Source organism: Triticum urartu, chromosome 4A (genome assembly GCF_056163025.1).
Source record: "Triticum urartu cultivar PI428250 chromosome 4A, HENAU_Tu73, whole genome shotgun sequence".
NCBI lineage: Eukaryota > Viridiplantae > Streptophyta > Magnoliopsida > Poales > Poaceae > Triticum > Triticum urartu.
Window position 1 is genome coordinate 465,346,836 of NC_141876.1, and position 72,089 is coordinate 465,418,924.

General features: G+C 43.3%; 1 protein-coding gene across 1 annotated transcript; it reads right to left on the reverse strand.

Moving 5' to 3' along the window:
- Window positions 1-25,549: 25,549 nt before the first annotated feature.
- LOC125552125 (trifunctional UDP-glucose 4,6-dehydratase/UDP-4-keto-6-deoxy-D-glucose 3,5-epimerase/UDP-4-keto-L-rhamnose-reductase RHM1) lies at window positions 25,550-28,629 on the reverse strand. Its single transcript, XM_048715604.2, has 3 exons — window positions 28,421-28,629; window positions 26,319-27,899; window positions 25,550-26,229 (listed from the first exon to the last, which is right to left on the reverse strand). Exons 2-3 carry the CDS (start codon window positions 27,891-27,893, stop codon window positions 25,777-25,779), a joined length of 2,028 nt encoding a protein of 675 aa, XP_048571561.1. The 5' UTR covers window positions 27,894-27,899; window positions 28,421-28,629; the 3' UTR covers window positions 25,550-25,776.
- Between the last annotated feature and the right edge of the window lie 43,460 nt (window positions 28,630-72,089).

Sequence of the window (72,089 nt, forward strand, 5' to 3'; positions counted from 1 at the left end):
TTGGGGATGCCCATGGCACCCCCAAGATAATATAAGGACACCTAAAATCCAAAGCTTGGGGATGCCCCGGAAGGCATCTCCTCTTTTCGTCTACTTCTATCGGTAACTTTACTTGGAGCTATATTTTTATTCACCACATGATATGTGTTTTGCTTGGAGAGTCTTGTATGATTTGAGTCTTTGCTTTTTAGTTTACCACAATCATCCTTGATGTACACACCTTTTGAGAAAGCCATACATGATTTGGAATTTGTTAGAATACTCTATGTGCTTCACTTATATCATTTGAGTTATATAGTTTTGCTCTAGTACTTCACTTATATCTTTTAGAGCACGGTGGTGGATTTCTTTTATAGAAACTATTGATCTCTCATGCTTCACTTAGATTATTTTGAGAGTCTTAAATAGCATGGTAATTTTCTTAAATAATCCTAATATGCTTGGAATTCAAGAATAGTAAAAGAACTTTCTTATGAGTGTATTGAATGCTATGAGAAGTTTGATGCTTGATAATTGTTTTGAGATATGAAGATGGTGATATTAGAGTTATGCTAGTTGAGTAGTTGTGAATTTTAGAAATACTTGTGTTAAGGTTTGTGATTCCCGTAGCATGCACGTATGGTGAACCGTTATGTGATGAAGTCGGAGCATGATTTATTTTTTGATTGTCTTCCTTATGAGTGGCGGTCGGGGACGAGCGATGGTCTTTTCCTACCAATCTATCCCCCTAGGAGCATGCGCGTAATACTTTGCTTTGATAACTTGTAGATTTTTGCAATAAGTATATGAGTTCTTTATGACTAATGTTGAGTCCATGGATTATACGCTCTTTTCTCACCCTTCCACCTTTGCTAGCCTCTCTAATACCGCGCACCTTTCGCCGGTATCATACACCCACCATATACCTTCCTCAAAACAGCCAGCATACCTACCTATTATGGCATTTCCATAGCCATTCCGAGATATATTGCCATGCAACTTTCCACCGTTCTGTTTATTATGACACACTTCATCATTATCATATTGCTTAGCATGATCATGTAATTGACATCGTATTTGTGGCAAAGCCACCATTCATAATTCTTTCATATGTGTCACTCCTGATTCATTGCATATCCCGGTACACCGCCGAAGGCATTCATATAGTCATATTTTGTTCTAAGTATCGAGTTGTAATTGTTGAGTTGTAAGAAAAATAAAAGTGTGATGATCATCATTATTAGAGCATTGTCCTAGTGAGGAAAGGATGATGGAGACTATGATTCCCCCACAAGTCGGGATGAGACTCCAGACGAAAAAAAGAGAAAGAAAAGAGGCAATAAAAAAAGAGAAAAGACCCAAATAAAAAAATGAATGAAAGAAAAAGAGAGAAGGGACAATGCTACTATCCTTTTACCACACTTGTGCTTCAAAGTATCACCATGATATTCATGATAGAGAGTCTCCTATGTTATCACTTTCATATACTAGTGGGAATTTTTCATTATAGAACTTGTCTTGTATATTCTAATGATGGGCTTCCTCAAATTGCCCTAGGTCTTCATGAGCAAGCAAGTTGGATGCACACCCACTTAGTTTCTTTTGTTGAGCTTTCATATACTTATAGCTCTAGTGCATCTGTTGCATGGCAATCCCTACTCACTCACATTGATATCTATTCATGGGCATCTCCATAGCCCGTTGATACGCCTAGTTGATGTGAGACTATCTTCTCCCTTTTTGTCTTCTCCACAACCACCATTTTATTCCACTTATAGTGCTATATCCATGGCTCACGCTCATGTATTGCGTGAAGATTGAAAAAGTTTGAGAACACCAAAAGTATGAAACAATTGCTTGGCTTGTCATCGGGGTTGTGCATGATTTAAATATTTTGTGTGGTGAAGATAGAGCATAGCCAGACTATATGATTTTGTAGGGATAACTTTCTTTGGCCATGCTATTTTAAGAAGACATGATTGCTTTGTTAGTATGCTTGAAGTATTATTATTTTTATGTCAATATTAAACTTTTATCTTGAATCTCTTGGATCTGAATATTCATACCACAATTAATAAGAATTACATTAAAATTATGCCAAGTAGCACTCTACATCAAAAATTCTGTTTTTATCATTTACCTACTCGAGGACGAGCAGGAATTAAGCTTGGGGATGCTTGATACGTCTCCAACGTATCTATAATTTTTGATTGCTCCATGCTATATTATCTACTGTTTTGGACATTATTGGGCTTTATTATCCACTTTTATATTATTTTTGGGACTAACCTATTAACCGGAGGCCCAGCCCAGAATTGCTGTTTTTTGCCTGTTTTAGGGTTTCGAAGAAAAGGAATATCAAACGGAGTCCAAACGGAATGAAACCTTCGGGAACGTGATTTTCCCAACGAACAAGACCCAGGAGACTTGGACCCTACGTCAAGAAACAAAAGAGGACGCCACGATGTAGGGGGCGCGCCTACCCCCCAGTCACGCCCTCCACCCTCGTGGGCCCCCTGTTGCTCCACTGACGTACTCCTTCCTCCTATATATACCTACGTACCCCCTAACGATCAGATACGGAGCCAAAACCCTAATTCCACCGCTGCAACTTTCTGTATCCACGAGATCCCATCTTGGGGCCTGTTCCGGAGCTCCGCCGGAGGGGGCATCGGTCACGGAGGGCTTCTACATCATCACCATAGCCCCTTCGATGAAGTGTGAGTAGTTTACCTCAGACCTACGGGTCCATAGTTATTAGCTAGATGGCTTCTTCTCTCTTTTTGGATCTCAATACAATGTTCTCCCCCTCTCTTGTGGAGATCTATTCGATGTAATCTTCTTCTTGCGGTGTGTTTGTTAAGACCAATGAATTGTGGGTTTATGATCAAGTCTATCTATGAATAATATTTGAATCTTCTCTGAATTCTTTTACGTATGATTGGTTACATTTGCAAGTCTCTTCGAATTATCAGTTTAGTTTGGCCTACTAGATTGATCTTTCTTGCAATGGGAGAAGTGCTTAGCTTTGGGTTCAATCTTGCGGTGTCCTTTCCAAGTGACAGTAGGGGCAGCAAGGCACGTATTGTATTGTTGCCATCGAGGATAACAAGATGGGGTTTTCATCATATTGCGTCAGTTTATCCCTCTACATCATGTCATCTTGCTTAAGGCGTTACTCTGTTTTCATTAACTTAATACTCTAGATGCATGCTGGACAGCGGTCGATGAGTGGAGTAATAGTAGTAGATGCAAGCAGGAGTCGGTCTACTTGTCTCGGACGTGATGCCTATATACATGATCATACCTAGATATTCTCATAACTATGCTCAATTCTGGCAATTGCTCAACAGTAATTCGTTCACCCACCGTAGAATACTTATGCTCTTGAGAGAAGCCACTAGTGAAACCTATGGCCCCCGGGTCTATCTTCATCATATTAATCTTCCAATACTTAGTAATTTCCTTTGCTTTTTACTTTGCTTTTATTTTACTTTGCATCTTTATCATAAAAATACCAAAAATATTATCTTATCATATCTACCAGATCTCACTCTTGTAAGTGGCCGTGTAGGGATTGACAACCCCTTATCGCGTTGGTTGCGAGGATTTATTGATTTATTTGTTTTGTGCAGGTACGAGGGACTCGCGTGTAGCCTCCTACTGGATTGATACCTTGGTTCTCAAAAACTAAGGGAAATACTTACGCTACTTTGCTGCATCATCGCTTCCTCTTCGGGAAAAACCAACACAGTGCTCAAGAGGTCACGGAGGGCTTCTACATCATCACCATAGCCCCTTCGATGAAGTGTGAGTAGTTTACCTCAGACCTACGGGTCCATAGTTATTAGCTAGATGGCTTCTTCTCTCTTTTTGGATCTCAATACAATGTTCTCCCCCTCTCTTGTGGAGATCTATTCGATGTAATCTTCTTCTTGCGGTGTGTTTGTTAAGACCAATGAATTGTGGGTTTATGATCAAGTCTATCTATGAATAATATTTGAATCTTCTCTGAATTCTTTTACGTATGATTGGTTACATTTGCAAGTCTCTTCGAATTATCAGTTTAGTTTGGCCTACTAGATTGATCTTTCTTGCAATGGGAGAAGTGCTTAGCTTTGGGTTCAATCTTGCGGTGTCCTTTCCAAGTGACAGTAGGGGCAGCAAGGCACGTATTGTATTGTTGCCATCGAGGATAACAAGATGGGGTTTTCATCATATTGCGTCAGTTTATCCCTCTACATCATGTCATCTTGCTTAAGGCGTTACTCTGTTTTCATTAACTTAATACTCTAGATGCATGCTGGACAGCGGTCGATGAGTGGAGTAATAGTAGTAGATGCAAGCAGGAGTCGGTCTACTTGTCTCGGACGTGATGCCTATATACATGATCATACCTAGATATTCTCATAACTATGCTCAATTCTGTCAATTGCTCAATAGTAATTCGTTCACCCACCATAGAATACTTATGCTCTTGAGAGAAGCCACTAGTGAAACCTATGGCCCCCGGGTCTATCTTCATCATATTAATCTTCCAATACTTAGTAATTTCCTTTTCTTTTTACTTTGCTTTTATTTTACTTTGCATCTTTATCATAAAAATACCAAAAATATTATCTTATCATATCTATCAAATCTCACTCTCGTAAGTGGCCATGTAGGGATTGACAACCCCTTATCGCGTTGGTTGCGAGGATTTATTTGTTTTGTGCAGGTACGAGGGACTCGTGTGGAGCCTCCTACTGGATTGATACCTTGCTTCTCAAAAACTGAGGGAAATACTTACGCTACTTTGCTGCATCATCCCTTCCTCTTCGGGGAAAACCAACGCAGTGCTCAAGAGGTAGCAGAGATCATAGTGTTTTAAACATATGCATGCATGAATATAGCGGTGATACGCGTGTTGTGGTTTTGCACATGTTATACCATAATGTGATAATGCATGGCGTTTGCAACTCACAGCTAAATGTTGAACAATCTAAACCATACTATACATCGAACAATCTCACATTTTATTTGAATTTGTGGTAATGTGTGGCGTTTGCAGCTTACAACTAAATATCGAACAATCTAAACAATACTATATATCAAACATTCTCACATTTTATTTGAATTTGTGGTAATGTGTGGTGTTTGCAACTCACATCTAAATACTTGTAGGCGTAGGGGGCGGGGCACCATACATAATGTGATAAACACATTATACATATGAGACATGGTTTAGTTTGTGAAGATCTAGCTAGAGCTTGAAATGTACTATGATTTGAAATCAACATAAAGTGGATTCAAAAAATCGAGTTCGAGTTCATATAGTACACATAGTTCATATGTAACTCGAGACTAATCATGTGGTGTGATGTGAAGATAATACACAAACGATGGTTTAACTTGACAATAATGACGATTGTAGATCTTACTAAAACAGAGAAACGAATTCAAATGCTTTGACTTCACAACAATCATTATTGTAGATGTTATTCAAATAGAGAAATGAATTCAAATTTAGTTCATATTGAAGCGGTAGTATATACGTTTGGAATGCACTAAAACGTTCATTTGAGTACTAGGTTGCATGCATTATACACATAGCGAAATATTTTAATTGAACATAACATGAATTCAAAGTTTTGAATGACATTTGTAGTGTGAATTGATTTGGTACAGTACACATTAGGCTTGTCCAGAAATTTCAACCCGCGCCTTGTTAGCCCGAAATATTTAAGATATATCTTTGTCTCGTTGTGCTCCGACAACTCTCTCCATCTCAACCCGTGCCTTGCTATTCCAAAATTACAACGCGCGCGAAAACTCCCACATCCTGTGAAATCCCGACATGCAAAATGCCCGTGATACCCCTAAACCGAAAGAACCGCCTCAAATTGGTGGGGGTACTTTCGTAACTTACCCCACATTTCGGACAAGCGCGTCCCTAAGCCATGGTTCCCCACTCCCATCCCATCCGCCCACCCATTCATACACCGAGGCCGGCAAAACCCGCGAAGCCCCACACCCTCCTCCGTCCGCCACCCAGCCAGAGCCTCTTCCCCGACGACGTCGTCCACAGCAACACCTCGATGTCCCTCATCCACCGTACCGGATGAGGATCCGTCGTCGATCTGGTTGTCCCGCCGGTTCAGCCACCCCGTCCTCCACCTCCAAGGAGCTGCCCCGATGTTCCCCTCGTCTTTCGCGCCACCTCCATTCCCACACCACCGTCTTCACCTGCACCACCGGAAGAGCATCATCATCACCATTTCCTCGGATGAAGCTGCGGCCTAATCGGAGCCACCAAAGAGGTTGTACACTAATCGCCGCATTTTCTTCTTGATTCGATCTCACGGTGCTGCCGGCGCTCGGTCCCGAGCCGACACGGCGTGGCTCCATCCACAGCGGCGTCGTCGGCCACTTCCTCCACGGTGTCGCTCCCTCGGCGGCGGCGTCCACATCAGTAGGAGTTGCTGCTGCTTTAGCTCTCGCTCGCGCTACTGCTCTGCTCTTGCTCTCGGTCCCCTGCCTGGTCTGCTCTTGCTCTTCCTCGCGCTGCTGCTCTCGCTCTTGCTCTTGCTTGCGATGCTGCTCCGATTGAGCTACACTTCAGTTGACTGAATCAACTTTTGGGTCAGTCGATTTTCAGGGGGTGGGGGGCTCGCCGGAGTTAAGGAAGAACCAGCCGCAGCGGGGAGGGGGGCTCACCGGAGAGGTACCCCACTATCTATCTTAGGGTTCAGGGTGGGGCGTTGGTCGCTAGCGGTGGCGTGGGGATCGTCGGAGAAAAAGCTCGGCACGGGGGGGCCTACAGGGATGGCCGGGGCGGTGGCAGGCCGGCGGTGGGGAGTGTTTTCGGGGCGGGCGGGGTAGTGCACCGCCGGCCGCGAGCGGCGGGGGGGCGGCTGTTTGGTCGGTGGTGGTTGGCGGCTCAGGGGGGGTGGAGGTTGAAGATGAACTGCAGGCCCTTGATTTCGTATCCAACGGCTGCAAAATCGACTGACCAGAGATGAAAAAGTCAGTCGACTGACGTGTAGCCTCACCTCTAGTGCGTTCAGTTTCGACAGTAAAATTCAGTTTCCACAGCAAAATTCAATTTCGACGGTTAAGTTCAGTTTCGACAGTTAAATTCAGTTTTGACAGTTAAATTCAGAGATGAGCGGCTGATGTATACATCTAGCACTTTGTGGTTATGTATTTTACGTCATCTATTGGAGATGCTATTAGAATTCCACTCAGGTTAACGTTGTCTCTCTTGTCCTGCTTCAGCCTCGGCGTCGTACAACTCACCGGAGCTGCTCCAACGACAAAACCCTCCAACACAACGGAGCAGTACCTCGGGCTCCATCTCCAGACGCCTAAGATCTTCTTCCCCTCCTCCGACAGCCAAGTCAGCCGGAGCATCCTCACCGGCTAACCCAATCACGCTGAGATCGACATGGCTTCGCCAAAGAGGTTGTACACTTGTTGCATATCTTTTTTACTCTACATGTTATGTATATTGTCCACTGAGCACACGGAGTAACGGGAAATACGATCATTTTATCCTACTATATGACAAGCAGTGAGGTACCAGGCAACTTAGCTATCCGTGATGGACTCTCTTGAACGCCATCATTATTTATCTCTACGTGTTTGAGTTGTGCATTTATCGATGGCCCTGGGAGTTGAGCTAGTAGGGCAGTGGCCTGGGTCCAAAGTAATAGAAGTAGCACAAAAACATTTTTTAGTGTAGGCTTTTCCTTGCTCAAGCCTGCCTACTGGAATCGCCAGTGCTTGAAAGGAAAAGTGAATGAAAAACATAGGAATTGGAAAGTTTCGTATGGTACTACTTTTCATGAATTCGGTGCAAAGGAATGGAGCAAAGGAAAACTTTAGGATTTGTTCCTTTAGTGTCTCCTTGAAAGAAAAACCGTAGGAATTTTAATTTCCACTTGTCCTCCTGTTAAAATTCCTATTCATGAAGCACAAGACTAAGAGATAGTAGCATAATAGCATTATAATGGTACATTTTCTTGTGGTTTGACTTAATCTCACCATGCTTCTTTGCATCCTGTGATCTTCCAATTCTTGTGAACCAAACACCCAGATTGGCAGAAATCCTCTGTTTTTAAATTTTCTGTTTTGCACGTGCATTCCTATCCTATTCCTGTCTATTTCCTGTCCCTGCATTGTTAGAATCCTCATATTCAAACAAGCCCTTACACAATTACTTCTATTACATATATGTGTCAAAGAAAACCTTGTGTGGTTTGTCCTGCTCCTGCGGTGCAGTGTTCCACCCCAGCTCAACTGCTCCAACGACGGAAGGGTTCACCACAGCAGGGATCCGCTCTCCAGACTGTCTTTCGCCGCCTCGGATCTTCTTCCCCACCGCCGGCAGCCATGACAACTGCATTACCATCATCAACTGAGCAGATAACCTTGAGGACTACACAGGTCCACAAGAGAGGTCGCACTCTTCCGTGTCTGCTTACGTTATGCATTGCTTAATATGATGACATGCTACTTTATCATCCTGTTCACCTATTAGACCCCGAGTCAGGTCCAAACTTATGCTGAAACTTGAGTTTTTAAATGGTTGTGGGGTACATATTGGGGCAGCAATCAGTACTATCTGTCTACTATCTGGTTAATCTTGGGTGTCTACTATGAGTTTCATGTTGGGTGCTAACAAACATTAAAGGAACCATTATCTGTATTTTTTAACTAAAGCTATTATCTGCCTGCTATCATTGGTTTTGGGTCTATCCACAGTTTGCTACCATCTCTCTGGATTTGTGCATGCACTCCTTACATAATCTCACTATGTTTTATTCCTATGCATGTCAGTTATTGTACACAATGGAACTGAACATGTAGAGCAAAAGAGACGAGCCATGCGTGGCAATAAAATTTCATGCAGACGTCGCTCCATGGTGGGCGCAAAGGCAGCCCACCCCCCTCCATCCATTTCGGATCGTAATCAAGAGGAAGATAACTGCTCTAAGGGGGATTCAGAAGCAGAAGACCACTCCTATTTACCCCATGAGGTCTTCGCTCTAACTTGGCATGCTGATGTTGGTTATATCATGCATATGGTGCCTTGCATTGCTTACTTTATACGTCAAATATGTCAACTGCTTAGTTTAGACATGCTTTGTATGAATGCCATCTGTTTAGTTTATTCATCGTTTATGTGAATTATGCAATGCCATCTTGTTTAGCCAGGCATCATATATGTGAATTTTGCAATGCCATCCTGCTTAGCTAGTCATCTTATATGTGAATTACATCAGGCCATCCTTTTTTCGTTAAGTATTACATTTGTCAACAATGTTAGTACATTCAACTACTCTTCGTGTGCATCAGCCATTTGACACGGTGATGGAAAATTCTGGAGTGAAAACAAGGTCTTTAGAGCAGACTATGCTATCTGACGAAGCGCATATTTCGCTGGCTACGGATAGCTCCTCAGAGGAGGATTCAGAGACAGATGACCAGTCCTATTCCCCCACCCCCCCCCGAGGTGTATGCTCTAATTAACTTGGCAGGGTTATGTTGCTCATATCGTGCGTATGGTGTCTTGCATTGCGATGTCATTTGATTAGTTTAGACATGCTTTGTGTGAATGCCACATGTTTAGTGTCTAATTACCATATATGTGAATTATGCATTGCCATCTTGTTGCAAGACATTATATATGTGAATTATGCAATGCTATCTTGTTGCAAAGGCATTATATATGTGAATTATGCAATGCCATGCTGTTGAGCCAATCATCATGTATGTGAATTATATCATGCTATCATTTTTTTTGTATTACGTGTTCCATTTGTCGACAACGTTTGTATATTCAACTACTCTTCCTGTGCATCAGCCATTTGAAGCAGTGATGGAAGTATCTGGAGTGAAAACAAGGTATTCAGAGAAGACGGTGCTACCTACTGAAGCAGACATCTTGCTGGATACAGAGAGCTCCTCAGAGGAGGATTCAGAGACTGATGACCAGTCCTATTTCCCCCCTGAGGTCTATGCTCAAACTTGGTAGGGTTATATTACCCATGTCATGCATGTTGTCTTGCATTGCTTAGTTTTTACATCATATATGGATTGCCATCTGCTTACTTGCTTACTATATAAATCATATATTTGAATTATATCATGCCATCATGTTTACATACACAACATCAGAACATCTATCTGAATTATGGCATGGCAACCCATTTAATAAAGACATCATATAGTTATATCATCTCATCCTGTTTAGTGTTTACAGTCATCATATTTTGAATTATGTCATTCTATCCGGGAATTATATCATGCTATCATGTTTCCATAGGCGGCATGTATGTGAATTATGGCATGCCAACCTATTTAATAAACACATTATATAGTTATATCATGTCATCCTGTTTACATAGTCATCATATTTTGAACTATGTATTTCCATGTTTTTTAGTTAGCCATCATAATGTGAAATTGTATCATGCTATCCTGTTTAGTTAGCCATCATATATGTGAAATTGTGTCATGCTATCCTGTTTGGTTAGAAAACATAAATGTGAATTATTTCATGCCCTCTTTTATTCCCCACTATCCATTGCACCTGTCTATCATACAATGTTTGTACATTCAATTACTTTTCTTGTTTATCAGCCATTTGAATTGGAGAGGGTGATGGCAGTATCTAAGGGAGTAACAACACGGTCTTCAGAAAAGATAGTGCTACCAGTTGATGCAGATAGAACCACGGTTGTACTTGCCCAAGAACCAGCCCCACCACACATAACCCAGACTCTTGCAGATTGTACCCCTACCCAGTTGGACAGAGAACTAGCTACACCCCTTCTAACCCCAACCCCAGCAGATAGTAACCCAGTTCCAGTTGACACAGCACCGTCTCCACCACAGAGCACCCAAACACGAGCAGTTAGTAAGGGAACTGCAGTGCCCAAAGCACGAGGACCACCACTCCGAATCCCAACTCAACGCTTAAAGGAGAAGAAGAATTGTTCTCAGGTCAGGTTCTGTAGTTATGGTTCATACTCCTTTGCTCTTGCATCACTGTATTTACTCTGACCAACTATTTTCAAATTTGAAGGATGCAATTGAAACTCCAATGGCGCAACAGGTATGTTTTAAACTTGTTTCTTTAACTGGTTTGCTGTTGTAACTTGCTCTATATTGATTTCAGTTTCAATTGAATAAACAGTTATGTTCTCATGTCATGCACATTACAAGTGTCTCTATAGTTTCACACTTATATTCTGTCTATTCTGCTTTGTCTTGACCAAATATTATTTGAACTGTGTCTCTATCTTGATTTGGCAACAAAAACTAGAATGATATAGACCATAAAGTGACCATGGTACATAGATATATGTTTGTTTCATGTTGTTATCCTGTGCACTTTACTACTAAACTGATTTACCAAAATGAGTTTCATATACAACATGGTAAACCTGTGACGTGTCTGCTTGTTTCTCTTTTAGAATGCGGACAAAATATTGGAGAACAATACCCCGTTATGCAATGGTGAAGGAAGTAATGCAGATAAGGTTCAAGATAGTGAGACATCCCTGTTGGTCTCCAAGAAAGCTGATAAAAACTACCTTGACGACAGTGAGAGAACCCAGAAGTCATGTCATGATGTAGTGTTCGAGTTACTGGCCACTACTACTGGCACAAGCTCTTCGAACTCGCTGCCTGAATCAGTTCGTCTTCTTGAGTCTCAGCTTCAAGTTGAAATACATCGATCAGATGTGTTACGACAGGAAGCTGAAGGACTAATGAAGTCCCTGCAGAATTCAGATGCATACTTTCTAGTGCAACAGCAAGCACTGGAGGATCTAAGCGCCAAACAAGAGAAAGTTAATAAGCTTGCTAAGCATCTTGCCAGCATTATGGGTACCCAGGATATTGTTTCTTGAGATCTTCTGAAGTGGTTTCAGTTCTGGACTTGTTTTGCTGCGGCGTTTATTTGCACTGGTCGCCAACTTTGACAACCAGTGTATATGATATGCTGCTTTGTTTCCTATATTTGCACTGGTGGCGAACTTTGATGCCTAGTGGATGTAATATGTGTAATAGCCGTGATAGCCTAGCATAAGTTGCTTGCTTATTTATTTCCTTGTTGTCTTGTTTATTTGTTTGCTTGTAGTCAGTGTTGTTCTTTTTCTGTGGTTTGCTAGTGGCCGCAATAACCTATTTTTTAAAACTAGGCCACAATAACCATGGGCTACATATTTACTGTAGTGACACTGGGCCTTCTACGGGCCGTAGAAACAATGGGCCTTCTACACGGCGTAGAAACAATAGGCCTTCTACGGGCCGTATCATCAATGGGCCTTCTACGGGCCGTATGATCGATTGCCTAAACATGGGTCAATAACATACCGCTTTATGGTCTTAAACGGGCTAGAGTTGGAATCGTTGGTTCATGGGCCGACCATAATGGGCCGTCGTTAATCGGCCGTATTTGATGACGCTATGAAAACGACCCAAAGTATTAATGGGCCACAAACTGTTGGGTTTCATAGTAATTTCAAAAAAATTCCTACGCACACGCAAGATCATGGTGATGCATAGCAACGAGAGGGGAGAGTGTTGTCTACGTACCCACGCAGACCGACTGCGGAAGCGTTGACGCAACATAGAGGAAGTAGTCGTACGTCTTCCCGATCCAACCGATCCAAGCACCGTTACTCCGGCACCTCCAAGTTCTTAGCACACGTACAGCTCGATGACGATCCCCGGGCTCCGATCCAGCAAAGCGTCGGGGAGGATTTCCGTCAGCACGACGGCGTGGTGACGATCTTGATGTTCTACCGTCGCAGGGCTTCGCCTAAGCACCGCTACGATATGATCGAGGTGGAATATGGTGGCAGGGGGCACCGCACACGGCTAAGGGACGATCTCAAGGATCAACTTGTGTGTCTAGAGGTGCCCCCCTGCCCCCGTATATAAAGGATCCAAGGGGGAGGGGGCGGCCGGCCAGGAGGAGGGCGCAGGAGGAGTCCTACTCCTACCGGGAGTAGGACTCCCCCCAATCCTAGTTGGAATAGGATTCCCCGAGGGGGAAAGAGAGAGAGGGGGGCCGGCCACCTCTCCTTGTCCTAATAGGACTAGGGGAGGGGGGAGGCGCGCGGCCCACCTTGGGCTGCCCCTTTCTCCTTTCCACTAAAGCCCACTAAGTCCCATATAGCTCCCGGGGGGTTCCGGTAACCTCCCGGTACTCCGGTAAAATCTCGATTTCACCCGGAACACTTCCGACATCCAAACATAGGCTTCCAATATATCAATCTTTATGTCTCGACCATTTCGAGACTCCTCGTCATGTCCGTGATCACATCCGGGACTCCCAACTAACTTCGGTACATCAAAATGCATAAACTCATAATAACTGTCATCGTAACGTTAAGCGTGCGGACCCTACGGTTCGAGAACAATGTAGACATGACCGAGACACGTCTCCGGTCAATAAACAATAGCGGGACCTGGATGCCCATATTGGCTCCTACATATTCTACGAAGATCTTTATCGGTCAGACCGCATAACAACATACGTTGTTCCCTTTATCATCGGTATGTTACTTGCCCGAGATTCGATCGTTGGTATCCAATACCTAGTTCAATCTCGTTACCGGCAAGTCTCTTTACTCGTTCCGTAATACATCATCTCACAACTAACTCATTAGTTGTAATGCTTGCAAGGCTTATGTGATGTGCATTACCGAGAGGGCCCAGAGATACCTCTCCGACAATCGGAGTGACAAATCCTAATCTTGAAATACGCCAACCCAACATGTACCTTTGGAGACACCTGTAATGCTCCTTTATAATCACCCAGTTACGTTGTGACGTTTGGTAGCACCCAAAGTGTTCCTCCGGCAAACGGGAGTTGCATAATCTCATAGTCATAGGAACATGTATAAGTCACGAAGAAAGCAATAGCAACATACTAAACGATCGAGTGCTAAGCTAACAGAATGGGTCAAGTCAATCACATCATTCTTCTAATGATGTGATCCCGTTAATCAAATAACAACTCTTTTGTTCATGGTTAGGAAACATAACCATCTTCGATTAACGAGCTAGTCTAGTAGAGGCATACTAGTGACACTATGTTTGTCTATGCATTCACACATGTATTATGTCTCCGGTTAATACAATTCTAGCATGAATAATAAACATTTATCATGATATAAGGAAATAAATAATAACTTTATTATTGCCTCTAGGGCATATTTCCTTCAGTCTCCCACTTGCACTAGAGTCAATAATCTAGTTCACATCGCCATGTGATTTAACAGCAATAGTTCACATCACCATGTGATTAACACCCATAGTTCACATCGATATGTGATCAACACCCAAAAGGTTTGTACTAGAGTTAGTAATCTAGTTCACATCGCTATGTGATTAACACCCAAAGAGTACTAAGGTGTGATCATGTTTTGCTTGTGAGATAATTTTAGTCAACGGGTCTTTCACATTCAGATCCGTATGTATTTTGCGAAGTTCTATGTCTACAATGCTCTGCACGGAGCTACTCTAGCTAATTGCTCCCACTTTCAATATGTATCCAGATTGAGACTTAGAATCATCTGGATCAGTGTCAAAAACTTGCATCGACGTAACCCTTTACGACGAACCCTTTTTTGTCACGTCCATAATCGAGAAACATATCCTTATTCCAGTAAGGATAATTTTGACCGTTGTCCATTGATCTACTCTTAGATCACTATTGTACTCCCTCTCTTAACATAGTGTATGGTATACAATAGATCTAGTACACAGCATGGCATACTTTATAGAACCTATGATTGAGGCATAGGTAATGACTTTCATTCTCTTTCTATCTTCTGCCGTGGTCGGGCTTTGAGTCTTACTCAACTTCACACCTTGTAACACAGGCAAGAAACTTTTCTTTGACTGTTCCATTTTGAACTACTTCAAAATCTTGTCAAGGTATGTACTCATTGAAAAACTTATCAAGCGTCTTGATCTATCTCTATAGATCTTGATACTCAATGTGTAAGTAGCTTTACCGAGGTCTTTCTTTGAAAAACTCCTTTCAAACACTCCTTTATGCTTTACAGAATAATTCTACATTATTTCCGATCAACAATATGTCATTCACATATACTTATCAGAAATGCCGTAGTGCTCCCACTCACTTTCTTGCAAATACAGGCTTCACAGCAAGTCTGTATAAAACTATATGCTTTGATCAACTCATCAAAGCATATATTCCAACTCCGAGATGCTTGCACCAGTTCATAGATGGATCGCTGGAGCTTGCACATTTTGTTAGTACCTTTCGGATTGACAAAACCTTCTAGTTGCATCGTATACAACTCTTCTTCAATAAATCCATTAAGGAATTCAGTTTTACTTATCCATTTGCCAGATTTTATAAAATGTGGCAATTGCTAACATGATTCGGACAGACTTAAGCATAGATACGAGTGAGAATCTCTCATCGTAGTCAACACCTTGAACTTGTCGAAAAACCTTTTGCGACAATTCTAGCTTTGTAGATAATAACACTACTATCAGCGTCCGTCTTCCTCTTGAAGATCCATTTATTTTTATGGCTTGCCGATCATCGGGCAAATCCATCAAAGTCCATACTTTGTTCTCATACATGGATCATATCTCAGATTTCATGGCCTCAAACCATTTCGCGGAATCTGGGCTCATCATCGCTTCCTCATAGTTCGCAAGTTCGTCATGGCCTAGTAACATGACTTCAAGAATAGGATTACCGTACCACTCTGGTGCGGATCTTACTCTGGTTTACCTACGAGATTCGGTAGTAACTTGATCTGAAGTTACATGATCATCATCATTATCTTCCTCACTAATTGGTGTAGTAGTCACAAGAACAGATTTCTGTGATGAACTACTTTCCAATAAGGGAGAAGGTACAATTACCTTATCAAGTTTTCTACTTTCCTCCCACTCACTTCTTTCGAGAGAAACTCCTTTTCTAGAAAGTTTCCGAATTTAGCAACAAAAGTCTTGCCTTCGAATCTGTGATAGAAGGTGTATCCAATAGTTTCCTTTGGATATCCTATGAAGACACATTTCTCCGATTTGGGTTTGAGCTTATCAGGTTGAAACTTTTTCACATAAGCATTGCAACCTCAAACTTTAAGAAACAACAGCTTAGGTTTCTTGCCAAACCATAGTTCATACGGTGTTGTCTCAACGGATTTAGATGGTGCCCTATTTAACGTGAATGTAGTTGTCTCTAATGCATAACCCCAAAACGATAGTGGTAGATCGGTAAGAGACATCATAGATTGCACTATATCCAATAAAGTACGGTTATGACGTTCGGACACACCATTATGCTGTGGTGTTCCATGTGGCATGAGTTTGTGAAACTATTCCACATTGTTTTAATTGAAGACCAAACTCGTAACTCAAATATTTGTCTCCGCGATCAGATCGTAGAAACTTTATTTTCTTGTCACGATGATTTTCCACTTCACTCTGAAATTCTTTGAACTTTTCAAATGTTTCAGACTTATGTTTCATCAAGTAGATATACCCATATCTGCTCAAATCATCTGTGAAGTTCAGAAAATAACGATACTTGCCGTGAGCCTTAACACTCATCGGACTGCATACATCAGTATGTATTATTTCCAATAAGTCAGTTGCTCGCTCCGGAGAACGGAGTCTTAGTCATCTTGCCCATGTGGCATGGTTCGCAAGAATCAAGTGATTCCAAAATCCCATCAGCATGGAGTTTCTTCATGCGCTTTACACCAATATGACCTAAACGGCAGTGCCACAAATAAGTTGCACTTATCATTATTAACTTTGCATCTTTTGGTTTTAATATTATGATTATGTGTATCACTATGATCGAGATCCAACGAACTATTTTCATTGGGTGTGTAACCATATAAGGTTTTATTCATGTAAACAGAACAACAATTTATTCTCTTACTTAAATGAATAACCGTATTACAATAAACATGATCAAATCATATTCATGCTCAACGCAAACACCAAATAACACTTATTCAGGTTCAACACTAATCCCGAAAGTATAGGGAGTGTGCGATGATGATCATATCAATCTTGGAACCACTTCCAACACACATCATCACTTCACCCTTAACTAGTCTCTGTTTATTCTGCAACTCCCGTTTCGAGTTACTAATCTTAGCAACTGAACTAGTATCAAATACTGAGGGGTTGCTATAAACACTAGTAAAGTACACATCAATAACATGTATATCAAATATACATGTGTTCACTTTGCCATCCTTCTTATCTGCCAATCACTTGGGGTAGTTCCGCCTCCAGTGACCAGTCCCTTTGCAGTAGAAACACTTAGTCTCAGGCTTAGGACCAGACTTGGGCTTCTTCACTTGAGAAGCAACTTGCTTGTTGTTCTTCTTGAAGTTCCCCTTCTTCCCTCTGCCCTTTTCTTGAAACTAGTGGTCTTGTCTACCATCAACACTTGATGTTTTTCTCGATTTCTACCTTCGTCAATTTCCGCATTACGAAGAGCTTGGGAATCTTTTCCGTTATCCCTTGCATATCATAGTTCATCACGAAGTTCTACTAACTTGGTAATGGTGACTAGAGAATTCTGTCAATCACTATCTTATCTGGAAGATTAACTCCCACTTGATTCAAGCGATTGTAGTACTCAGACAATCTGGGCACATGCTCACTAGTTGAGTGATTCTCCTCCATCTTTTAGCTATAGAACTTGTTGGAGACTTCATATCTCTCAACTCGGGTATTTGCTTGAAATATTAACTTCAACTCCTGGAACATCTCATATGGTCCATGACGTTCAAAACGTCTTTGAAGTCCCGTTTCTAAGCCATTAAGCATGGTGCACTAAACTATCAAGTAGTCATCATATTGAGCTAGCCAAACGTTCATAACGTCTGCATCTGCTCCTACAATAGGTCTGTCACCTAGCGGTGCATCAAGGACATAATTCTTCTGTGCAGCAATGAGGATAAACCTCAGATCACGGATCCAATCCGCATCATTGCTACTAACATCTTTCAACACAATTTTCTCTAGGAACATATCAAAATAAACACAGGGAAGCAACAACGCGAGCTATTGATCTACAACATAATTTGCAAAATACTACCAGGACTAAGTTCATTATAAATTTAAGTTCAATTAATCATATTACTTAAGAACTCCCACTTAGATAGACATCCCTCTAATCCTCTAAGTGATTACGTGATCCAAATCAACTAAACCATGTCCGATCATCACGTGAGATGGAGTAGTTTCATTGGTGAACATCACTATGTTGATCATATCTACTATATGATTCACGCTCGACCTTTCGGTCTCCGTGTTCCGAGGCCATATCTGTATATGCTTGGCTCGTCAAGTCTAACCTGAGTATTCCGCGTGTGCAACTGTTTTGCACCCGTTGTATTTGAACGTAGAGCCTATCACACCCGATCATCACGTGGTGTCTCAGCACGAAGAACTTTCGCAATGGTGCATACTCAGGGAGAACACTTCTTGATAATTAGTGAGAGATCATCTTAAAATGCTACCGTCAAACTAGGCAAAAATAAGATGTATAAAAGATAAACATCACATGCAATCAAAATATGTGACATGATATGGCCATCATCATCTTGTGCCTTTGATCTCCATCTCCAAAGCATCGTCATGATTTCCATCGTCACTGGCATGACACCATGATCTCCATCATCTTGATCTATATCAATATGTCGTCACATGGTCGTCTCACCAACTATTGCTCTTGCAACTATTGCTATCGCATAGCGATAAAGTAAAGCAATTATTTGGCGCTTGCATCTTATGCAATAAAGAGACAACCATAAGGCTTTTGCCAGTTGCCGATAACTTCAACAAAACATGATCATCTCATACAACAACTTATATCTCATCACGTTTTGACCATATCACATCACAACATGCCCTGCAAAAACAAGTTAGACATCCTCTACTTTGTTGTTGCAAGTTTTACGTGGCTGCTACGGGCTTAAGCAAGAACCAATCTCACCTACGCATCAAAACCACAACGATAGTTTGTCAAATAGACTCCGTTTTAACCTTCGCAAGGACCGGCCGTAGCCACACTCGGTTCAACTAAAGTTGGAGAGACAGTCGCCCGCAAGCCACCTATGTGCAAAGCACGTCGGGGGAACCGGTCTCGCGTAAGCGTACGCGTAATGTTGGTCCGGGTCGTCTCGTCCAACAATACCACCGAACCAAAGTATGACATGCTGGTAGGTAGTATGACTTATATCGCCCACAACTCACTTGTGTTCTACTCGTGCAAATAACATCAAACCATAAAACCTAGGCTCGGATGCCACTGTTGGGTTTCGTAGTAATTTCAAAAAATTTCCTACGCACACGCAAGATCATGGTGATGCATAGCAACGAGAGGGGAGAGTGTTGTCTACGTACCCACGCAGACCGACTGCGGAAGCGTTGACGCAACGTAGAGGAAGTAGTCGTACGTCTTCCCGATCCGACCGATCCAAGCACCGTTACTCCGGCACCTCCGAGTTCTTAGCACACGTACAGCTCGATGACGATCCCCGGGCTCCGATCCAGCAAAGCGTCGGGGAGGATTTCCGTCAGCACGACGGCGTGGTGACGATCTTGATGTTCTACCGTCGCAGGGCTTCGCCTAAGCACCGCTACAATATGATCGAGGTGGAATATGGTGGCAGGGGGCACCGCACACGGCTAAGGGACGATCTCAAGGATCAACTTGTGTGTCTAGAGGTGCCCCCCTGCCCCCGTATATAAAGGATCCAAGGGGGAGGGGGCGGCCGGCCAGGAGGAGGGCGTAGGAGGAGTCCTACTCCTACCGGGAGTAGGACTCCCCCCCAATCCTAGTTGGAATAGGATTCCCCGAGGGGGAAAGAGAGAGAGGGGGGCCGGCCACCTCTCCTTGTCCTAATAGGACTAGGGGAGGGGGGAGGCGTGCGGCCCACCTTGGGCTGCCCCTTTCTCCTTTCCACTAAAGCCCACTAAGGCCCATATAGCTCCCGGGGGGTTCCGGTAACCTCCCGGTACTCCGGTAAAATCTCGATTTCACCCGGAACACTTTCGACATCCAAACATAGGCTTACAATATATCAATATTTATGTCTCGACCATTTCGAGACTCCTCGTCATGTCCGTGATCACATCCGGGACTCCGAACTAACTTCGGTACATCAAAATGCATAAACTCATAATAACTGTCATCATAACGTTAAGCGTGCGGACCCTACGGTTCGAGAACAATGTAGACATGACCGAGACACGTCTCCGGTCAATAACCAATAGCGGGACCTGGATGCCCATATTGGCTCCTACATATTCTACGAAGATCTTTATCGGTCAGACCGCATAACAACATACGTTGTTCCCTTTGTCATCGGTATGTTACTTGCCTGAGATTCGATCGTCGGTATCCAATACCTAGTTCAATCTCGTTACCGGCAAGTCTCTTTACTCATTCCGTAATACATCATCTCACAACTAACTCATTAGTTGTAATGCTTGCAAGGCTTATGTGATGTGCATTACCGAGAGGGCCCAGAGATACCTCTCCGACAATTGGAGTGACAAATCCTAATCTTGAAATATGCCAACCCAACATGTACCTTTGGAGACACATGTAATGCTCCTTTATAATCACCCAGTTACGTTGTGACGTTTGGTAGCACCCAAAGTGTTCCTCCGGCAAACGGGAGTTGCATAATCTCATAGTCATAGGAACATGTATAAGTCATGAAGAAAGCAATAGCAACATACTAAACGATCGAGTGCTAAGCTAACGGAATGGGTCAAGTCAATCACATCATTCTTCTAATGATGTGATCCCGGTAATCAAATAACAACTCTTTTGTTCATGGTTAGGAAACATAACCATCTTCGATTAACGAGCTAGTCTAGTAGAGGCATACTAGTGACACTATGTTTGTCTATGCATTCACACATGTATTATGTCTCCGGTTAATACAATTCTAGCATGAATAATAAACATTTATCATGATATAAGGAAATAAATAATAACTTTATTATTGCCTCTAGGGCATATTTTCTTCACAAACGGGCCGACTGTAAGCACGGGCTGAATTTGGCCCACAAGCAGAAAATGACAGTAACGAGCCGTAAGTAACCGAATGCTAGAAATGAGCCCAAGAATAAATGGGCCCTGAGAAGGCCGAAAGATAACATGGGCTGGAAACAGCCCAATGGAATAATGGGCCGTTAATGGGTATAAAGTGATACACTGTTCATTACAAGCCAGTTTTACCACGAGCCGTTAATGGGCCGAGGGTTACTAAGGGCCTCATATGGGCCAAACGACGTCATGGGCCATGCATGGGTCGGAAGTTAAAATGGGTTGGAATTATATTGGACGGCTCAGATGACGCTACTGGGCCTAATTCGGATAAGCCGTAAATGGGCCCTGGGTTAGCGGGCTGTAAATGGGCTATATGCGAACAGGCCGTTAACAGGCTTGCCGTGGGCCAGCCCGCCACCTTTTGACCAAGTCAAACGGGTCAGCCTGAATGGGCCTTTGTTGGGCCGTGCCATGTGTCGATGTATCATAGGCGATTTGGGTCCAATGAGTGGATGACATCTGTCCCAACGGTGAGCCGACACGTGTTTCCTCCAGCCAATGATGATTTTACACGTGGAAAATCCCTATTGGTCGGGGTTGTTAACGGGTTATCAGATACAAAACCGGACCCGGTAGCTTAACGGCGTTCCGTTACAGTGGATGCCACGTGTCAGTCACCCATGATGAAAGCACTTCTGTGACGCGCGATTTATCGTCATGCAAGTGGACATTTCCGTGATGATAATTTTGGTAATGTCATGAAACACTTCTACGACGGCACAGGTATGACTATCTTGATTCTGTCACAAAAATTGTCATGGATGTACATGCATGACAGAAAACATGACCTACTGTGACAAACATGTATCATCACGGAAGTGTATATTTTTGTAGTGTTGATCCAGCAAGACGGGTGAAGTAGTCGATGAGTTCCGGCAGCACGATAGCGTGGTGACGGTGTTGGTGAAGAACAATCTTCGCAGGGCTTCGCCAAGCCCTACAGAAACTATGACGGAGGATAAACTAGAGGGGACGGGGTTACCGGCACACAGCTTGGTGATTCTTGATGTGTTCCGGGTGCTAGCCCTGCCCCTCTATTTATATGTTGAGCCCTGGGGTCGAAACTTGGAGTAAAAGCCTCCTCAAAGTCAGTTTTGCCCGCAAGGGAGAGTCCTACTCGGACTTCCAAGACCACACGCCACAGTCCTTGGCGTCTGGCCCAGACGCCATGGGTCTCGGCGTCAGGCCCAGGGCCCGCAAGGGAGAGTCCTACTCGGACTTCCAGGACCAGACGCCACCGTCCTTGGCGTCTAGCCCAGACACCATGGGCCTCAGCGTCTCGCCCAGGGCTAGACGCCAGGGTCTCCGGCGTTTGGCCCCTGGCCTCCACAAAACTCCTTTTGCACTGACCTAAAGCCTCGTGGGCTTCACCCCTTGGCCGAACCATATCATCCTACATATCAATCTTTACCTCCGGACCATTCCGGAGCTCCTCGTCATGTCTGTGATCTCATCTGGGACTCTGAACAACATTCGGTCACCAACATACATAACTCATATAGTATTATATTGTCAACGAATGTTAAGCATGCGGACCCTACGGGTTCGAGAACTATGTAGACATGACCGAGACACCTCTCTGGTCAATAACCAATAGCGGAACATGGATGCCCATATTGGTTCCTACATATTCTACGAAGATCTTTATCGGTCGAACCTTATGACAACATACGTTTTTCCCTTTGTCATCGGTATGTTACTTGCCCGAGATTCGATCGTCCGTATCCTCATACCTAGTTCAATCTCGTTACCGGCAAGTCTCTTTACTCGTTCCATAATACATCACCTCGTGACTAACTCCTTAATCGTTTCCTTGCAAGCTTATGATGTGTATTATCGAGAGGGCCCAGAGATACCTCTCCGATACTCAGAGTGACAAATGCTAATCTCGATCTATGCCAACCCAACAAACACCTTCGGAGATACCTGTAGAGCATCTTTATAATCACCCAGTTACGTTGTGACGTTTGATAGCACACAAGGCATTCCTCTGGTATCCGGGAGTTGCATAATCTCATAGTCGAAGGAATATGTATTTGACATGAAGAAAGCAATAGCAATAAAACTGAACGATCAACATGCTAAGCTAACAGATGGGTCATGTCCATCACATTATTCTCCTAATGATGTGATCCCGTTCATCAAATGACAACACATGTCAATGGTTAGGAAACTTAACCATATTTGATTAACGAGCTAGTCTTAGTAGAGGCTTACTAGGGACACGATGTTTTGTCTATGTATCCACACATGTATCAAGTTTCCCGTTAATACAATTTTAGCATGAATAATAAACATTTATCATGATATAAGGAAATATAAAATAATAACTTTATTATTGCCTCTAGGGCATATTTCCTTCAAAGACCGTGTCTGCTAGCGAGTCTACCTACCCGCAGTTTGTAGCCAGAAGTGGGGGCGTCCTTCTTGAGGTAACTAGAGTCGGTTTTCTTAGGTTTCTTTCTTCTTTTTTATTCTCCAATTTTCTTATTTTTTTTCATTTGTTTCTTTTTTCATTTTCTTTTTTTCTCTAGTTTTTTTATTTCTTTTTTTGGTTTTCTTTGTTTCTTTTTTGGTTTTCTCAATTTTTCTTTCATTCTGTTTCATTATTTTTTGCATTTTGTTACTTCGTTTTTTTATTTTCTTTTTTCCTTTTATTTCTTTTGTTTCTATTTTTGGTTTTCTTTGTTCTTTTGCTTATCATTCTACATCTTTTGTATATGTTAACAACATTGTTCGAATACACATCTAATTTTTTCAATGCAAATTATACATTTTTCTAATACATGATCAATATTTTTTTATACATGGCTTTAACTTTTTCAAATACAAGATTAACATTTTTCTACATATTTGTAACATTTTTTACAGTTTCGTCGCACATTTTAAATATTTTGTAAATGCTCTATTAATAGTTTTTTAAATTAAAATTAACATTTTTTGAATACATGGTCAACATTTTCTCTATACATATTTAACATTTTCCAAATGCTTGATTAACATTTTTCAAACACTTGTGCAACATTTATTTTCAAATGCTTGATTGACATGTTTATATACACGATCAATTTTTTTCCATCATTTATTTAATACATGTTCAACATTTTTTTTCTATACACGTTTAACATTTCCTGAATTTTTTATTAACATTTTCTTCAAGTGCTTGATCAACATTTTTATATACATGATAAAAAAATCATCATTTTTTAGCAAGTGATCAACATTTTTTGTATACATGTTCAACCTTTATTGAACGCTCGTTCAAATTTTTTCAAATGCTTGTTCAACATTTTTGTAATACTTATTCAACATTTGCCTAATACCCATTCAACATTTTTCAAATACTCGTTCACTATTTTTCAAATGTTTTTTGTAATATATATATATATATATATTTAGAATATTTTAAAGTATAAACAAAAATACAAAAATAAAGCAAAAAACTAAAAAAACAGAAAAAAGCCTGTTGGCTGCCACGCGCGTGGGCCGGACCATCTCGGTCACCCCTTCAGCGAGTCCGAGTCACGGAAAGCGAGACATAGGGACGCCCTTGGGGCTGTGGGACGCTTTCCAAGACCAAACGTTCAGGTGTTATCGTCGTCCAAAAAATGATTCCTAAAAAAAGATTAGTTTTTTTAGGGGTAAAAGAAAAGGATTAGCTTGGTGAAGCCGAAGTATGTTTCCACGATTGCCTGGTGAATTTGAGCCGGCTGTTGAAGACTGCCTCGTTTTCTATCTAGTTCTCTTTCCATTTGCATACGACAGCCACGGAGCCCAGCCTAATCCCCGAAGTGCCAAATGGTGTCTGAGAAATTCCTCCGTGGATTGCATGTGCGAAGAAAAATCGCACCCATGCTTTGTTACCCGGAGAAATCTCTCCCACACGACCAAACATAGCCCACTCGTCCCATGCGCGCACTCCATGGTATCCCCCGAGCAAGAGAGGTTTCAAGCGCAAAAGGGGAAAGCCAGAGATCAAGAAGATTACACAAAACAGGAACAGATCTATGGAAACCTCGAACTCTGGAAACAGTCGGTATGATCATTATGTTTGTGGAGCAGGAAAAGACAAGCTCTGGCAACGCCGTCAGCCTGCACCAAAAACTAATGTATTGCAAGCAAATATTTCAGCGTGTGATACTCAAAAGTCAAACTAATCTACTGCAAGCAAATATTTCAGCGTGTGATACTCAAACGTCGCTTTTGACGGCCGACAGGAGCTTACAGTTGATCAGGGTGCATCGACTGACAAACCCTCTGGGCTTCTGAATGCACATGTTTTTGGAAGCTGATGCAAACTTCAAATATGAACCAACAAAACTACACATATAAGTCGAGTCTGCCAATACAAACTTCAGATATGCAAACCAAGAAAAACAACACGTAAACAGAATGCACAAGCGCAGCATCATGCACATGAAAGGCACCTGATAAATAGAAACAAGATTTTAAGATCTGTTCACATAGATAACCAGGCCAACAAACATATCCACCACTACATAGATTTTAAGATCTGTTCTCAAGTGAAACGTAATGCGTAACAAAAAATCGTAAATATGTATGCCTGCTATACCACAATGGAATTGACCACAGCTGCCACCATGAAATATATTAGCTAATTGGAAATAGCTTCTAGCAGACCTGTGTCACATGAATCTTCAATTAGTAGAAACCTTCCTGTTTGGCTCAAAGACATTCTTGATCAAAGATTCCTTAATGGACAGTAGCTCAGGGAACTCGGACTTCAGCTTTGACGCGTCCATTTCGTTGTTGCTTCTGGGTGCAACTATAACCTTGGCCTGCTCTTCGAGCGTGAAGTTGGTCCACTTGAAGTCTGGGTTGATGTATTCCTTGTACATCTCCAGAATCTCGTTGTGACTGACAACCCCCGGGTTGGTGAAATTCCATATGCCCCTACAATCCCGCTTCGCCATCTCAACAGAGATAGGCAACAATTCATCCAAAATTGTCATACTGTTGGGAATGTTCACCACCTTGTCATAGCGGGCTATTTTTGTGATGAAGTTACGAGGATTGCTCAGGTCTGATGATATGGGCATCCTGACTCTAAGAGTACAGACATTATCATAGTCCTTCAATAACTCTTCCACCTGCATTGTATGTATGAACAAATGAGTTTGTTTCCACGAGAAGCAAATGGATATGTGTTACACATCATAAACAAAATATTTGAACTTACCATGGCTTTGGTTTTGGAATAAAATGAACCTACAAAGTTGGGTGTGTCCTCCTCTTTAAAACCAATTCCAGACCCTTCAGGGTGTTCAGCATTATACTCAAATATGCAACCTGTAGCATAATTAATCATGAGCAACCCCTGCTCACGACAAACATCAGCAAGATTCAAGGTGCCTACAACATTGGTGCGGATAGTGTCCTGTTTGTGGGTCTCACACCAGTCAACATTTGGCCTTCCAGTGACACCAGCAGCATTGAAAACATGAGTCGGCTTCACGTTTCTAATGTCCTGCAAGAGCTGAGAGCGCTCTTGCAGGCGGCCTTTACCATATTCATAAGGTATGCCTTGCTTCTCACATATCTTCCCAAGTAGACCACCAATCCATCCAGTCTTACCATATATTAAGAACTTGTAGGTGGCCTTTTGAGGGACACTGCTGGTGCTCTTGGATGTGGCTGCAGCAGGTACTGTACTACATTCCTTGGCTTCAGCTGGCGAAGAAGCAAGAGATTTGATTTCCTCAGTCCAGTTATGCCTTTCAACTCCAGGCGTCATCAACATCCTTGGATGAGGGAGCAATGCACCGGCAACATCTCCCCAGTAATCAGGATTGCTGGTGTACCATTCAATTGTTTTCTTCAAACCCTCTTCCCATGTAGTGCGCTCTGCCCATCCTAACTTCTTCAGTTTCTGATCATCCAGGAAGTACCTCTGGTCATTGAAGGGCCTGTTCTCGACAAACCTGATGACCTTTTCGGTGTCCAAGCCAAATAGCTTGCATATGTCACTGGCCACATCAATTACCCTCCTCTCCTTCACAGTACCAATATTATACACATGTCCAACCTCTCCTTTGTGAAGAACTACCTCAAAAGCTTCAGCAACATCCTCGCAGTACAGGTAGCTCCTGACATTAGAGCCATCACCATGAATTGGAAGGGGCAAGCCTTTCATGGCCAAAAGGATAAATTTTGGGATGAGCTTCTCAGGGAACTGATTTGGTCCATACACATTGTTGCCTCGGGTTGTAATCACAGGAAGACCATAAGACCTCCCATAAGCCATCACAAGCATTTCAGCCCCAGCTTTGGTAGCTGAATATGGATTTGTCGGAAGCAACTGCGAGGCCTCATGGTTACCAACCACAGCATCCTCATCAGTTTCTCCGTACACCTCATCAGTACTGACGTGAATAAATCTTCTGATCTGGCCAGTAACCTTGCACGCCTCAAGGAGAACGTGGGTGCCATATATGTTGTTCTTTGTGAACTCAAAGGAATTGCCAAACGAATTATCCACATGAGTCTGGGCAGCAAAGTGCATGATGGTGTCAATCGACTCAGTGATGAGAAGATAGTTCACCAGGTCAGCACTTGCAATGTCGCCCTTGACAAACTTGAAATTTGGCGATGGCCGGGAAGGGTTGAGATTTTTCAGGTTGGAGCAGTAGTCAATCTTGTCGAGGACGACAATCTTGTAGTGAGGATAGCTCCTAATTAGACGGTTCGCCACATGGGATGCAATGAAACCCGCAGCACCAGTTATGAGGATGTTCTTGGGCTCATAGGTCGCCATCTTGGCCTGCAAATAAATATCCAAACCTGCTAGTGTTATTAATGTGCCCAGCAGTAATTATTCTTACAAACTTATAATCGAAGTTACTACTAGGAAAACAAGGCAACTCCTACTAAAACTAAAAGCAGATATACTCCAACTATGAAGGAAGAATAGAGGAAACATTATTAACTCCACAGCCATCAGCAGGCTATGTAGTAGTAGTAGTAGTAGTAGTAGTAGTAGTAGTAGTAGTAGTAGTAGTAGTAGTAGTAAAACAGTAGAGAACTGACTGAACTGGCACCATAGCCATCAGCAGGCATAGAAGAACATCCACCCCTGACAAATGCAATTTTCACCAGGCGCCCATCATCGCGATCCCCAGGTCCAGCAGTGGCAAACCAATACACGCAACGTGAAACCACAACCGAATTCTTGGCCGCGGCGAACAACACGCACGGGAATGGTACACTCGGCAACTGAAACCCCACCGGAATTCCAGGCGAGGACACGGATCTAGGAGCAGGCAGCGGTGGAAGGGGACTCACCGGGCAGATCGCGCAGGCGGCGAGGGCGCGCCGCGAGCGCGCGGAGGAGATCTGGCGCGCGGCGACGGCGACGGCGACGTCGCCTTGGAGATCGGCAGGGGTCGAAGGAGAATCTTCGCGGAGGGGGAGGAGGGAGCAGCGAGCACTCAACTGCACGGCGCCGACGAGTACGGGCGGATGGGGGGCTTAAAAGGGAGTGGGGCGGAGGGAGGATCCTGACCGTTTCGCCGCGTGGTCCGCGCGTCCCATCCTGGTTTTCGTTTTGGTCCAGCACAGCAGTAGCACACGCTCTTTCAGACGAGACTTGTCCAGCGACCTGGCTATTGGCTACCGTGAGGCCAACTCCACCGCACGACCCCAAATCATTCGGGCTGTCTGGTTGAGATAAAACGAACATACGAAACGTTCCAACGCATGACCCTGTCCTAAAAAAACGTCTGTTTCTTGTCCGCCTCGACCCATTCTCGGAGCAAAGTTGCCCTGGGTTAGGGTCTGAAACGGACACGTCCGGACGTTTTCTGCGTGGTCCTCGTCCACCCCTGTCCCTTTGCATGTGACCCCTGGCCGACCTGTCATTGGAACCAGATGGGCCCGGCTGCCAACCCACCCGTCCTTCTCTCTCTCATTTTTCTCTCTCTCCCTCTCTCTTCTTTTGCGGCCGGCGCCACCTCCAAGCGGCCACGACGGGGCGACGGGCGGCGGGGCGCGGCTGCGGGCGTGGTGGTGGGCGACGGGCGGCGGGGCGAGGCGAGGCAGTCGGGGCGAGGCGGGCGCGGGCTTGGTGGCGCGAGGCGTGGCCGACGGCGAGGAGGGGTTTGGCGCGGGCGGCTGGCGGCGAGCTGGGCTCTCGCGAGGCGTGCGCGGGCGGCGGCGGGGCGTGGCGCGGGCGGGTGGGGGGTAGCGCGCGCGGGCCGGGCAGGGCGCGGGCGTGGCGCGGCTGGCGGTGTAGGGCGGAGCGCGCGCGGGCGCGTGGACGAAACGCGTAGGCGCGGCCGAGATTCGCGGTTGGGCGCGAGCGCGGCGCGATGGAGGGCGCGGGCGCGCAGGCGCGGCCGAGCTCGCGGCTGGGCGCGGACGGGGCCGCAGGGCGCGAGCGTGGCGCGGTGGAGGGCGCAGGCGGGCCGCAGGGCGCGAGCACAGCGCGGTGGAGGGTGCGGGCAGGGCCGCAGGGCGCGAGCGCGGCGAGATGGAGGGCGCGGGCGGGCCGCAGGGCGCAAGCACGGCGCGGAGGAGAGTGCGGGCGGGGCCGCAGGGCACGAGCACGGCGCGGTGGAGGGCGCGGGCAGGGCGGGCGGAGCGTAAGCGGGCGGGGCGGAGCACGAACGGCCGGGGCGCGATGGTGTGAGGCGGAGGGTGCGACCGAGCTCACGACGGGAGCGGTAGCACGGCACGGGTGCGGCGCGAGCTGCTGCGGGCGGCGCGGCGGGCGTTGCGAGGCGGAGCACGCGAGGACGAGGTGTGGCGGGCGGACAATTTAGGGTCGGCTGTGGCGGTGGGCGCCTCCAACGAAAGCCGGACACATGTGTCCATTTTTGCACCCATTGTGGTTCTAGATGGAAAGAATCCGGACAAAACGGACATTCGTTCGAGATCATGCGATGGAGTTGGCCTGAGTTCGTGATATCTCCGACGCCCAAACCATCCCAAAAGTATGGATCGGTCAATTTTAGCGCTTCAACGCGGCTTATCAAATCAGATTGAATCAGTTCGAACGTTTGAAATCCCGTAAATGTAGTAGGTTTTTTGAGGGGGGGGGGGTCGGATCCTACTATTTTCTTGTCAAAACCCCATCTTCTTCGTTCCGAACATCGTTATCATGTCTGTTTTGTCACCGCCATAATGGATCCACCAAATCCCATCGCGAGGTTCATCGCCCCTTCGGACCCGGAGCACGTCTGCCACGCGCGCCGCACCGGTGAATCTAAAGACTACCAAACGACAAGAGAGGTGCATAAAGCGAAGGGTGAAGAAGAAGATGCAGACAGCCGTTCAGGCCAGAGCTCCTCCTCCACAACGGACCGCCTTGTTGGTCTAGCTGGGCGAATCGCCACCAAGGCCCGCCTAGTACAAAGCGTCATACTACTTCGCTGCCCAGAAGTATGGTGAACCTGGCGCGCAACAATCGCGACAACACTCTGTTGCCTCCTTCATCTCCGGCCACCCTCCACCGTACATCACTGTCGACCTCAACAAGGACTACATGTTCATCGAGTCGCTAACGCTTGTCCGGTCGTGATTTTCTTTCGAGTAATTGCTATTTTTGTTGGGCATCCGGTGCTTTCGTTTCGCTTGTTTTTGTTTGCAAGTGTTATATGCGTCGTCAAATTGCTATTGAATGTTGAACATGGAAGAAATTGATTTAGTGAACAAAAAGAAATGAAGGGGAAGGGACAGATAAGTAGGAGAGTTTTTAGATATAGCCTTGTTTGGTCAGCGTCTGACCGACTGTCCGGAGACATGACTGGACGTTTTCACGACATTTGAGGGTGCCATTTGAGATTTCTCCTCGGAGATGACCTAAGGGGGTGTACAATGATATGTATTATCTTAGAAATGTCACAATAATAAATGTTGGGGTGGAGGAAAGAATTAATCAAGAGATGGTCTTTTAGCAACAATATCTTTCGCCGTATATTTATATCTAGTTACAAGAGATTCGATTAAGAGGCAACTCACTGTGCTCTCTTCGATCCATATTACTTGTCTTTGCTTTAGTACATTTTTTAGTATACTAGATGAGACTATATTTTTTATTGGTATCATCATAATATTGCGAATTTAAGATGCATCTCTTTATCAACGTCCCAGTTTCCCTTTTAGATGCTGTACATGTCCCAACTACCATAGGAGAGAACGCGGCACCACAACATCCATTGCATGTACCTACCACCTGTGCACGTGACTGGTGTTGGGGAACGTAGTAATTTCAAAAAAATTCCTAGGCACACGCAAGATCACGGTGATGCACAGCAACGAGAGGGGAGAGTGTTGTCCACGTACCCTCATATACCGAAAGCGGAAGCGTTAGCACAACGCGGTTGATGTAGTCGTACGTCTTCACGATCCGACCGATCAAGTACCAAACATACGGCACCTCCGAGTTCAGCATACGTTCAGTCCGATGACGTCCCTTGAACTCCGATCCAGGCGAGTGTTGAGGGAGAGTTTCGTCAGCACGACGACGTGGTGACGATGTTGATGTTCTACCGACGCAGGGCTTCGCCTAAGCACCGCTACAGTATTATCGAGGTGGACTATGGTGGAGGGGGGCACCACACACGGCTAAAAGATCAATTTGATCAATTGTTGTGTCTATGGGGTGCCCCCCTGCCCCCGTATATAAAGGAGCAAGGGGGGTGCGGCCGGCCAGGGAGAGGGCACGCCAGGCGGGAGTAGGACTCCTCCCCCCCTTTTCCTAGTTGGAATAGGATTCGGGAGGGGGAAAGAGGAGGGAAAGAAGGAAAGGGGGGCGCCGCCCCCCTCTCCTTGTCCTATTCGGACTAGGGGGGAGTGTTGGGTTTCGTAGTAATTTCAAAAAATTTCCTACGCACACGCAAGATCATGTGATGCATAGCAACGAGAGGGGAGAGTGTTGTCTACGTACCCACGCAGACCGACTGCGGAAGCGTTGACACAACGTAGAGGAAGTAGTCGTACGTCTTCACGATCCAACCGATCAAGCACCGAAACTACGGCACCTCCGAGTTCGAGCACACGTTCAGCTCGATGACGATCCCCGGACTCCGATCCAGCAAAGTGTCGGGGAAGAGTTCCGTCAGCACGACGGCGTGGTGACGATCTTGATGTACTACAGCAGCAGGGCTTCGCCTAAACTCCGCTACAGTATTATCGAGGACTATGGTGGCTGGGGGCGCCGCACACGGCTAAGGAGAAGATCACGTGGATCAACTTGTGTGTTTCTGGGGCGCCCCTGCCTCCGTATATACAGGACTAGAGGGGGGAGGCTGGCCGGCCAAGGGTGGCGCGCCAGGAGAGTCCTACTCCCTCTGGGAGTAGAATCCCCCCCCCAATCCTAGTTGGAATAGGACTCCTTGAAGGGGGAAAGAGAGAGAGGGGGGCCGGCCACCTCTCCTAGTCCTAATATGACTAGGGGAGGGGGAAGGCGCGCGGCCACCCTGGGCTGCTCCTTTCTCCTTTCCACTAAAGCCCACTAAGGCCCATATAGCTCCCGGGGGGTTTCGGTAACCTCCCGGTACTCCGGTAAAATCCCGATTTCACCCGGAACACTTCTGATATCCAAACATAGGCTTCCAATATATCAATCTTTATGTCTCGACCATTTCGAGACTCCTCGTCATGTCCGTGATCACATCCGGGACTCCGAACAACCTTCGGTATATCAAAATGCATAAACTCATAATATAACTGTCATCGAAACCTTAAGCGTGCGGACCCTACGGGTTCGAGAACAATGTAGACATGACTGAGACACGTCTCCGGTCAATAACCAATAGCGGGACCTAGATGCCCATATTGGTTCCTACATATTCTACGAAGATATTTATCGGTCAGACCGCATAACAACATACGTTGTTCCCTTTGTCATCGGTATGTTACTTGCCCGAGATTCGATCGTCGGTATTCCAATACCTAGTTCAATATCGTTATCGGCAAGTCTCTTTACTCTTTCTGTAATACATCATCCCGCAACTAACTCATTAGTTGCAATGCTTGCAAGGCTTAAGTGATGTGTGTTACCGAGAGGGCCCAGAGATACCTCTCCGACAATCGGAGTGACAAAACCTAATCTCGAAATACGCCAACCCAACATGTACCTTTGGAGACACCTGTAGTACTCCTTTATAATCACCAAGTTACGTTGTGACGTTTGGTAGCACCCAAAGTGTTCCTCCGGTAAACGGGAGTTGCATACTCTCATAGTTATAGGAACATGTATAAGTCATGAAGAAAGCAACAACAACATACTAAACGATCGGGTGCTAAGCTAATGGAATGGGTCATGTCAATCAGATCATTCAACTAATGATGTGATCCCGTTAATCAAATAACAACTCTTTGTCCATGGTTAGGAAACATAACCATCTTTGATTAACGAGCTAGTCAAGTAGAGGCATACTAGTGACACTCTGTTTGTCTATGTACTCACACATGTATTATGTTTCCGGTTAATACAATTCTAGCATGAATAATAAACATTTATCATGAAATAAGGAAATAAATAATAACTTTATTATTGCCTCTAGGGCATATTTCCTTCAGTCTCCCACTTGCACTAGAGTCAATAATCTAGTTCACATCGCCATGTGATTTAACAGCAATAGTTCACATCACCATGTGATTAACACCCATAGTCCACATCGATATGTAACCAACACCCAAAGGGTACTAAGGTGTGATCATGTTTTGCTTGTGAGATAATTTTAGTCACCTGGTCTGTTATATTCAGATCCGTAAGTATTTTGCAAATATTTATGTCAACAATGCTCTGCACGGAGCTACTCTAGCTAATTGCTCCCACTTTCAATATGTATCTAGATTGAGACTTAGATTCATCTAGATTAGTGTCAAAACTTGCATCGACGTAACTCTTTACGACGAACCTCTTGTCACTTCCATAATCAAGAAACATATCCTTATTCCACTAAGGATAATTTTGACCGTTGTCCACTGATCTACTCCTAGATCACTATTGTACTCCCTTGCCAAACTCAGTGGTAGGGTGTACAATAGATCTGGTACACAGCATGGCATACTTTATAAAACCTATGGCTGAGGCATAGGGAATGACTTTCATTCTCTTTCTATCTTCTGCCGTGGTCGGGCTTTGAGTCTTACTCAATTTCACACCTTGTAACACAGGCAAGAACTCTTTCTTTGACTGTTCCATTTTGAACTACTTCAAAATCTTGTCAAGGTATGTACTCATTGGAAAAACTTATCAAGCGTCTTGACCTATCTCTATAGATCTTGAAGCTCAATATGCAAGCAGCTTCACCGAAGTCTTTCTTTGAAAAAACTCCTTTCAAACACTCCTTTATGCTTTACAGAATAATTCTACATTATTTCCGATCAACAATATGTCATTCACATATACTTATCAGAAATGCTGTAGTGCTCCCACTCACTTTCTTGCAAATACAGGCTTCACCGCAAGTCTGTATAAAACTATATGCTTTGATCAACTCATCAAAGCGTATATTCCAACTCTGAGATGCTTGCACCAGTTCACAGATGGATCGCTGGAGCTTGCACATTTTGTTAGTACCTTTCGGATTGACAAAACCTTCTAGTTGCATCGTATACAACTCTTCTTCAATAAATCCATTAAGGAATTCAGTTTTGTTTATCCATTTGCCAGATTTCATAAAATGCGGCAATTGCTAACATGATTCGGACAGACTTAAGCATAGATATGAGTGAGAATCTCTCATCGTAGTCAACACCTTGAACTTGTCGAAAAACCTTTTGCGACAATTCTAGCTTTGTAGATAATAACACTACTATCAGCGTCCGTCTTCCTCTTGAAGATCCATTTATTTTCTATGGCTTGCCGATCATCGGGCAAATCCATCAAAGTCCATACTTTGTTCTCATACATGGATCATATCTCAGATTTTATGGCCTCAAACCATTTCGCAAAATTTGGGCTCATCATCGCTTCCTCATAGTTCGTAAGTTCGTCATGGTCTAGTAACATGACTTCCAGAACAGGATTACTGTACCACTCTGGTGCAGATCTCACTCTGGTTTACCTACGAGATTCGGTAGTAACTTGATCTGAAGTTGAATGATCATCATCATTAGCTTCCTCACTAATTGGTGTAGTAGTCACAGGAACAGATTTCTGTGATGAACTACTTTCCAATAAGGGAGCAGGTACAGTTACCTCATCAAGTTCTACTTTCCTCCCACTCACTTCTTTCGAGAGAAACTCCTTCTCTAGAAAAACTCCGAATTTAGCAACAAAAGTCTTGCCTTCGGATTTGTGATAGAAGGTGTACCCAAGAGTCTCCTTTGGGTATCTTATGAAGACATATTTCTCCGATTTGGGTTTGAGCTTATCAGGATGAAACTTTTTCATATAAGCATCGCAATCCCAAACTTTAAGAAACGACAACTTTGGTTTCTTTCCAAACCACAGTTCAGATTGTGTCGTCTCAACGGACTTAGATGGTGCCCTTTTAAACGTGAATGCAGCTGTCTTTAATGCATAACCCCAAAACGATAGTGGTAGATCGGTAAGAGACATCATAGATTGCACCATATCTAATAAAGTACGGTTATGACGTTCGGACACACCATTACACTATGGTGTTCCAGGTGGCGTGAGTAGTGAAACTATTTCACATTGTTTTAATTGAAGACCAAACTCGTAACTCAAATATTTTACCTCTGCGATCATATCGTAGAAACTTTTATTTTCTTGTCACGATGATTTTCCACTTCACTGTGAAATTCTTTGAACTTTTCAAATGTTTCAGACTTATGTTTCATCAAGTAGATATACTCATATCTGCTCAAATCATCTGTGAAGGTGAGAAAATAACGATATCCGCCACGAGCCTCAATATTCATCGGACCACATACATCTGTATGTATGATTTCCAACAAATCTGTTGCTCTCTCCATATTACCGGAGAACTGCGTTTTGGTCATCTTGCCCATGAGGCACGGTTCGCAAGCATCAACTGATTCATAATCAAGTGATTCCAAAAGCCCATCAGCATGGAGTTTCTTCATGCGCTTTACACCAATATGACCTAAACGGCAGTGCCACAAATAAGTTGCACTATCATTATTAACTTTGCATCTTTTGGTTTCAATCTTATGATTATGTGTATCACTACAATCGAGATCCAACGAACTATTTTCATTGGGTGTGTAACCATATAAGGTTTTATTCATGTAAACAGAACAACAATTTATTCTCTTACTTAAATGAATAACCGTATTACAATGAACATGATCAAATCATATTCATGCTGAACGCAAACACCAAATAACACTTATTTAGGTTCAACACTAATCCAGAAATTATAGGGAGTGTGCGATGATGATCATATCAATCTTGGAACCACTTCCAACACACATCGTCACTTCACCCTTAACTAGTCTCTGTTTATTCTGCAACTCCCGTTTCGAGTTACTAATCTTAGCAACTGAACTAGTATCAAATACTGAGGGGTTGCTATAAACACTAGTAAAGCACACATCAATAAGATGTATATCAAATATACTTATGTTCACTTTGCCATCCTTCTTATCCGCCAATCACTTGGGGTAGTTCCGCTTCTAGTGACCAGTCCCTTTGCAGTAGAAGCACTTAGTCTCAGGCTTAGGACCAAACTTGGGCTTCTTCACTTGAGCAGCAACTTGCTTGCCGTTCTTCTTGAAGTTCCCCTTCTTCCCTTTGCCCTTTTCTTGAAACTAGTGGTCTTGTTAACCATCAACACTTGATGTTTTTCTTGATTTCTACCTTCGTCAATTTCAGTATCACGAAGAGCTTGGGAATTATTTTTGTCATCCCTTGCATATTATAGTTCATCACGAAGTTCTACTAACTTGGTGATGGTGACTGGAGAATTCTGTCAATCACTATCTTATCTGGAAGATTAACTCCCACTTGATTCAAGCGATTGTAGTACTCAGACAATCTGGGCACATGCTCACTAGTTGAGTGATTCTCCTCCATCTTTTAGCTATAGAACTTGTTGGAGACTTCATATCTCTCAGCTCAGGTATTTGCTTGAAATATTAACTTCAACTCCTGGAACATCTCATATGCTCCATGACGTTCAAAACGTCTTTGAATTCCCGATTCTAAGCCATTAAGCATGGTGCACTAAACTATCAAGTAGTCATCATATTGAGCTAGCCAAACGTTCATAACGTCTGCATCTGCTCCTGCAATAGGTGTGTCACCTAGCGGTGCATCAAGGACATAATTCTTCTGTGCAGCAATGAGGATAAACCTCAGATTACGGATCCAATTTGCATCATTGCTACTAACATCTTTCAACACAATTCTCTAGGAACATATCAAAATAAACACAGGGAAGCAACAACGCGAGCTATTGATCTACAACATAATTTGCAAAATACTACCAGGACTAAGTTCATGATAAATTTAAGTTTAGTTAATCAAATTAATTAAAGAACTCCCACTTAGATAGACATCCCTCTAATCCTCTAAGTGATTACGTGATCCAAATCAACTAAACCATAACCGATCATCACGTGAGATGGAGTAGTTTTCAATGGTGAACATCGTTATGTTGATCATATCTACTATATGATTCACGCTTGACCTTTCGGTCTCCGTGTTCCGAGGCCATATCTGTATATGCTTGGCTCGTCAAGTATAACCTGAGTATTCCGCGTGTGCAACTGTTTTGCACCCGTTGTATTTGAACGTAGAACCTATCACACCCGATCATCACGTGGTGCCTCAGCACGAAGAACTTTCGCAACAGTGCATACTCAGGGAGAACACTTCTTGATAATTTAGTGAGAGATCATCTTATAATGCTACCGTCAATCAAAGCAAGATAAGATGCATAAAAGGATAAACATCACATGCAATCAATATAAGTGATATGATATGGCCATCATCATCTTGTGCTTGTGATCTCCATCTCCGAAGCACCGTCGTGATCACCATCGTCACCGGCGTGACACCTTGATCTCCATCATAGCATCGTTGTCGTCTCGCCAAGCTTGTGCTTCTACGACTATCGCTACCGCTTAGTGATAAAAGTAAAGCATTACATCGCGATTGCATTGCATACAATAAAACGACAACCATAAGGCTCCTGCCAGTTGCTGATAACTCAGTTACAAAACATGATCATCTCATACAATAAAATTCAGCATCATGTCTTGACCATATCACATCACAACATGCCCTGCAAAAACAAGTTAGACGTCCTCTACTTTGTTGTTGCAAGTTTTACGTGGCTGCTACGGGCTTAAGCAAGAACCAATCTCACCTACGCATCAAAACCACAATGATAGTTTGTCAAATAGACTCCGTTTTAACCTTCGCAAGGACCGGGCGTAGCCACACTTAGTTCAACTAAAGTTGGAGAGACAGTCGCCCGCAAGCCACCTATGTGCAAAGCATGTCGGGGGAACCGGTCTCGCGTAAGCGTACGCGTAATGTTGGTCCGGGTCGTCTCGTCCAACAATGCCGCCGAACCAAAGTACGACATGCTGGTAGGCAGTATGACTTATATCGCCCACAAATCACTTGTGTTCTACTCGTGCATATAACATCAACATAAATAACCTAGGCTCTGATACCACTGTTGGGTTTCGTAGTAATTTCAAAAAAATTCCTACGCACACGCAAGATCATGTGATGCATAGCAACGAGAGGGGAGAGTGTTGTCTACGTACCCACGCAGACCGACTGCGGAAGCGTTGACACAACGTAGAGGAAGTAGTCGTACGTCTTCACGATCCAACCGATCAAGCACCGAAACTACGGCACCTTCGAGTTCGAGCACACGTTCAGCTCGATGACGATCCCCGGACTCCGATCCAGCAAAGTGTCGGGGAAGAGTTCCGTCAGCACGATGGCGTGGTGACGATCTTGATGTACTACAGCAGCAGGGCTTCGCCTAAACTCCGCTACAGTATTATCGAGGACTATGGTGGCTGGGGGCGCCGCACACGGCTAAGGAGTAGATCACGTGGATCAACTTGTGTGTTTCTGGGGCGCCCCTGCCTCCGTATATAAAGGACTAGAGGGGGGGAGGCTGGCCGGCCAAGGGTGGCGTGCCAGGAGAGTCCTACTCCCTCTGGGAGTAGGATTCCCCCCCCCCCCAATCCTAGTTGGAATAGGACTCCTTGAAGGGGGAAAGAGAGAGAGGGGGGCCGGCCACCTCTCCTAGTCCTAATATGACTAGGGGAGGGGGAAGGCGCGCGGCCACCCTGGGCTGCTCCTTTCTCCTTTCCACTAAAGCCCACTAAGGCCCATATAGCTCCCGGGGGGTTTCGGTAACCTCCCGGTACTCCGGTAAAATCCCGATTTCACCCGGAACACTTCTGATATCCAAACATAGGCTTCCAATATATCAATCTTTATGTCTCGACCATTTCGAGACTCCTCGTCATGTCCGTGATCACATCCGGGACTCCGACCAACCTTCGGTATATCAAAATGCATAAACTCATAATATAACTGTCATCGAAACCTTAAGCGTGCGGACCCTACGGGTTCGAGAACAATGTAGACATGACTGAGACACGTCTCCGGTCAATAACCAATAGCGGGACCTAGATGCCCATATTGGTTCCTACATATTCTACGAAGATATTTATCGGTCAGACCGCATAACAACATACGTTGTTCCCTTTGTCATCGGTATGTTACTTGCCCGAGATTCGATCGTCGGTATTCCAATACCTAGTTCAATCTCGTTATCGGCAAGTCTCTTTACTCTTTCTGTAATACATCATCCCGCAACTAACTCATTAGTTGCAATGCTTGCAAGGCTTAAGTGATGTGTGTTACCGAGAGGGCCCAGAGATACCTCTCCGACAATCGGAGTGACAAAACCTAATCTCGAAATACGCCAACCCAACATGTACCTTTGGAGACACCTGTAGTACTCCTTTATAATCACCAAGTTACGTTGTGACGTTTGGTAGCACCCAAAGTGTTCCTCCGGTAAACGGGAGTTGCATACTCTCATAGTTATAGGAACATGTATAAGTCATGAAGAAAGCAACAACAACATACTAAACGATCGGGTGCTAAGCTAATGGAATGGGTCATGTCAATCAGATCATTCAACTAATGATGTGATCCCGTTAATCAAATAACAACTCTTTGTCCATGGTTAGGAAACATAACCATCTTTGATTAACGAGCTAGTCAAGTAGAGGCATACTAGTGACACTCTGTTTGTCTATGTACTCACACATGTATTATGTTTCCGGTTAATACAATTCTAGCATGAATAATAAACATTTATCATGAAATAAGGAAATAAATAATAACTTTATTATTGCCTCTAGGGCATATTTCCTTCAGGGAGGGGCGCGCGGCCCAGCCCTGGCCGCCTCTCCTCTTCTCCGTAAAGGCCCACTAAGGCCCATTTACCTCCCGGGGGGTTCCGGTAACCACCCGGTACTCCGGTAAAATCCCGATTTCACCCGAAACACCTCCGATATCCAAACATAGGCTTACAATATATCAATCTTCATGTATCGACCATTTTGAGACTCCTCGTCATGTTCGTGATCACATCCGGGACTCCGAACAACCTTCGGTACATCAAAACATATAAACTCATAGTATAACTGTCATCGTAACGTTAAGCGTGCGGACCCTACGGGTTCGAGAACTATGTAGACATGACCGAGACACGTCTCCGGTCAATAGCCAATAGCGGAACCTGGATGCTCATATTGGCTCCTACATATTCTACGAAGATCTTTATCGGTCAAACCGCATAACAACATACGTTGTTCCCTTTGTCATCGGTATGTTACTTGCGTGAGATTCGATCGTCGGTATCTCAATACCTAGTTCAATCTCGTTACTTGCAAGTCCATTTACTCGTTCTGTAATACATCATCCTGCAACTAACTTATTAGTTGCAATGCTTGCAAGGCATAAGTGATGTGCATTACCGAGAGGGCCCAGAGATACCTCTCCGACAATCGGATTGACAAATCCTAATCTCGAAATACGCCAATCCAACAAGTACCTTTGGAGACACCTGTAGAGCACCTTTATAATCACCCAGTTACGTTGTGACGTTTGGTAGCACACAAAGTGTTCCTCCGGTAAACGGGAGTTGCATAATCTCATAGTCATAGGAACATGTATAAGTCATGAATAAAGCAATAGCAACATACTAAATGATCGGGTGCTAAGCTAACGGAATGTGTCATGTCAATCACATCATTCTCTTGATGATGTGACCCCGTTAATCAAATGACAACTCATGTCTATGGTTGGGAAACATAACCATCTTTGATCAACGAGCTAGTCAAGTAGAGGCATACTAGTGACAATCTGTTTGTCTATGTATTCACACATGTATTATGTTTCCGGTTAATACAATTCTAGCATGAATAATAAACGTTTATCATGATATAAGGAAATAAATAATAACTTTATTATTGCCTCTAGGGCATATTTCCTTCAGTCTCCCACTTGCACTAGAGTCAATAATCTAGATTACACTGTAATGATTCTAACACCCATGGAGCCTTGGTGTTGATCATGTTTTGCTCGTGGAAGAGGCTTAGTCAATGGGTCTGCAACATTCAGATCCGTATGTATCTTGCAAATTTCTATGTCTCCCACTTGGACTAAATCCCGGATAGAATTGAAGCGTCTCTTGATGTGCTTGGTTCTCTTGTGAAATCTGGATTCCTTTGCCAAGGCAATTGCACCAGTATTGTCACAAAAGATTTTCATTAGACCCGATGCACTAGGTATGACACCTAGATCGGATATGAACTCCTTCATCCAGACTCCTTCATTTGCTGCTTCCGAAGCAGCTATGTACTCCGCTTCACATGTAGATCCCGCCACAACGCTTTGTTTAGAACTGCACCAACTGACAGCTCCACCGTTCAATGTAAACACATATCCGGTTTGCGATTTAGAATCGTCCGGATCAGTGTCAAATCTTGCATCAACGTAACCGTTTACGATGAGCTCTTTGTCACCACCATATACGAGAAACATATCCTTAGTCCTTTTCAGGTATTTCAGGATGTTCTTGACTGCTGTCCGGTGATCCACTCCTGGATTACTTTGGTACCTCCCTGCTAGACTTATAGCAAGGCACACATCAGGTCTGGTACACAACATTGGATACATGATAGAGCCTATGCCTGAAGCATAGCGAACATCTTTCATTTTCTCTCTATCTTCTGTAGTGGTCGGGCATTGAGTCTTACTCAACTTCACACCTTGTAACACAGGCAAGAACCCTTTCTTTGCTTGATCCATTTTGAACTTCTTCAAAACTTTGTCAAGGTATGTGCTTTGTGAAAGTCCAATTAAGCGTCTTGATCTATCTCTATAGATCTTGATGCCCAATATATAAGCAGCTTCACCAAGGTCTTTCATTGAAAAACTCTTATTCAAGTATCCCTTTATGCTATCCAGAAATTCTATATCATTTCCAATCAACAATATGTCATCCACATATAATATTAGAAATGCTACAGAGCTCCCACTCACCTTTTTGTAAATACAGGCTTCTCCAAAAGTCTATACAAAACCAAATGCTTTGATCACACTATCAAAGCGTTTATTCCAACTCCGAGAGGCTTGCACCAGTCCATAAATGGATCGCTGGAGCTTGCACACTTTGTTAGCTCCCTTTGGATCGACAAAACCTTCCAGTTGCATCATATACAACTCTTCTTCCAGAAATCCATTCAGGAATGCAGTTTTGACATCCATTTGCCAAATTTCATAATCATAAAATGCGGCAATTGCTAACATGATTCGGACAGACTTAAGCATCGCTACGGGCGAGAAAGTCTCATCGTAGTCAATCCCTTGAACTTGTCGAAAACCTTTCGCAACAAGTCGAGCTTTGTAGACAGTAACATTACCGTCAGCGTCAGTCTTCTTCTTGAAGATCCATTTATTCTCAATTGCTTGCCGATCATCGGGCAAGTCAACCAAAGTCCACACTTTGTTCTCATACATGGATCACATCTCAGATTTCATGGCCTCAAGCCATTTTGCGGAATCTGGGCTCACCATCGCTTCTTCATAGTTCGTAGGTTCATCATGATCTAGTAGCATGACTTCCAGAACAGGATTACCGTACCACTCTGGTGCGGATCTTACTCTGGTTGATCTACGAGGTTCAGTAGTAACTTGATCTGAAGTTCCATGATCATCATCATTAACTTCCTCACTAATTGGTGTAGGCGTCACAGAAACCGGTTTCTGTGATGAACTACTTTCCAATAGAGGAGCAGGTATAGTTACCTCATCAAGTTCCACTTTCCTCCCACTCACTTCTTTCGAGAGAAACTCCTTCTCTAGAAAGGATCCATTCTTAGCAATGAATGTCTTGCCTTCGGATCTGTGATAGAAGGTGTACCCAACAGTTTCCTTTGGGTATCCTATGAAGACACATTTCTCCGATTTGGGTTCGAGCTTATCAGGTTGAAGCTTTTTCACATAAGCATCGTAGCCCCAAACTTTCAGAAACGACAACTTTGGTTTCTTGCCAAACCACAGTTCATAAGGCGTCGTCTCAACGGATTTCGATGGTGCCCTATTTAACGTGAATGCGGCCGTCTCTAAAGCATGACCCCAAAATGATAGCGGTAAATCTGTAAGAGACATCATAGATCGCACCATATCTAGTAAAGTACGATTACGATGCTCGGACACGCCATTACGCTGTGGTGTTCTAGGTGGCGTGAGTTGCAAAACTATTCTGCATTGTTTCAAATGTAGACCAAACTCGTAACTCAAATATTCTCCTCCACGATCAGATTGTAGAAACTTTATTTTCTTGTTACAATGATTTTCAACTTCACTCTGAAATTCTTTGAACTTTTCAAATGTTTCAGACTTATGTTTCATTAAGTAGATATACCCATATCTGCTTAAATCATCTGTGAAGGTGAGAAAATAACGATATCCGCCACGAGCCTCAACATTCATTGGACCACATACATCTGTATGTATGATTTCCAACAAATTTGTTGCTCTCTCCATAGTTCCGGAGAACGGCGTTTTAGTCATCTTGCCCATGAGGCACGGTTCGCAAGTACCAAGTGATTCATAATCAAGTGGTTCCAAAAGTCCATCAGTATGGAGTTTCTTCATGCACTTTACACCGATATGACCTAAACGGCAGTGCCACAAATAAGTTGCACTATCATTATCAACTCTGCATCTTTTAGCTTCAACATTATGAATATGTGTATCACTACTATCGAGATTCATCAAAAATAGACCACTCTTCAAGGGTGCATGACCATAAAAGATATTACTCATATAAATAGAACAACCATTATTCTATGATTTAAATGAATAACCGTCTCGCATTAAACAAGATCCAGATATAATGTTCATGCTCAACGTTGGCACCAAATAACAATTATTTAGGTCTAATACTAATCCCGATGGTAGATGTAGAGGTAGCGTGCCGACTGCGATTACATCGACTTTGGAACCATTTCCCATGCGCGTCGTCACCTCGTCCTTTGCCAGTGTTCGCTTAATCCGTAGTCCCTGTTTCGAGTTGGAAATATTAGCAACAGAACCAATATCAAATACCCAGGTGCTACTGCGAGCTCTAGTAAGATACACATCAATAACATGTATATCACATATACCTTTGTTCACTTTGCCATCCTTCTTATCCGCCAAATACTTGGGGCAGTTCCACTTCCAGTGACCAGTCTGCTTGCAGTAGAAGTAATCAGTCCTAGACTTGGGTTTCTTCTCCTGAGCAGCAACTTGCTTGCTGTTCTTCTTGAAGTTCCCCTTCTTCTTCCCTTTGCACTTTTTCTTGAAACTGGTGGTCTTATTGACCATCAACACTTGATGCCCCTTCTTGATTTCTACCTCCGCAACCTTTAGCATTGCTAAGAGCTCGGGAATTGTCTTATCCATCCCTTGCATATTATAGTTCATCACAAAGCTCTTGTAACTTGGTGGAAGTAATTGGAGAATTCTGTCAATGACGCTATCATCCAAAAGATTAACTCCCAGTTGAATCAAGTGATTGCAGTACCCAGACATCTTGAGTATATGCTCACTGACAGAACTATTCTCCTCCATCTTGCAGCTATAGAACTTATTGGAGACTTCATATCTATCAATCCGGGCATTCTTTTGAAATATTAACTTCAACTCCTGGAACATCTCATATGCTCCATGACGTTCAAAACATCGTTGAAGTTCCGGTTCTAAGCCGTAAAGCATGGCACATTGAACTATCGAGTAGTCATCAGCTTTGCTCTGCCAGACGTTCTTAACGTCGTCAGTTGCATCAGCAGCAGGCCTGGCACTCAGTGGTGCTTCCAGGACGTAATTCTTCTAGGCAACAATGAGGATAATCCTCGAGTTACGGACCCAGTCCGTGTAATTGCTACCATCATCTTTCAACTTTGCTTTCTCAAGGAACGTATTAAAATTCAACGAAACAACAGCACGGGCCATCTATCTACAATCAAACATAGACAAGCAAGAGATGGAGCCTTGGTGCTGATCATGTTTCCTTCAGTCTCCCACTTGCACTAGAGTCAATAATCTAGATTACACAGTAATGATTCTAACACCCATGGAGCCTTGGTGCTAATCATGTTTTGCTCGTGGAAGAGGCTTAGTCAATGGGTCTGCAACATTCAGATCCGTATGTATCTTGCAAATTTCTATGTCTCCCACCTGGACTAAATCCCGGATGGAATTGAAGCATCTCTTGATGTGCTTGGTTCTTTTGTGAAATCTGGATTCCTTTGCTAAGGAAATTGCACCAGTATTGTCACAAAAGATTTTCATTGGACCCGATGCACTAGGTATGACACCTAGATCAGATATGAACTCCTTCATCCAGACTCCTTCATTTGCTGCTTCCGAAGCAGCTATGTACTCCGCTTCACATGTAGATCCCGCCACAATGCTTTGTTTAGAACTGCACCAACTGACAGCTCCACCGTTCAATGTAAACACGTATCCGGTTTGCGATTTAGAATCGTCCGGATCAGTGTCAAAGCTTGCATCAACATAACCGTTTATGATGAGCTCTTTGTCACCTCCATATACGAGAAACATATCCTTAGTCCTTTTCAGGTATTTCAGGATGTTCTTGACCGATGTCCAGTGATCCACTCCTGGATTACTTTGGTACCTCTAATGGTGATAATTTTCCCCTCTTTGAGCTGGTGGTGCTAATCGCTGACAGTTAGGAGGACAGAGACAAATAATATCTGAGGTTAGCTAGAGCAGTGCATATACCTCGTGCTGGCTCAAGTAGATGTCGCTGGTGCACGTTGGTTGAGCCAGCTATTAGTATATCATGACGTGACATGAACAGAACTCATAGCGTCGGATCCTACTATTTTCTCGCCAAAACCTCATCTTCTCTGTTCCGAACATCGTCATCTTGTCTGTTTCGTCAGTGCCACGATGGATCCACCAAAGCCCATCACAAGGTTCATCGCCCCTTCAGACCCGGCGCACGTCCGCCATGCGCGCCGCGCCGGTGAATCCGGAGACTACCAAACGACAAGAGAGCTGCATAAAGCAAAGGGTGAAGAAGAAGATGCAGGCAGCCGTTCAGGCCGGAGCTCCTCCTCCACAATGGACCGCCTTGTCGGTCTAGCTGGGGCAATCGCCACCATGGCCCGCCTAGTACAAAGTGTCATACTACTTCGCTACCCAGAAGTACAGTGAACCTGGCGTGCAACAATCATGACAACACTCTGTTGCCTCCTTCACCTCCGGCCACCCTCCACCGTACATCGCCCTCGACCTCAACAAGGACTACATGTTCATCGAGTACCTAACGCTCGTCCGGTCGTGATTTTCTTTCGAGTAATTGCTATTTTTGTTGGGCATCCGGTGCTTTTGGTTTTGCTTGTTTTTGTTTGCAAGTGTTATATGCGTCGTCAAATTGCTATTGAATGTTGAACATGGAAGAAATTGATTTAGTGAACAAAAAGAAGTGAAGGGGAAGGGACAGATAAGTAGGAGAGTTTTCAGATATAGCCTTATTTGGTCAGCGTCTGACCGACTGTCCGGAGACATGACCGGACGTTTCCGTGACATTTGAGGGCGCCCATTTGAAATTTCTCCTCAGAGATGACCTAAGGGTGTATACAATGATATGTATTATCTTAGAAATGTCATAATAATAAATGTTGGGGTGGAGGAGAGAATTAATCAAGAGATGGTCTTTTAGCAACAATATCTTTCGCCGTATATTTATATCTAGTTACAAGAGATTCGATTAAGAGGCAACTCACTGTGCTCTCTTCGATCCGTATTAATGTCTTTGCTTTAGTACATTTTTTAGTATACTCGATGAGACTATATTTTTTATTGTTATCATCATAATATTGCGAATTTAAGATGTGTCTCTTTATCAACGTCCCAATTTCCCTTTTAGATGTTGTACATGTCCCAACTACCATAGGAGAGAACGCGGCACCACAACATCCATTGCATGTACCTACCACTTGTGCACGTGACTGGAAGTTGCGGTACCGCTAATGGTGATAATTTTGCCCTCTTTGAGTTGGTGGTGCTAATCGCTGACAGTTAGGAGGACAGAGACAAATAATATCTGAGGTTAGCTAGAGCAGTGCATATACCTCGTGTTGGCTCAAGTAGATGCCGCTGGTGCACGTTGGTTGAGCCAGCTATTAGTATATCATGACGTGCGATGAACAGAACTCATGGCGTCGGATCCTACTATTTTCTCGCCAAAACCCCATATTCTCCGTTCCGAACATCGTCATCATGTCTGTTTCGTCACCGCCACGATGGATCCACCAAAGCCCATCGATACGTCTCCAACATATCTATAATTTTTGATTGCTCCATGCTATATTATCTACTGTTTTGGACATTATTGGGCTTTATTATACACTTTTATATTATTTTTGGGACTAACCTATTAACCGGAGGCCTAGCCCAGAATTGTTGTTTTTTGCCTATTTTAGGGTTTCGAAGAAAAGGAATATCAAACGGAGTCCAAACGGAATGAAACCTTCGGGAACGTGATTTTTGGAACGAACAAGATCCAGGAGACTTGGACCCTACGTCAAGCAACCAACAGGGAGGCCATGAGGTAGGGGGGCGTGCCTACCCCCTGGCACGCCCTCCACCCTCGTGGGCCCCCTGTTGCTCCACCGACGTACTTCTTCCTCCTATATATACCTACGTACCCCCAAACGATCAGATACGGAGTCAAAACCCTAATTCCACCGCCATAACTATCTGTATCCACGAGAACCCATCTTGGGGCCTGCTCCAGAGCTCCGCCGGAGGGGGCATCGATCACGGAGGGCTTCTACATCAACACCATAGCCCTTCCGATGAAGTGTGAGTAGTTTACCTCAGACCTACGGGTCCATAGTTATTAGCTAGATGGCTTCTTCTCTCTTTTTGGATCTCAATATAAAGTTCTCCCCCTCTCTTGTGGAGATCTATTCGATGTAATCTTCTTTTGTAGTGTGTTTGTTTAGACCGATCAATTTTGGGTTTATGATCAAGTTTATCTATGAACAATATTTGAATCTTCTCTGAATTCTTTTATGTATGATTGGTTATCTTTGCAAGTCTCTTCGAATTATCAGTTTGGTTTGGCCTACTAGATTGATCTTTCTTGCAATGGGAGAAGTGCTTAGCTTTGGGTTCAATCTTGCGGTGTCCTTTCCCAGTGACAGTAGGGGAAGCAAGGCACGTATTGTATTTTTGTCATCGAGGATAACAAGATGGGGTTTTTATCATATTGCATGAATTTATCCATCTACATCATGTCATCTTGCTTAAGGCGTTACTCTGTTCTTATGAACTTAATACTCTAGATGCATGTTGGATAGCGGTCGATGTGTGGAGTAATAGTAGTAGATGCGGGCAGGAGTCGGTCTACTTGTCTCGGACGTGATGCCTATATACATGATCGTACCTAGATATTCTCGTAACTATGCTCAATTCTGTTAATTGCTCAACAGTAATTTGTTCACCCACCGTAAAATACTTATGCTCTTGAGAGAAGCCACTAGTGAAACCTATGGCCCCCGGGTCTATCTCCATCATATTAATCTTCCAACACTTAGTTATTTTCATTGCCTTTTATTTTACTTTGCATCTTTATCATAAAAATACCAAAAATATTATCTTATCATATCTATCAGATCTCACTCTCGTAAGTGACCATGTAGGGATTGACAACCCCTTATCACGTTGGTTGCGAGGATTTATTTGTTTTGTGCAGGTGCGAGGGACTCGCGCGTAGCCTCCTACTGGATTGATACCTTGGTTCTCAAAAACCGAGGAAAATACTTACGCTACTTTGCTGCATCACCCTTTCCTCTTCAAGGGAAAACCAACGCAGTGCTCAAGAGGTAGCAAGAAGGATTTCTGGCGTCGTTGCCGGGGAGGTCTACGCAAAAGTCAAACATACCAAGTACCCATCACAAACCCTTGTCTCCCGCATTACATTATTTTCCATTTGCCTCGCGTTTTCCTCTCCCCCACTTCACCCTTGCCGTTTTATTCGCCCTCTCTCTCTCTCTCTCTATCCTCCCTCTCTTTCTCTATTTGCCTCTTTTTACCCGTTTCTTGTTTGCTCGTATGGTTGGAATACTTGCTTATTTATTACTAAATAGAGAACCTAAGATCTATGGATCCTCACCCGCTTGCTAATATTTTTAAGAGATCCAATTATGATGAACCAATTGCTAGTGAGTTTTGTGCACTAGATTATCTTTATGAGGTTTTGCTTGAAATTCGTGAATCTGAAAAGTGTGATGAATTATTTTATGAAGCGATTCACGATAGATCTTTGAATAAAAAGCATGATTGCAATGATTTTATTATAAATTCTATTTATGTAAATTGTGCTAATAATATGCAAAACCCTAAGCTTGGGGATACTAGTTTTGCTATGTCCTCTACTTGTTGCAATGATCATGATTGGGGTGATTCTTCTTATGATATTGAAAATTTATTTAAGCCCCATGATGAATATGAGATTGATAATAATGTTTGCAATATTATTGAAAGTGGGTTTGGAAGAGTTTCAACTTTAGATCCCACATATTTGGAGAATGTTCAATCTTATGAAATTTTTGATAAAAGTGGGTTTGGAAATGTCATGACTTTAGTTAATGTTAATCCCACTATTTTGGAAGAGTGTCAACTTTGCATGCATGTGGATCGTGTTGAAAATATTTTATGTGATAGCTATTTTATATTGAAATTTTCTTATGATCCTACATGTAATTATTACAAGAGAGGAAAATATGGTGGTAAAAATTTTCATGTTACTAAATTACCTCTCGTTATGTTGAGATTACTATTGTTTCTTTCCTCTTCCATGCATATGCTAGTTTTTGCTTGCCATGATAATTTGTTTGCCTATAATATGCCTATGCATAGGAATTATGTTAGACTTAGATGTGTTTGTCACATGTTTTATGATGCTCCTTTTGTGCTTTAATTCTTGTCTTTCATGTGAGCATCATTAAAATTATCAATGCCTAGCTATAAGGCTTTAAAGAAAAGCGCTTGTTGGGAGACAACCGAATATTTTTCCTTGCTGTAATTCAATAAATAATTTATCTAGACTCTGTTTTGGTTGTGTTTTTTGTATTTAATTAGTGTTTGTGCCAAGTAGAACCGTTGGGAAGACTTGGGGAAAGTCTTGTTAATCTTGCTGTAAAAAACAGAAACTTTAGCGCTCACGAGAACTGCTGCCATTTTTATTTGGAAAGTGATATTTAGTTAATTCTTTTTGCATATGATTAATAGATAAATTCCTCACGTCCAGAAATTTATTTTAGAATTTTTGGGGTTCCAGATCTTGCGCTAGCTACAGATTACTACATACTATTCCGTTTTTGACAGATTCTGTTTTTCGTGTGTTGTTTGCTTATTTTGATGAATCTATGGCTAGTAAAATAGTTTATAAACCATAGAGAAGTTGGAATACAGTAGGTTTAACACCAATATAAATAAATAATGAGTTCATTACAGTATCTTGAAGTGGTCTTTTCTTTTCTTTCGCTAACGGAGTTCACGAGATTTTCTACTTTAAGTTTTGTGTTGTGAAGTTTTCAAGTTTTGGGTAAATATTTGATGGATTATGGAACAAGGAGTGGCAAGATCCTAAGCTTGGGGATGCCCATGGCACCCCCAATATAATATAAGGACGCCAAAAAGCCAAAGCTTGGGGATGCCCCGGAAGGCATCCCGTCTTTCGTCTACTTCTATCAGTAACTTTATTTGGAGCTATATTTTTATTCACCACATAACATGTGTTTTGCTTGGAGCGTCTTGTATGATTTGAGTCTTTGATTTTTAGTTTACCATAATCATATTTTCTGTACACACCTTTTGAGAGAAACACACATGATTCGGAAATTATTAGAATACTCTATGTGCTTCACTTATACCTTTTGAGTTATATAGTTTTGCTCTAGTACTTCACTTATATCTTTTAGAGCACGGTGGTGGATTTGTTTTATAGAAACTATTGATATCTCATGCTTCACTTATATTATTTTGAGAGTCTTAAGTATCATGGTAATTTGCTTAAATAATCCTAATATGCTAAGTATTCGAGATTAGTAAAAACTTTCTTATGAGTGTTTTGAATACTAAGAGAAGTTTGATGCTTGATGATTGTTGTGAGATATGGAGGTAGTGATATTAAAGTTGTGCTAGTTGAGTAGTTGTGAAATTGAGAAATACTTGTGTTGAAGTTTGCAAGTCCCGTAGCATGCACGTGTGGTAAACGTTATGTAACAAATTTGAAACATGAGGTGTTCTTTGATTGTCCTCCTTATGAGTGGCAGTTGGGGACGAGCGATGGTCTTTTCCTACCAATCTATCCCCCTAGGAGCATGCGCGTAGTGCCGAGGTTTTTGATGACTTGTAGATTTTTGCAAGAAGTATGTGAGTTCTTTATGACTAATGTTGAGTCCATGGATTATACGCACTCTCACTCTTCCATCATTGCTAGCCTCTTCGGTACCGTGCATTGCCCTTTCTCACATTGAGAGTTGGTGCAAACTTCGCCGGTGCATCCAAACCCCATGATATGATACGCTCTTTCACACATAAACCTCCTTATATCTTCCTCAAAACAGCCACCATACTACCTATTATGGCATTACCATAGCCATTCCGAGATATATTGCCATGCAACTTTCCACCATCTTGTTTATCATGACACGTTCATCATTGTCATATTGCTTTGCATGATCATGTAGTTGACATCGTATTTGTGGCAAAGCCACCGTTCATAATTTTTCATACATGTCACACTTGATTCATTGCATATCCCGGTACACCGCCAGAGGCATTCATATAGAGTCGTACCTTGTTTTAGTATCGAGTTGTAATCATTGAGTTGTAAATAAATAGTAGTGTGATGATCATCATTTAATAGAGCATTGTCCCAATAAAAAAAGAGAAAGGCCAAAAAAAGAAGAAGGACCAAAAAAAGAGAAATGAAAAGGGACAATGCTACTATCATTTTTCACACTTGTGCTTCAAAGTAGCACCATGATCTTCATGATAGAGAGTCTCTGGTTTTGTCACTATCATATACTAGTGGGAATTTTTCATTATAGAACTTGGCTTGTATATTCCAACAATGGGCCTCCTCAAGTGCCCTAGGTCTTCGTGAGCAAGCAAGTTGGATGCACACCCACTAGTTTCTTTTGTTGAGATTTCATACATTTATAGCTCTAGTGCATCCGTTGCATGGCAATCCCTACTCCTTGCATTAACATCAATCGATGAGCATCTCCATAGCTCATTGATTAGCCTCGTTGATGTGAGACTTTCTCCTTTTGGTCTTCTCCACATAACCCCCATCATTATACTCTATTCCACCCATAGTGCTATATCCATGGCTCACGCTCATGTATTGCGTGAAGGTTTATAAATTTTGAGATTACTAAAATATGAAACAATTGCTTGGCTTGTCATCGGGGTTGTGCATGATGAGAGCATTCTTGTGTGACGAAAATGGAGCATGACTAAACTATATGATTTTGTAGGGATGAACTTTCTTTGGCCATGTTATTTTGAGAAGACATAATTGCATAGTTAGTATGCCTGAAGTATTATTATTTCTATGTCAATATTAAAATTTTATATTGAATCTTTCGGATCTGAATATTCATACCACAATTAAGAAGAATTACATTGAAATTATGCCTAGTAGCATTCCACATCAAAATTTCTGTTTTTATCATTTACCTACTCGAGGACGAGTAGGAATTAAGCTTGGGGATGCTTGATACGTCTCCAACGTATCTATAATTTTTGATTGCTCCATGCTATATTATCTACTGTTTTCGACATTATTGGGCTTTATTTTACACTTTTATATTATTTTTTGGACTAACCTATTAACCGGAGGCCCAACCCAGATTTTTTTTGCCTATTTTAGGGTTTCGAAGAAAAGAAATATCAAACGGAGTCCAAACGGAATGAAACCTTCAGGAACGTGATTTTTGGAACGAACAAGATCAAGGAGACTTGGACCCTACGTCAAGCAACCAACAAGGAGGCCACGAGGTAGGGGCGCGCCTACCCCCTAGGCGCGCCCTCCACCCTCGTGGGCCCCTGTTGCTCCACCGACATACTTCTTCCTCCTATATATACCTACGTACCCCCAAACGATCAGATACAGAGCCAAAACCCTAATTCCACCGCCGTAACTTTTTGTATCCATGAGATCCCATCTTGGGCCTGTTTCGGAGCTCCAACAGAGGGGGCATCGATCACGGAGGGCTTCTACATCAACACCATAGCCCTTCCGATGAAGTGTGAGTAGTTTACCTCAGACCTACGGGTCCATAGTTATTAGCTAGATGGCTTCTTCTCTCTTTTTGGATCTCAATACAAAGTTCTCCCCCTCTCCTGTGGAGATCTATTCGATGTAATCTTTTTTTGCGGTGTGTTTATTGAGATTGATGAATTGTGGGTTTATGATCAAGTTTATCTATGAACAATATTTGAATCTTCTCTGAATTCTTTTATGTATGATTGGTTATCTTTGCAAATCTCTTCGAATTATCAGTTTGGTTTGGCCTACTAGATTGATCTTTCTTGCAATGGGAGAAGTGCTTAGCTTTGGGTTCAATCTTGCGGTGTCCTTTCCCAGTGACAGTAGGGGCATCAAGGCACGTATTGTATTGTTGCCATCAAGGATAACAAGATGGTTTTTTTTATCATATTGCATGAATTTATCCCTCTACATCATGTCATCTTGCTTAAGGCGTTACTCTGTTCTTATGAACTTAATACTCTAGATGCATGCTGGATAGCGGTCGATGTGTGGAGTAATAGTAGTAGATGCAGGCAGGAGTCGGTCTACTTGTCTCGGACGTGATGCCTATATACATGATCATACCTAGATATTCTCATAACTATGCTTAATTCTATCAATTGCTCAACAGTAATTTGTTCACCCACCGTAAAATACTTATGCTCTTGAGAGAAGCCACTAGTGAAACATATGGCCCCCGGGCCTATCTTCATCATATTAATCTTCCAACACTTAGTTATTTTCATTGCCTGTTATTTTACTTTGCATCTTTATCAATAAAATACCAAAAATATTATCTTATCATATCTATCAGATCTCACTCTCGTAAGTGACCGTGTAGGGATTGACAACCCCTTATCGCGTTGGTTGCGAGGATTTATTTGTTTTGTGCAGGTGCAAGGGACTCGTGCGTAGCCTCCTACTGGATTGATACCTTGGTTCTCAAAAACTGAGGGAAATACTGTAGGGGAACGTAGCAGAAATTCAAAATTTTCCTACGTGTCACCAAGATCTATCTATGGAGAGACTAGCAACGAGGGGAAGGAGAGTGCATCTACATACCCTTTTAGATCGCTAAGCGGAAGCGTTCAAGTGAACGGGGTTGATGGAGTCGTACTCGTCGTGATTCAAATCACCGATGATCAAGTGCCGAACGCACGGCACCTCCGCGTTCAACACACGTACAGCCCGGTGACGTCTCCCACGCCTTGATCCAGCAAGGAGAGAGGGAGAGGTTGAGGAAGACTCCATCCAACAGCAGCACAACGGCATGGTGGTGGTGGAGGAGCGTGGCAATCCTGCAGGGCTTCGCCAAGCACCACGGGAGAGGAGAAGGACTTGGGAGAGAGGGAGGGCTGCACCAAAGGCAAAAGTGTGTCTCAAGAGGCCCTCCTACCCTCACTATATATAGGGATCCCAAGGGGGGGGGTGCGCCAGCCCTAGGAGATCCAATCTCCTAGGGGGCGGTGGCCAGGGGAGGAGTCCTTCCCCCCCAAGGCACCTAACAGGTGCCTTCCCCTTCTGGGACTCTTCCTTTAGGGTTTCCCCAGGCGCATGGGCCTCTTGGGGCTGGTGCCCTTGGCCCATGTAGGCCAAGGCGCACCCCCTACAGCCCATGTGGCCCCCGGGGCAGGTGGCCCCCGGGGCAGGTGGCCCCACCCGGTGGGCCCCCGGGACCCTTCCGGTGGTCCCGGTACAATACCGATGACCCTGAAACTTGTCCCGATGGCCGAAACAGGACTTCCTATATATAAATCTTTACCTCCGAACCATTCCGGAACTCCTCGTGACGTCCGGGATCTCATCCGGGACTCCGAACAACATTCGGTAACCACATACAAGCTTCCTTTATAACCCTAGCGTCATCGAACCTTAAGTGTGTAGACCCTACGGGTTCGGGAGACATGCAGACATGACCGAGACGTTCTCCGGTCAATAACCAACAGCGGGATCTGGATACCCATGTTGGCTCCCACATGTTCCACGATGATCTCATTGGATGAACCACGATGTCAAGGACTCAATCAATCCCGTATACAATTCCCTTTGTCTAGCGGTATTGTACTTGCCCGAGATTCGATCGTCGGTATCCCTATACCTTGTTCAATCTCGTTACCGGCAAGTCTCTTTACTCGTTCCGTAACACATCATCCCGTGATCAACTCCTTGGTCACATTGCGCATATGATGATGTCCTACCGAGTGGGCCCAGAGATACCTCTCCGTTTACACGGAGTGACAAATCCCAGTCTCGATTCGTGCCAACCCAACAGACACTTTCGGAGATACCTGTAATGTACCTTTATAGCCACCCAGTTACGTTGTGACGTTTGGCACACCCAAATCACTCCTACGGTATCCGGGAGTTGCACAATCTCATGGTCTAAGGAAATGATACTTGACATTAGAAAAGCTTTAGCATACGAACTACACGATCTTTGTGCTAGGCTTAGGATTGGGTCTTTGTCCATCACATCATTCTCCTAATGACGTGATCCCGTTATCAATGACATCCAATGTCCATGGTCAGGAAACCATAACCATCTATTGATCAACGAGCTAGTCAACTAGAGGCTTACTAGGGACATGGTGTTGTCTATGTATCCACACATGTATCTGAGTTTCCTATCAATACAATTATAGCATGGATAATAAATGATTATCATGAACAAGGAAATATATAATAATAACCAATTTATTATTGCCTCTAGGGCATATTTCCAACAGTCTCCCACTTGCTCTAGAGTCAATAATCTAGTTCACATCGCCATGTGATTAACACTCACAGGTCACATCGTCATGTGACAAACATCCAAAGAGTTTACTAGTGTGACTAAACTAGTTCACATCATCATGTGATTAAGACTCAATGAGTTCTGGGTTTGATCATGTTGCTTGTGAGAGAGGTTTTAGTCAACGGGTCTGAACCTTTCAGATCCGTGTGTGCTTTACAAATCTCTATGTCATCTCCTAGATGTAGCTACCACGTTCTATTTGGAGCTATTCCAAATAACTGTTCTACTTGGAGCTATTCTAAATTGTTGCTCCATTATACGTATCCGACATCTCTACGCAGAGCTATCCGGATAGGTGTTAAGCTTGCATCGACGTAACCCTTTACGACGAACTCTTTTACCACCTCCATAATCGAGAAAATTCCTTAGTCCACTAGTTACTAAGGATAACTTTGACCGCTGTCCTGTGATCCATTCATGGATCACTCTGGTACCCCTTGACTGACTCATGGCAAGGCACACTTCAGGTGCGGTACACAGCATAGCATACTGTAGAGCCTATGTCTTAAGCATAGGGGACGACCTTCGTCCTTTCTCTCTATTCTGCCGCGGTCTAGCTTTAAGTCTTAACTTCATACCTTACAACTCAGGCAAGAACTCCTTCTTTGACTGATCCATCTTGAACACCTTCAAGATCACGTCAAGGCATGTGCTCATTTGAAAGTACTATTAAGCGTTTTGATCTATCCTTATAGATCTTGATGCTCAATGCTCAAGTAGCTTAATCCAGGCTTTCCATTGAAAAACACTTTCCAAATAACCCTATATGCTTTCCAGAAATTCTACGTCATTTCCGATCAACAACATATATTCATCAGAAATTCTATAGTGCTCCCACTCACTTCTTTGGAAATACCAGTTTCTCATAAACTTTGTATACACCCAAAATCTTTGATCATCTCATCAAAGCATACATTCCAACTCCGAGATGCTTACTCCAGTCCTCAGAAGGATTGCTGGAGCTTTGCATACTTATTAGCATCTTTCAGGATTGACAAAACCTTCCGGTTGTATCGCATACAACCTTTCCTCAAGAAAAATCGTCGAGGAAACAATGGTTTTTGACATCCTATCTGCAAGATTTCATAAATAACGCAGTAATCGCTAATATAATTCCAACAGACTCTTAGCATCGCTACGAGTGAGAAAGTCTCACCGTAGTCAACTCCTTGAACTTGTCGGAAAACATCTTAACGACAAGTCGAGCTTTCTTAACGGTGATACTTACCATCATTGTCCGTCTTCCTTTTAAAATCCATATGTACCGAACAGCCTTACTACCATCAAGTAGTTCTTCCAAAGTCTACACTTTGTTTTCATATATGGATCCTCTCTCGGATTATATGGCCTCGAGCCATTTATCGGAATCCGGGCCCACCATCGCTTCTCCATAGCTCGTAGGTTCATTGTTGTCTAGCAACATGACTTCTAAGACAGGATTATGTACCACTCTGAAGTAGTATGCATCCTTGTCATCCTACGATGTTTGGTAGTGACTTGATCTGAAGTCTCATGATCAATATCATAAGCTTCCACTTCAATTGGTGTAGGTGCCACAGGAACAACTCTTTGTGCCCTGCTATACACTGGTTGAAGTGATGGTTCAATAACCTCATCAAGTCTCCACCATCCTCCCACTCAATTCCTTCGAGAGAAACCTTTCCTCGAGAAAGGACCCGATTCTAGAAACAATCTCTTATTGCTTTCGGATCTGAGACAAGAGGTATACCCAACTGTTTTGGGTGTCCTATGAAGATGCATTTATCCGCTTTGGGTTCGAGCTTATCAGCCTGAAACTTTTTCACATAAGCGTCGCAGTCCCAAACTTTTAAGAAATGACAGCTTAGGTTTCTCTAAACCATAGTTCATACGGTGTCATCTCATCGGAATTTCGTGGTGCCCTATTTAAAGTGAATGTGGTTGTCTCTAATGCCTAACCCATAAACTATTGTGGTAATTTGATAAGAGACATCATGGTATGCATCATATCCAATAGGGTGCAGTTATGATGTTCGGACACACCATCACACTATGGTGTTCCAGGCTGTATCAGTTGTGAAACAATTTCCACAATGTCTTAATTCTGTGCCAAACTCGTAATTCAGATATTCATCTCTATGATCATATCATAGATATGTTATCCTCTTGTCACGACGATCTTTCAACTTCACCCTGAAATTACTTGAACCTTTCAATAATTCAGACTCGTGATTCATCAAGTAAATATACTCAACATCTACTCAAATCATCTGTGAAGTAAGAACATAACGATATCCACTACATGCCTCAGCACTCATTGGACTGCACACATCAAAAATGTATTACTTCCAACAAGTTGCTTTCTTGTTCCATTTTACTGAAAACGAGGCTTTCAGTCATCTTGCCCATGTGGTATGATTTGCATGTCTCAAGTGATTCAAAATCAAGCGAGTACAAAATGGTCCATTTGCATGGAGTTTCTTCATGCATATATACCAATAGACATGGTTCGCATGTCCCAAACTTTTCAAAAACGAGTGAGCCCAAAGATCCATCAACATGGAGCTTCTTCATGCGTTTTATACCGATATGACTTACGTGGCAGTGCCACAAGTAGGTGGTACTATCATTACTATCTTTTGGCATGAACATGTGTATCACTACGATCGAGATTCAATAAACCATTCATTTTAGGTGTAAGACCATTGAAGGTATTATTCAAATAAACAGAGTGACCATTATTCTCCTTAAATGAATAACCGTATTGCGATAGACATAATCCAATCATGTCTATGCTCAACGCAAACACCAATCTCGATGGTAGAGGGAGCGTGCGATGCTTGATCATATCAACATTGAGAACACTTCCAACACATATCGTCAGCTCACCTTTAGCTAGTCTCCGTTTATTCCGTAGCTTTTATTTCGAGTTACTAACACTTAGCAGCCGAACCGGTATCTAATACCCTGGTGCTACTAGGAGTACTAGTAAAGTACACATTAACATAATGTATATCCAATATACTTCTATCGACCTTGCCAGCCTTCTAATCTACCAAGTATCTAGGGTAATTCTGCTCCAGTGGCTGTTCCCTTTATTACAGAAGCACTTAGTCTCGGGTTTGGGTTCAACCTTGGGTTTCTTCACTAGAGCAGCAGCTGAATTGCCGTTTTATGAAGTATCCCTTCGTGCCCTTGCCCTTCTTGAAACTAGTGGTTTCACCAACCATCAACAATTGATGCTCCTTCTTGATTTCTACTTTTGTGGTGTCAAACATCACGAACATCTCAAGGATCATCATACATGTCCCCGATATATTATAGTTCATCACGAAGCTCTAGCAGCTTGGTGGTAATGACTTCGGAGAAACATCACTATCTTATCTGGAAGATCAACTCCCACTTGATTCAAATGATTGTTGTACTCAGACAATCCGAGCACAAGCTCAACAATTGAGCTTTTCTCCTTAGTTTGCAGGTTAAGAAAATCGTCGGAGGTCTTATACCTCTTGACGTGGGCACGAGCCTGAAATCCCAATTTTAGCCCTCAAAACATCTCATATGTTTTTGCGACGTTTCAAAAACGTCTTCGGTGCCTCAACTCTAAACCGTTCAACTGAACTATCACGTAGTTATCAAAACGTGTATGTCAGATGTTCGCAACATCCACAGACGACGTTCGAGGTTCAGCACACTGAGCGGTGCATTAAGGACATAAGCCTTCTAAGAAGCAATAAGGACAATCCTCAGTTTACGGACCTAGTCCGCATAATTGCTACTATCAACTTTCAACTAAATTTTCTCTAGGAACATATCTAAACAGTAAAACTGAAACGCGAGCTACGACATAATTTGCAAAATCCTTTTTGACTATGTTCAGGATAATTAAGTTCATCTTATGAACTCCCACTCAGATAGACATCCCTCTAGTCATCTAAGTGATTACATGATCCGAGTCAACTAGGCCGTGTCCGATCAACATGTGAGACGGACTAGTCAACGTCGGTGAACATCTTCATGTTGATCGTATCTTCTATACGACTCATGCTCGACCTTTCGGTCTTCTGTGTTCCGAGGCCATGTCTGTACATGCTAGGCTCGTCAAGTTAACCCTAAGTGTTTTTTGCATGTGTAAAACTGTCTTACACCCGTTGTATGTGAACGTAAGGATCTATCACACCCGATCAACACGTGGTGCTTCGAAACGACGAACTGTAGCAACGGTGCACAGTTAGGGGAGAACACTTCTTGAAATTGTAATGAGGGATCATCTTATTTACTACCGTCGTTCTAAGCAAATAAGATGTATAAACATGATAAACATCACATGCAATCAAATAATAGTGACATGATATGGCCAATATCATATAGCTCCTTTGATCTCCATCTTGGGGCTCCATGATCATCTATTACAAGAGCATGATCAATCTTATACATCACATATATCATTCATCACATCCTTTGGGCCATATCACATCACATAGCATACCCTGCAAAAACAAGTTAGACGTCCTCTAATTGTTGTTTGCATGTTTTACGTGGCTGCTATGGGTTTCTAGCAAGAACGTTTCTTACCTACGCAAAACCACAACGTGATATGCCAATTGCTATTTACCCTTCATAAGGACCCTTTTCATCGAATCCGATCCGACTAAAGTGGGAGAGACAGACACCCGCTAGCCACCTTATGCAACTAGTGCATGTCAGTCGGTGGAACCAGTCTCACGTAAGAGTACGTGTAAGGTCGGTCCGGGCCACTTCATCCCACGATGCCGCCGAATCAAGATAAGACTAGTAACGGCAAGCATATTGAACAAAATCAACGCCCACAACTACTTTGTGTTCTACTCGTGCATAGAATCTACGCAATAGACCTAGCTCATGATGCCACTGTAGGGGAACGTAGCAGAAATTCAAAATTTTCCTACGTGTCACCAAGATCTATCTATGGAGAGACTAGCAACGAGGGGAAGGAGAGTGCATCTACATACCCTTGTAGATCGCTAAGCGGAAGCGTTCAAGTGAACGGGGTTGATGGAGTCGTACTCGTCGTGATTCAAATCACCGATGATCAAGTGCCGAACGCACGGCACCTCCGCGTTCAACACACGTATAGCCCGGTGACGTCTCCCACGCCTTGATCCAGCAAGGAGAGAGGGAGAGGTTGAGGAAGACTCCATCCAACAGCAGCACAACGGCATGGTGGTGGTGGAGGAGCGTGGCAATCCTGCAGGGCTTCGCCAAGCACCACGGGAGAGGAGAAGGACTTGGGAGAGAGGGAGGGCTGCACCAAAGGCAAAAGTGTGTCTCAAGAGGCCCTCCTACCCTCACTATATATACGGATCCCAAGGGGGGGTGCGCCAGCCCTAGGAGATCCAATATCCTAGGGGGCGGCGGCCAGGGGAGGAGTCCTTCCCCCCCAAGGCACCTAAGAGGTGCCTTCCCCTTCTGGGACTCTTCCTTTAGGGTTTCCCCAGGCGCATGGGCCTCTTGGGGCTGGTGCCCTTGGCCCATGTAGGCCAAGGCGCACCCCCTACAGCCCATGTGGCCCCCGGGGCAGGTGGCCCCATCCGGTGGGCCCCCGGGACCCTTCCGGTGGTCCCGGTACAATACCGATGACCCCGAAACTTGTCCCGATGGCCGAAACAGGACTTCCTATATATAAATCTTTACCTCCGAACCATTCCGGAACTCCTCGTGACGTCCGGGATCTCATCCCGGACTCCGAACAACATTCGGTAACCACATACAAGCTTCCTTTATAACCCTAGCGTCATCGAACCTTAAGTGTGTAGACCCTACGGGTTCGGGAGACATGCAGACATGACCGAGACGTTCTCCGGTCAATAACCAACAGCGGGATCTGGATACCCATGTTGGCTCCCACATGTTCCACGATGATCTCATTGGATGAACCACGATGTCAAGGACTCAATCAATCCCGTATACAATTCCCTTTGTGTAGCGGTATTGTACTTGCCCGAGATTCGATCGTCGGTATCCCTATACCTTGTTCAATCTCGTTACCGGCAAGTCTCTTTACTCGTTCCGTAACACATCATCCCGTGATCAACTCCTTGGTCACATTGCGCATATGATGATGTCCTACCGAGTGGGCCCAGAGATACCTCTCCGTTTACACGGAGTGACAAATCCCAGTCTCGATTCGTGCCAACCCAACAGACACTTTCGGAGATACCTGTAATGTACCTTTATAGCCACCCAGTTACGTTGTGACGTTTGGCACACCCAAAGCACTCCTACGGTATCCGGGAGTTGCACAATCTCATGGTCTAAGGAAATGATACTTGACATTAGAAAAGCTTTAGCATACGAACTACACGATCTTTGTGCTAGGCTTAGGATTGGGTCTTTGTCCATCGCATCATTCTCCTAATGACATGATCCCGTTATCAATGACATCCAATGTCCATGGTCAGGAAACCGTAACCATCTATTGATCAACGAGCTAGTCAACTAGAGGCTTACTAGGGACATGGTGTTGTCTATGTATCCACACATGTATCTGAGTTTCCTATCAATACAATTATAGCATGGATAATAAACGATTATCATGAACAAGGAAATATATAATAATAACCAATTTATTATTGCCTCTAGGGCATATTTCCAACAAATACTTGGGCTACTTTACTGCATCACCCTTTCCTCTTTAAGGGAAAACCAACGCAGTGCTCATGAGGTAGCACCCATCACGAGATTCATCGCCCCTTCGGACTCGGAGCACGTTCGCCACGTGCGCCGCACCGGTGAATCCGGAGACTACCAACGACAAGAGAGGTGCATAAAGCGAAGGGTGAAGAAGAAGATGCAGGCAGCCGTTCAGGCCGGAGCTCCTCCTCCACAACGGACTGCCTTGTCGGTCTAGCTGGGGCAATCGCCACCATGGCCCGCCTAGTACAAAGCGTCATACTACTTCGCTGCCCAGAAGTACGGTGAACCTGGCGTGCAACAATCGCGACAACACTCTGTTGCCTCCTTCACCTCCGGCCACCCTCCACCGTACATTGCCCCGTCGACCTCAACAAGGACTACATGTTCATCGAGTAGCTAACGCTCGTCCGGTCGTGATTTTCTGTCGAGTAATTGCTATTTTTGTTGGGCATCCCGTGCTTTTGGTTTTGCTTGTTTTTGTTTGCAAGTGTTATATGCGTCGTCAAATTGCTATTGAATGTTGAACATGGAAGAAATTGATTTAGTGAACAAAAAGAAATGAAGGAGAAGGGACAGATAAGTAGGAGAGTTTTCAGATATAGCCTTATTTGGTCAGCGTCTGAACAGGACCGGCCCTTGGGGGGTGGGGGGGGGGGGGGGGCGGGGGCGGCCGCCCCGGGCCCCCAAATATGTATTTTACATTAGGCCTACGACTGCACTAAAAATGTTCATCTGTGTTGGCCCATCGCCCAAATGGTAGCAGCTATTGTAGATGGAAATTCTATTTTTTTTTTTGCGAAAATTGTAGATGGAAAGTCTGATACATCGGCGTAACTCATGCATTGACTCGCGGGATCCATGACCAAACGCGTGCATCGCCATCACGAACGCAGCAGGCGCCCGTTTTTCGTCTCACGCCTAGACTGTGGCAGATAAACAAGGAGAGGTTTCTCAAGGAAGAGGCCTGGATCTCAAGGGATGTGGTCCACGCCGGAAATCAGCGGCGGATCGGTGCTGCTATGTGTCGTCTATAGAGGCGAGTTTGGCTGGACGACATCTTCCACTATTTGCACAATTAATCATTCTGATTCTGTGGTTTAATACTGATGTTCACATGGTGCTATAGATCTCAATTCTCAAGCGAAGAAAGTAGTTCTAGATGCAGCTCATGGGGGTTAATTTATAGATGAACTGAGCAATGACGGCACAATTGGGTAATTAACTCCTGATTTAATCATTTGCATAACGAGGCGGGAGTAATTTTGCACTATCGTGGCACCGTAGATTTGATTTTGAAGATATAAAGGTATCTAAGTTTTGAAGTTATGAAGAAATATTTTCCACATCAGTCATATGAATTTACTCATCTATCTAATTTCTCATATATACTCTTATTTGTGGTAACAGTCTTACAATTGTCACTACGAGAATTCAAAATTTGAATTCAACAATGCATTTAGGATGCAAATTGTTTTAATACCATTCTTGGAGTTTTCTGTCCCTTTTGGTACCTAAAATAATATACTCCTATAGATGTAGTTCAAACATATGCCTTTGCATCACGCTCTGTTGTATATTTCTCCATCGACCGTAATTTTGATGTTTATGTTGAGGGCCCCTAGGTTTTAGTTTCGCCCGGGACCCCAAAATCTCAGGACCGGCCCTGTGTCTGAACGACTGTCCGGAGACATGACCGGACGTTTCCGCGACATTTGAGGGTACCCATTTGAGATTTCTCCTCAGAGATGACCTAAGGGGGTGCACAATGATATGTATTATCTTAGAAACGTCACAATAATAAATGTTGGGGTGGAGGAGAGAATTAATCAAGAGATGGTCTTTTAGCAACAATATCTTTCGCCATATATTTATATCTAGTTACAAGAGATTCGATTAAAAGGCAACTCACTGTGCTCTCTTCGATCCATATTACTTGTCTTTGCTTTAGTACATTTTTTAGTATACTCGATGGGACTATACTTTTTTATTGTTATCATCATAATATTGTGAATTTAAGATGCGTCTCTTTATCAACGTCCTAATTTTCCTTTTAGATGTTGTACATGTCCCAACTACCATAGGAGAGAACACGACACCACAACATCCATTGCATGTACCTACCACTTGTGCACGTGACTCAAAGCTACGTTACCGCTAATGGTGAAAATTTTGCCCTCTTTGAGCTGGTGCTGCTAATCACTGACAGTTAGGAGGATAGAGACAAATAATATCTGAGGTTAGCTAGAGCAGTGCATATACCTCGTGCTGGCTCAAGTAGATGCCGCTGGTGCACGTTGGTTGAGCCAGCTATTAGTATATCATGGCGTGCGATGAACATAACTCTTGGCGTCGGATCCTACTATTTTCTCGCCAAAACCCCATCTTCTCCGTTCCGAACATCGTCATCCTGTCTGTTTCGTCACCGCCACGATGGATCCACCAAAGCCCATCACGAGGTTCATCGCCCCTTCAAACCCGGAGCACGTCCGCCACGCGCGCCGCACCGGTGAATCCGGAGACTACCAAACGACAAGAGAGCTGCATAAAGCGAAGGGTGAAGAATAAGATGCAGGCATCCATTCAGGCTGGAGCTCCTCCTCCACAACGGACCGCCTTGTCGGTCTAGATGGGGCAATCGCCACCATGGCCCGCCTAGTACAAAGCGTCATACTACTTCGCTGTCCAGAAGTACGGTGAACCTGGCTTGCAACAATCGCGACAACACTCTGTTGCCTCCTTCACCTCCGGCCACCCTCCACCGTACATCACCGTCGACCTCAACAAGGACTACATGTTCATCGAGTTCCTAACGCTCGTCCGGTCGTGATTTTCTTTCGAGTAATTGCTATTTTTGTTGGGCATCTGGTGCTTTCGTTTCGCTTGTTTTTGTTTGCAAGTGTTATATGCGTCGTCAAACTGCTATTGAATGTTGAACATGGAAGAAATTGATTTAGTGAACAAAAAGAAATGAAGGGGAAGGGACAGATAAGTAGGAGAGTTTTCAGATATAGCCTTATTTGGTCAGAGTCTGACCGACTGTCCGGAGACATAACCGGACGTTTCCGCGACATTTGAGGGTGCCCATTTGAGATTTCTCCTCGGAGATGACCTAAGGGGGTGTGCAATGATATGTACTATCTTAGAAATGTCACAATAATAAATGTTGGGGTGGAGGAGAGAATTAATCAAGAGATGGTCTTTTAGCAACAATATCTTTCGTCGTATATTTATATCTAGTTACAAGAGATTCGATTAAGAGGCAACTCACTGTGCTCTCTTCGATCCATATTACTTGTCTTTGCTTTAGTACATTTTTTAGTATATTCGATGATCATCATAATATTGCGAATTTAAGATGCATCTCTTTATCAACGTCCCAATTTCCCTTTTAGATGTTGTATGCTACCTCTTGAGCACTGCGTTGTATTTCCCTGAAGAGGAGAGGATGATTCAGCAAAGTAGCGTAAGTATTTCCCTCAGTTTTTGAGAACCAAGGTATCAATCCAGTAGGAGGCTACGCGCGAGTCCCTCGTACCTACACAAAAACAATAGTTCAACGCAACCAACGCGCTTAGGGGTTGTCAATCCCTTCACAGTCACTTACGAAAGTGAGATCTGATAGAGATGATAAATAATATTTTTGGTATTTTGGTATAGAGATGCAAAGTAAAAAGTAAAAGCAAAGTAAAAGCAAAGCAATAATAAAGTGATGGAGATTGATATGATGAGAAAGAGACTCAGGGGCCATAGGTTTCACTAGTGGCTTCTCTCAAGAGCATAAGTATTCTACGGTGGGTGAACAAATTACTGTTGAGGAATTGACAGAATTGAGCATAGTTATGAGAATATCTAGGTGTGATCATGTATATAGGCATCACATCCGAGACAAGTAGACCGACTCCTGCCTGCATCTACTACTATTACTCCACTCATCGACCGCTATCCAGCATGCTCTATAGTATTAAGTTAAAAACAGATTAACGCCTTAAGCAAGATGACATGATGTAGAGGGATAGTTTCATGCAATATGATAAAAAAAACCATCTTGTTATCCTTGATGGCAATGATACAATACGTGCCTTGCTGCCCCTTCTGTCACTGGGAAAGGACACCGCAAGATACGTGCCTTGTGCAACATGTTCATGATCAAGTTACTTAAAATTCATAATATCGTTTCTAAGAGAGATGATCTTAGCGGGAGGAAAATACTTAGAGATAAAAGCATCTTTGCACTTGTTCCATGAATCAATACTATTTGTAGGCAAAGACGAAAACTAAGCTTTAGCACGATCTCTAAGCGAAAAAGGAAATAGCTTCAATTTAACAATATCATTATCCACATCTTTCTTCTTTTGCATGTCACACAAATCAACGAAGCTATTTAGATGGGTAGCGGCATCTTCACTAGGAAGGCCGGAGCACGGATCTTTCATGACAAGATTCAGCAAAGCAGTATTAATTTCACAAGATTCAGCATCGGTGAGAGGAGCAATCGAAGTGCTAAGGAAATCATTATTGTTGGTATTGGTGAAGTCACACAATTTAGTATTATCTTTAGCCATTGCGACAAACAAGCAATCCAACACACGAGCAAACAAAAGGCAAACGGGCAAAAAAAGGCAAATAGAGAAAGAGAGGGAGGATAGAGAGAGAGAGAGAGGGCGAATAAAACGGCAAGGGTGAAGTGGGGGAGAGGAAAACGAGAGGCAAATGGCAAATAATGTAATGCGGGAGATAGGGATTGTGATGGGTACTTGGTATGTTGACTTTTGCACAGACTCCCTGGCAACGGCGACAGAAATTCTTCTTGCTACCTCTTGAGCACTGCGTTGGATTTCCCCGAAGAGGAGAGGATGATGCAGCAAAGTAGCGTAAGTATTTCCCTCAGTTTTTGAGAACCAAGGTATCAATCCAGTAGGAGGCTACGCGCGAGTACCTCGTACCTACACAAAAACAATAGCTCAACGCAACCAATGCGCTTAGGGGTTGTCAATCCCTTCACGGTCACTTACGAAAGTGAGATCTGATAGAGATGATAAATAATATTTTTGGTATTTTTGGTATAGAGATGCAAAGTAAAAAGTAAAAGCAAAGTAAAAGCAAAGCAATAATAAAGTGATAGAGATTGATATGATGAGAAAGAGACCCGGGGGCCATAGGTTTCACTAGTGGCTTCTCTCAAGAGCATAAGTATTCTACGGTGGGTGAACAAATTACTGTTGAGCAATTGACAGAATTGAGCATAGTTATGAGAATATCTAGGTATGATCATGTATATAGGCATCACGTCCAAGACAAGTAGACCGACTCCTGCCTGCATCTACTACTATTACTCCACTCATCGACCACTATCCAGCATGCATCTAGAGTATTAAGTTAAAAACAGAGTAACGTCTTAAGCAAGATGACGTGATGTAGAGGGATAGTTTCATGCAATATGATAAAAACCCCATCTTGTTATCCTTGATGGCAACGATACAATACGTGCCTTGCTTCCCCTTCTGTCACTGGGAAAGGACACCGCAAGATCAAACCCAAAGCTAAGCACTTCTCCCATGGCAAGAAAAATCAATCTAGTAAGCCAAACCAAACTGATAATTCGAAGAGACTTCAAATATAACGAATCATACATAAAAGAATTCAGAGAAGATTCAAATATTATTCATACATAGACTTGATCATAAACCCACAATTCATCGGTATCAACAAACACACCGCAAAAAGAAGATTACATCGAATAGATCTCCACGAGAGAGGGGGAGAACATTGTATTGAGATCCAAAAAGAGAGAAGAAGCCATCTAGCTACTAACTATGGACCCGTAGGTCTGAAGTAAACTACTCACACTTCATTGGAGGGGCTTGGATGATGATGTAGAAGCCCTCCGTGATTGATGCCCCCTCCGGTGGAGCTCCGGAACAGGCCCCAAGATGGGATCTCGTGGATACAGGAAGTTGCGGCGGTGGAATTAGGTTTTTGGCTCCGTTTCTGATCGTTTGGGGGTACGTGGATATATATAGGAGGAAGAAGTACGTCGGTGGAGCAACAGGGGGGCCACGAGGGTGGAGGGCGCGCCTAGGGGGGGCAGGCGCGCCCCCCCTACCTCGTGGCCTCCTGTTAATTGGCTTGACGTAGGGTCCAAGTCTCCTGAGTTGTATTCGGTGAGAAAATCACGTTCCCGAAGGTTTCATTCCGTTTGGACTCCGTTTGATATTCCTTTTCTTCAAAACCCTAAAACAGGCAAAAACAGCAATTCTGGGCTGGGCCTCCGGTTAATAGGTTAGTCCCAAAAATAATATAGAAGTGGATAATAAAGCCCAATTATGTTCAAAACAGTAGATAATATAGCATGGAGCAATAAAAAATTATAGATACGTTGGAGACGTATCAAGCATCCCCAAGCTTAATTCCTGCTCGTCCTCGAGTAGGTAAATGATAAAAACAGAATTTTTGATGCGGAGTGCTACTTGGCATAATTTCAATGTAAATCTTCTTAATTGTGGTATGAATATTCAGATTCAAAAGATTCAAGACAAAAGTTTATGTTGACATGAAAATAATAGTACTTCAAGCATACTAACAAAGCAATTATGTCTTCTCAAAATAACATGGCCAAAGAAAGCTATCCCTACAAAATCATATAGTCTGGCTATGCTCTATTCACCACACAAAATATTTAAATCATGCACAACCCCGATCACAAGCCAAGCAATTGTTTCATACTTTTGACATTTTCAAAACTTTTTCGATCTTCACGCAATACATGAGCGTGAGCCATGGATATAACACTATATGTGGAATAGAATGGTGGTTGTGGAGAAGACAAAAAGAGGGGAAGATAGTCTCACATCAACTAGGCGTATCAACAAGCTATGGAGATGCCCATCAATAGATATCGATGTGAGTGAGTAGGGATTGCCATGCAACGGATGCACTAGAGCTATAAGTATATGAAAGCTCAACTAAAGAAACTAAGTGGGTGTGCATCCAACTCGCTTGCTCACGAAGACTTAGGGCATTTTGAGGAGGCCCATCATTGGAAAATACAAGCCAAGTTCTATAATGAAAAATTCCCACTAGTATATGAAAGTGACAGAATGAGAGACTCTCTATCATGAGGATCATGGTGCTACTTTGCAGCACAAGCGTGGTAAAGGGATAGTAACATTGTCCCTTCTCTCTTTTTCTCTCATTTTTTTGGGTCTTCTCTTTTTTTATGGCCTCTTTATTTTTTTTTATTTTTCGTCCGGAGTCACATCCTGACTTGTGGGGGAATCATAGTCTCCATCATCCTTTCCTCACTTGGGACAATGATCTAAAAATGATGATCATCACACTTTTTATTTTTCTTACAACTCAACAATTACAACTCAATACTTAGAACAAAATATGACTCTATATGAATGCCTCCGGCGATGTACCGGGATATGCAATGAATCAAGAGTGACATGTATGAAAGAATTATGAACAGTGGCTTTGCCACAAATACGATGTCAACTACATGATCATGCTAGCAATATGACAATGATGGAGCGTGTCATAATGAACGGAACGGTGGAAAGTTGCATGGCAATATATCTCGGAATGGCTATGGAAATGCCATGATAGTTAGGTATGGTGGCTGTTTTGAGGAAGGTATTTGGTGGGTGTATGATACCGGCGAAAAGTGTGCGGTATTAGAGAGGCTAGCAATGGTGGAAGGAAGGAAACTGCGTATAATCCATGGACTCAACATTAGTCATAAAGAACTCATATACTTATTGAAAAAATCTAGAAGTTATCAAAGCAAAGTATTACGCGCATGCTCCTAGGGGGATAGATTGGTAGGAAAAGACCATCGCTCGTCCCCGACCGCCACTCATAAGGAAGACAATCAATAAATAAATCATGCTCCGACTTCATCACATAACGGTTCACCATACGTGCATGCTACGGGAATCAGAAACTTTAACACAAGCATTTCTCAAATTCACAACTACTCAACTAGCATGACTCTAATATTACCATCCTCATATCTCAAAACAATTATCAAGCATCAATTTTTTTCTTAGTATCCAACGCACTCAAAAGAAAGTTTTACAAATCTTGAATACCAAGCATATTATTATTAAGCAAATTACCATGCTATTAAGACTCTCAAAATAATCTAAGTGAAGCATGAGAGATCAATAGTTTCTATAAAACAAATCCACCACCGTGCTCTAAAAGATATAAGTGAAGCACTAGAGCAAAATTATATAACTCAAAAGATATAAGTGAAGCACATAGAGTATTCTATCAAATTCCAAATTATGTTTGGCTCTCTCAAAAGGTGTGTACAGCAAGGATGATTGTGGTAGACTAACAAGCAAAGACTCAAATCATAAAAGATTCTCCAAGCAAAACACATATCACGTGGTGAATAAAAATATAGCTCCAAGTAAACTTACCGATAGAAGTAGACGAAAGAGGGGATGCCTTCCGGGGCATCCCCAAGCTTTGGCTTTTAGGTGTCCTTATATTATCTTGAGGGTGCCATGGGCATCCCCAACCTTAGGCTCTTGCCACTCCTTGTTCCATAATCCATCAAATCTTTACCCAAAACTTGAAAACTTCACAACACAAAACTTAAAGTAGAAAATCTCGTGAGCTCCGTTAGCGAAAGAAAACAAAAGACCACTTCAAAGTACTGTAATGAACTCATTATTTATTTATATGGGTGTTATATCTACTGTAT

Bases quoted from the DNA above. Each gene is read 5' to 3' on its own strand.
- LOC125552125 (XM_048715604.2), bottom strand. From the start codon at position 27,893: ATGGCGACCTATGAGCCCAAGAACATCCTCATAACTGGTGCTGCGGGT. The intron at 26,230-26,318 runs GTAAGTTCAAAT...CATACAATGCAG, and splicing joins ATTCCAAAACCAAAGCCATG to GTGGAAGAGTTATTGAAGGA.